Source organism: Erythrolamprus reginae, chromosome 3 (assembly GCF_031021105.1).
Source record: "Erythrolamprus reginae isolate rEryReg1 chromosome 3, rEryReg1.hap1, whole genome shotgun sequence".
In the NCBI taxonomy this organism is placed as follows: domain Eukaryota; kingdom Metazoa; phylum Chordata; class Lepidosauria; order Squamata; family Dipsadidae; genus Erythrolamprus; species Erythrolamprus reginae.
The window spans coordinates 255,569,006-255,641,094 of record NC_091952.1 but is presented as its reverse complement, the minus strand read 5'-3'; the positions used below and the strand labels follow the sequence as shown (position 1 = coordinate 255,641,094).

The 72,089-nt window shown below is 43.6% G+C and overlaps 3 protein-coding genes across 3 annotated transcripts in view; 2 read left to right on the top strand and 1 right to left on the bottom strand.

The window, feature by feature from the left end:
* The window catches only part of LOC139166037 (long neurotoxin 1-like), a 12,380-nt gene extending 3,896 nt beyond the window's left edge, over nucleotides 1-8,484 (top strand). Inside the window, exons 2-3 of the mRNA XM_070749296.1 lie at nucleotides 5,571-5,672; nucleotides 8,288-8,484. Of these exons, the coding sequence (XP_070605397.1) occupies nucleotides 5,571-5,672; nucleotides 8,288-8,484 (299 nt within the window). The remainder of the gene's footprint in view (nucleotides 1-5,570; nucleotides 5,673-8,287) is intronic.
* Nucleotides 8,485-20,704: 12,220 nt separating this feature from the next.
* On the top strand, nucleotides 20,705-45,483 carry LOC139165519 (ly6/PLAUR domain-containing protein 2-like). The gene is made up of 4 exons (XM_070748697.1): nucleotides 20,705-20,879; nucleotides 24,263-24,346; nucleotides 44,337-44,456; nucleotides 45,281-45,483. The coding sequence occupies exons 1-4, from the start codon at nucleotides 20,705-20,707 to the stop codon at nucleotides 45,481-45,483; spliced, it is 582 nt and encodes a 193-aa protein (XP_070604798.1).
* Nucleotides 45,484-58,456: 12,973 nt separating this feature from the next.
* Nucleotides 58,457-61,090, bottom strand: LOC139165518 (protein THEM6-like). Its single transcript, XM_070748696.1, has 2 exons — nucleotides 60,770-61,090; nucleotides 58,457-58,564 (listed from the first exon to the last, which is right to left on the bottom strand). The coding sequence occupies exons 1-2, from the start codon at nucleotides 61,088-61,090 to the stop codon at nucleotides 58,457-58,459; spliced, it is 429 nt and encodes a 142-aa protein (XP_070604797.1).
* Nucleotides 61,091-72,089: the final 10,999 nt, after the last annotated feature.

Genomic DNA, 72,089 nt, shown 5'->3' with positions numbered 1-72,089 from the left:
AGCAACAAGTTACAGTCATGCAGTCCTAAGTGGGAGGAAAAGGATGATAGGAATGATGAGGAAAAAACTAGTGGTAATAGTAATAGACTTACAATAGTAAATAGTTTCACAGTGTTGAGGGAATTATTTGTTTAGCAGAGTGATGGCGTTTGGGGAAAAAATGTCCTTGTGTCTAGTTGTCTTGGCGTGCAGTGCTCTGTAGCGAGATTTGAGGGTAGGAGTTGAAACAGTTTGTGTCCAGGATGCGAGGGGTCAGTAAATATTTTCCCAGCCCTCTTTTTGACTCGTGCAGTATACTGGTCCTCAATGGAAGGCAGGTTGGCAGCAATTGCTTTTTCTGCAGTTCTGATTCTCCTCTGAAATCTGTGTCGGTCCTGTTGGGTTGCAGCACCAAACCCGAGCAAAGAAGGGCTAGGGATGACATGATAGCACTATTCTAATATTTGTTGGGCTGCCACAAAGAAGAAGGGGTCAAATTATTTTCCCAAGCATCAGAAGGCAAGACAAGAAGAAGCAACGGATGGAAACTAATCAAGGAGAGAAGCAACTTGGAATGAAGGAGAAGACAAAAATTAAGCAGTGGAACAACTTGTCACCAGAAGTTGTAAATGCTCCAAAACTATAGGTTTTTAAAGAAGAGACAGTCACCTATCTTTCATTTGGATTTTTCTTCATTCTTTCTGAAGGATCCCAATGGCAATCCTGCAAAAGGAAATGCTATTTTTAATGTCCCAAAGGGAAGCAACATAAGAAAATATTATTTTACTGAAAGAGTAGTAGATGCTGGGAACAAACTTCCAGCAGAGGTGGTTGGTAAATCCACAGTAACTGAATTTAAACATGCCTGGGATAAACATAGATCCATCCTAAGATAAAATACAGGAAATAGTATAAGGGCAGACTAGATAGAAACATAGAAACATAGAAAACTGACGGCAGAAAAAGACCTCATGGTCCATCTAGTCTGCCCTTATACTATTTCTTGTATTTCTGCCAGGTCAATCTCTTCAAAACTTGGCAAGGGCTTTACGTGGAGAAGAGCAACAAAGTTGATGAGGGGCCCGGAGGCTAAAACATATGAAGAACGGAAGTGGGCATGGCTAGTCTAATGCAAAGAAGGACCAGGGGAGACATGATAACGATCTTCCAAATATCTCAGAGATTGCCACAGAGAAGAGGGAGTCAACCTATTCTCCAAAGCACCTGGCGGTAGAACAAGAAGCAATGGGTGGAAACTAATCAAGGAAAGAAGCAACTTAGAACTAAGGAGAAACTTCCTGATAGAATAATTAATCAATGGAACAGCTTGCCTCCAGAAGTTGTGAATGCTCCAACACTGGAAGTTTTAAAGAAGATCTTAGTGATCTTAGTGATCTTAGAAGCCGATGTCTTAGAAGAACTTGAAAGATTAAAGATAAATAAGGCAATGGGTCCAGATGGCATCCATCCCAGAGTTCTTAAAGAACTCAGATCTGTCATTGCTACCCCCCTGACTGATTTGTTTAACCAATCCCTGTTAACAGGAGATGTTCCTGAGGATTGGAGAATGGCCAGTGTTGTGCCTATCCACAAGAAGGGCAGTAGAGAAGAAGCTGGAAACTACAGGCCAGTTAGCTTGACATCAGTTGTAGTTAAAATGATGGAGACTCTACTCAAAAAGAGGATAAATCAGCATCTAAAAAACAATAACTTATTGGACCCAAATCAGCATGGCTTTGCTGAAGGCAAATCGTGTCAGACTAATCTCATTGAGTTCTTTGACTATGTCACAAAGGTGTTGGATCAAGGTGGTGCCGTGGATATTGCCTATCTGGACTTCAGCAAAGCCTTTGATACGGTTCCACATAAAGAGCTGATAGATAAATTAGTGAAGATTGGACTTAATCCCTGGATAGTTCAGTGGATTTCAAGCTGGCTGAAGCATAGACATCAGAGAGTTATTGTTAATGGCGAGTATTCTGAGCAGAGACAGGTTACAAGCGGTGTGCCACAAGGGTCTGTTCTGGGTCCTATTCTTTTTAATATGTTTGTGAGTGACATAGGGGAAGGTTTGGTAGGGAAGGTTTGCCTATTTGCAGATAACTCTAAAGTGTGCAATAGGGTTGATATTCCTGGAGGGGTCTGTAATATGGTAAATGATTTAGCGTTACTAGATAAATGGTCAAAGCAATGGAAACTGCAGTTTAATGTTTCCAAATGTAAAATAATGCACTTGGGGAAAAGGAATCCTAAATCTGAGTATTGCATTGGCAGTTCTGTGTTAGCAAAAACTTCAGAAGAGAAGGATTTAGGGGTAGTGATTTCTGACAGTCTCAAAATGGGTGAGCAGTGTTGTCGGGCGGTAGGAAAGGCAAGTAGGATGCTTGGCTGCATAGCTAGAGGTATAACAAGCAGGAAGAGGGAGATTGTGATCCCCTTATATAGAGCGCTGGTGAGACCACATTTGGAGTACTGTGTTCAGTTCTGGAGACCTCACCTACAAAAAGATATTGACAAAATTGAACGGGTCCAAAGACGGGCTACAAGAATGGTGGAAGGTCTGAAGTATAAAACGTATCAGGAAAGACTTAATGGACTCCATCTGTATAGTCTGGAGGACAGAAGGAAAAGGGGGGACATGATCGAAACATTTAAATATGTTAAAGGGTTAAATAGGGTTCAGGAGGGAAGTGTTTTTAACAGGAAAGTGAGCACAAGAACAAGGGGACACAATCTGAAGTTAGTTGGGGGAAAGATCAAAGGCAACATGAGAAAGTATTATTTTACTGAAAGAGTAGTAGATCCTTGGAACAAACTTCCAGCAGACGTGGTTGGTAAATCCACAGTAACCGAATTTAAACATGCCTGGGATAAACATATATCCATTGTAAGATAAAATACAGGAAATAGTAAAAGGGCAGACTAGATGGACCATGGGGTCTTTTTCTGCCGTCAGTCTTCTATGTTTCTATGTTTCTATGTTTCTAAGATGGTAGATAAACATTTGTCTGAAGTAGTGGAGGGTTTTCTGCCTAAGCAGGGGGTTGGATGAGAAGACCTCCAAGGTCCCTTCCAACTCTGTCTATTCTATTCCATTCCATTCCATTCCATCCCATCCCATTCCATTCTATTCCATTCCATTCCATTTTATTATATTATATTCCATCCTATTCCATTCCATTCTATTCTATTTTTTCTAATCCTGGTTGCTGATCCTAAAAGTGTGCTTTTGGCCAGTCATTCCTTCTCACACCTAGGAAGAAGGCAAGATCAAATAACTTTTTTATCTAGAATATTGCATGGAGTTGTTGTTCTACTTGCCAAGAATATGACTAACTCATCTCTCCCCCACCCCGTCTCTCTCTGTCTCCCTCTGTCTCCCATCCTCTCTCTCCTTCTCTCTCTCTCTCTCTCTCACATACATACAGACATATGCATAAAGAGAGAGAGAGAAAGACACACACAGAGAGACAGACAGACAGAGAGACAGACAGACAGAGAGACAGACAGACAGACAGACAGACAGAGAATTAATATGTCAGGCTTCAGTCAATGTGGTTTGTGGTGTGTTGCAGATTTTCCATTCACTGGTTAATTTTGTTTTCTTACGAGCATTTTGGGGGAAAGTTCATAGTTGGGGGAAAGATCAAAAGCAACATGAGAAAATATTATTTTACTGAAAGAATAGTAGATGCTTGGAACAAACTTCCAGCAGACGTGGTAGATAAATCCACAGGAACTGAATTTAAACATGCCTGGGATAAACATAGATCCATCCTAAGATAAAATACAGGAAATAGTATAAGGGCAGACGAGATGGACCAGGAGGTCTGTTTCTGCCATCAGACTTCTATGTTTCTATGTTTAACCAGACAGTTGTGCTAAGATTTATTGACTAAATCTTGGTACTAAGCCCTTCTTTGGAGGGTTCCTGTTCAAGCTTGTCTCTGCTGGATTTCACAACCACCCCGAAGATCTGTTCTCCTTACAAGCTCCTCATATTCCAGGATCTTTGGACCGAAGCCATCAAAAAGAAGAATCAAAGTTGCTTGATGTTTTTGTTCTCCTCCCTCCCTCCCTCCCTCCCTCCCTCCCTCCCTCCCTCCCTCCCTCCCTCCCTCCCCTCTTCTCTTGTTTTTCTCCAGTTTTTCCTCTTTAGGTGGCAAGACTGTATGCTTTAAAACCCTGCTGTTCTGTCTGGGTCTATTTGACCCTAAACCAGTGTTTCTAAACCTTGGCCGCTGGAAGATGTGTGGACTTCAACTCCCAAAATTCCCCAATACTCATACTTAAAACATTTATTGATCAGGGGGAAGATCTAAAAGTCCCAAGTCTCCTGGCAAAAATGAGTTTTTAAGCTCTTTCGGAAGGCGAGGAGGGAGGGGGCAATGCGAATCTCTGGGGGGAGCTGATTCCAGAGGGCTGGGCCCCCCATAGAGAAGGCTCTTCCCCTAGGCCCCGCCAGCCGACATTGTTTGGTTGACGGGACTCTAAGGAGGCCAACTCTGTGGGACCTCACCGGTCACTGGGATTCATGCAGCAGAAGGTGGTCTTGGAGATATTCTGGTCCTATGCCACGAAGGGCTTTATAGGTCATAACCAACACTTTGAATTGTGCCCGGAAATGGATTGGTAGCTGTTCTGTCAAGCTCTCTGGTAGAATCCTCCCAAAAATGCACAGGTACAAATTTCAGACACACACACGTTTGAAAATTCAAAACAATGTTCTTTATAATGAAAATTCACTTAAACTAAGCCCTCTTTTGGTATATCAAAGAGCCCTCGTCTCCAAACAAACTGGTAATTGGTACAAGTCCCTTATCAGTTCTGTGATACTTAGCTTGCAGCTGTGAAGCAATTCACAGTCCTTCTTCTTTCACAAAGTGAAACACACTTTGCCCTGGTTTTGTTTCAAAGCGGGGAAAAATCAGCACACAAAAGGTCAAAGTCAGTAAAGCAGGCACGAAACACAACGATCAGATAATCCTCCACAATGGCCAAACCCACAGGCTGCTATTTCTAGCAGCCTCACTAATTACCACAGCCCCACCCAACCACAGGTGGCCTCATTTTCTTTGATAATAATCTCTCAGTTGTTGTTGCCTATGCATCGCTCTCCGCATGCGTGGCTGTATCATTAACTCTTGTTCTGAATCCAAGGAGGAGCTAGAGAATTGATCTCCTTCTGAGCTGTCTGCCCCACTCTCCTCCTCCCTGTCACTCATGTCTTCTTGGTCAGAGGAGCCTTCATCAGCAAATTCCACCGGGGGCAAAACAGGCCTGCAGCATGTGGATGTCTCCCCCACCTCCACAGTCCTTGGGGCAGGAGCTGGGCCAGAGCTAACCACAACAGGTAGCCAATGCATTCCACGGAGTGATGGCGAAATGTGGGCATTTCTTGGAAGGCCCAAGACTGCTTGCGTGGCTGCACTTTGGACGAGTTGAAGTTTCCGAACACTCTTCAAAGGTAGCCCCATGTAGAGAGCATTGCAGTAGTCGAACTAAAGGGAAGAGCTTTAATTTCTATGCCCAGATTTTCAGTTTCGGGATGCTGAACTAATGCCAACCTTATTCCATTTTTTCCTATGCAGTTCCTTCACTGGAATGCTACAATTGCAACCAGACAAAGTACACGGGGTGTACGAGGATTAAAAATTGTTCTCACAGTGAGCAATTCTGCACAAAATACATGGGTAAGCACGTAGCACGCACGACCTCTGGCCGTTCTGTATGCATGTACAATTAGTCCCCAGCTTACGTTCGTTCGTGTAGTGACCGAAGTTACAATGGCAGTGAACAAAAAATGACTTATGGCTGGTCCCTGCATCCAATAAAGGGCTGCAAAAATTTTTACTACCACACTATGGGTGTGGCTTATTTTGTGGGTGTGGCTTGCCGACCATGTGATCAGGTGGGAGTGGCTTCAAGGTCATGTGACTAGCTTAAAGGTAAGGTCCCACAGAATTGGCCTTCTCCGGGTCCCGTCAAGCAAACAATGTCATTTGGTGGGCCCCAGGGGAAGAGCCTTCTCTGTGGCAGCCCCGGCCCTCTGGAATCAACTCCCTCCAGAGAGTAGAATTGCCCCCACCCTCCTTGTCTTTCGTAAATTACTCAACACTCATCTATACCGCCAGGCATGGGGGAGTTGAGACACCTTTCCCCCAGGCTTTTTATTTATGTTTGGGTATGTATATGTTGTTTGCTTTTAAAAATATGATAGGGTTTTATGTGCTTTTTAATATTAGATTTGTTTTTCACTGGAATATTGTTTTTATTATTGTTGTGAGCCGCCCCGAGTCCTCGGAGACAGGCGGCATACAAATCTAATAAATTGAATTGAATTGAATTGAATTAAAGGTGACCAACTTGACGTCACTCATGTCAGGGGTTTGGGTACCTGGTTACTACCACACTGTGTGAGTGGCTTATTTTGTGGGTGTGGCTTGCCAGCCATATGACCAGGTGGGAGTGGCTTGATGATCATTTATTTATTTATTTTTATTTATTACTTAGATTTGTATGCCGCCCCTCTCCGAAGACTCGGGGCGGCTCACAACACGTGGAAACAAATCATAAATAATCTAAACAGATTTAAAATATTTAACGATTTAAAAAAGACCCCATATACTAACAGACATACACTCAGGCATACCATATATAAATTAAACATGCCCAGGGGAAAATGTTTCAGTTCCCCCATGCCTGACTGCAAAGGTGGGTTTTAAGGAGTTTGCGAAAGGCAAGGAGAGTAGGGGCAGTTCTAATCTCCGGGGGGAATTGGTTCCAGAGGGCCGGGGCCGCCATAGAGAAGGCTCTTCCCCTGGGGCCTGCCAACCGACATTGTTTAGTTGACGGGACCCAGAGAAGGCCCACTCTGTGGGACCTAATCGGTCGCTGGGATTCGTGCGGCAGCAGGCGGTCTCGGAGATATTCTGGTCCAGTGCCATGAAGGGCTTTAAAGGTCATAACCAACACTTTGAATTGTGACCGGAAACTGATCGGCAGCCAATGCAGACTGCGGAGTGATGGTGAAACATGGGCATACCTAGGTAAGCCCATGACTGCTCTCGCAGCTGCATTCTGCATGATCTGAAGTTTCCGAACACTTTTCAAAGGTAGCCCCATGTAGAGAGCATTACAGTAGTCGAACCTCGAGGTGATGAGGGCATGAGTGAGTTTGAGCAATGAGTCCCGGTCCAGATAGGGCCGCAACTGGTGCACCAGGCGAACCTGGGCAAACGCCCCCCTCGTCACAGCTGAGAGATGTTTTTCTAATGTGAGCTGTGGATCGAGGAGGACACCCAAGTTGCGGACCCTCTCTGAGGGGGTCAATAATTCCCCCCCCCAGGGTGATGGACGGACAGATGGGATTGTCCTTGGGAGGCAAAACCCACAGCCACTCCGTCTTATCCGGGTTGAGCTTGAGTCTGTTGACACCCATCCAGGCCCCAACAGCCTCCAGGCACCGGCACATCACTTCCGCCGCTTCGTTGACTGGGCATGGGGTGGAGATGTAAAGCTGGGTATCATCCGCATATTGATTATACCTCACCCCATGTCCTTGGATGATCTCGCCCAGTGGTTTCATGTAGATGTTAAATAGCAGGGGGAAGAGGACCGACCCCTGAGACACCCCACAAGGGGTGTGACTGGGGGGTGGCTTAAAGGTCATGTGACTGGCTTAAAGGTGGCCAACTTGACATCACTCATGTCAGGGGGTTGGGTTAGGGTGCCTGGCCTCTCCTCACCTCAAAGAGATACAATTTCCCCATCTATTTACTATTACTGAACATCCAAAATATACTATTTAATTCTATGTATATATGCCATGCGTGTACATACATCTTACACACAGGCACACAAAAATATACATTCTCTGCTATATAAACTGTATGTGTATGTACACGCACGCACAGCTCTTCTAAAATTATACACATTCAACCTCATTTACTGTGATAGGAAAAACAGATCCAGAGCCCAGAAGGGGGGAAAAAGAAAAAAAAAATCAATTTTTTTCTACCGGTGCTGCATAGCTGACCATACCTATACCCTCTTTCCCTGTTACCAGAGGAGCTGGCTGTGAACCAACCACAACAAAAACCAACACAGGAGGGACCTTTTCACCCCCTTACACACACACACGCAAACACACACCAAATTTTGATGTTTCCCTGCTGTGGGATGATTGGAAATGACATCCCTGTCCAACTGGGTGGGAGAATGATTGACTAACTGTTAACTCGGGCGTGAACGAAAAGAGCAGGGGGGCGAATTGTTCAATCTGTTGTGTGTTTCCTTTTCCGTTTAGCTACCACTTTGTCTGGATTCAGGCTTGAAAAAGATTGTGCAGTCATATGCCCCATCACCAAAACCACCTGGCCGGCGCTATATTCTTTTCACTGCTGCCAGGAAGACAGGTGCAACGATGTGGCAGCCGTAAGATGCTCCAAATCTCTGTTGGCAATGACTCTTGTTTTTGGTGCCTTGATTGAGCTGGAACTCTGATCGGAGGCAGAGACAATTCACTTGTTTGTTTGTTTGTTTGTTTGTTTACTCCTTTATTTATTCATCCATCCACTCATCTCATTCATTCATTCATTCATTCATTCATTCATTCATTCATTCATTCATCCATTCAGTCATTCAATTTATGCAGCCTTCCATCTCTGATTTGGGACAGAGAAAAATGCCTTGCTCATCCATCCATCCATCCATCCATCCATCCATCCATCCATCCATCCATCCATTTATTCAATTTATATGGCTGCCCATCTCTAATCTGTGGCAGAGAAAAGTGGATTGTTCCTTCCTTCCTTCCTTCCTTCCTTCCTTCCTTCCTTCCTTCCTTCCATTTCTACAGTTGCTCATCTCAGTCAATGATTCCGGGAATCTCACCATTTTTTAAATATTTATTTATGTATTGGACTTACATGCCACCCTTCTCTGGAGATTCAGGTTATAAAAGAAAGTACAAAACAGTTCAAAAGACCAATATTTACAATTAATCTATAAACTTCACATTGATAAAACCATGCAACCACACTGATTTATACCAGAATCATACTAACGGCCGTAACAAGGTATTAGAGCTCAACAGCCCCAAGCTTACTGGCTAAGGTAATTTTTTAAAGCCTTAAAGCCACGGTGGTGCCGTGGATATTGCCTATCTGGACTTCAGCAAAGCCTTTGATACAGTTCCACATAAAGAGCTGAAAGATAAATTAGTGAAGATTGGACTTAATCCCTGGATAGTTTAGTGGATTTGCAGCTGGCTGAAGCGTAGACATCAGAGAGTTATTGTTAATGGCGAGTATTCTGAGCAGAGTCAGGTTACAAGCGGTGTGCCACAAGGGTCTGTTCTGAGTCCTATTCTTTTTAATATGTTTGTGAGTGACATAGGGGAAGGTTTGGTAGGGAAGGTTTGCCTATTTGCCGATGACTCTAAAGTGTGCAATAGGGTTGATATTCCTGGAGGGGTCTGTAATATGGTAAATGATTTAGCTTTACTAGATAAATGGTCAAAGCAATGGAAACTGCAGTTTAATGTTTCCAAATGTAAAATAATGCACTTGGGGAAAAGGAATCCTCAATCAGAGTATTGCATTGACAGTTCTGTGTTAGTAAAAACGTCAGAAGAGAAGGATTTAGGGGTAGTGATTTCTGACAGTCTCAAAATGGGTGAGCAGTGTGGTCGGGCAGTAGGAAAAGCAAGTAGGATGCTTGGCTGCATAGCTAGAGGTATAACAAGCAGGAAGAGGGAGATTGTGATCCCCTTATATAGAGCGCTGATGAGACCACATTTGGAATACTGTGTTCAGTTCTGGAGACCTCACCTACAAAAAGATATTGACAAAATTGAACGGGTCCAAAGAGAGGCTACAAGAATGGTGGAAGGTCTTAAGCATAAAACGTATCAGGAAAGACTTCATGAACTCAATCTGTATAGTCTGGAGGACAGAAGGAAAAGGGGGGACATGATCGAAACATTTAAATATGTTAAAGGGTTAAATAAGGTTCAGGAGGGAAGTGTTTTTAATAGGAAAGTGAACACAAGAACAAGGGGACACAATCTGAAGTTAGTTGGGGGAAAGCTCAAAAGCAACATGAGAAAATATTATTTTACTGAAAGAGTAGTAGATCCTTGGAACAAATTTCCAGCAGATGTGGTTGGTAAATCCACAGTAACTGAATTTAAACATGCCTGGGATAAACATATATCCATTGTAAGATAAAATACAGGAAATAGTATAAGGGCAGACTAGATGGACCATGAGGTCTTTTTCTGCCGTCAGTCTTCTATGTTTCTATGTTTCTGGAAGGCCAGGAGAGTGCGGGCAGTGTGGCTCTCCAGGGGGAGTTGGTTCCAGAGGGTCGGAGCTGCCACAGAGAAGGCCCTTCTGCTAGGACCTGCCAGCCGGCATTGCTTGGTTGATGGGACCTGTCTGTGGGCTGACTGGTGGCTGGGATACATGATGCTGGAGATGGTCCTGTAGGTGACTTGTTCCTAAGCCATGTAGGGCTTTATAGGTAATGATAAACACTTTGATTTGCATTCGGAGACCAACCAATGCAGCTCGTAGAGTGATGTAGATATATGGGCAAACCTAGGTAAGCCCCTGACAGCTTTCATAGTTGCATTTTGGATTAGCTGTAGTCTACAGACATTCTTCAAAGGTTGCCCCATGTATAGAGCATTGTAGTTATTCTGTCGGGCTCTCTGGTAGACTCCTCCCAAAAATTCACAGGTACAAATTTCAGACACACACACGTTTGAAAATTCAAAACAATGTTCTTTATAATGAAAATTCACTTAAACTAAGCCCTCTTTTGGTATAGCAAAGAGCACTCGTCTCCAAACAAACTGGTAATTTGTACAAGTCCCTTATCAGTTCTGTGATACTTAGCTTGCAGCTGTGAAGCAATTCACAGTCCTTCTTCTTTCACAAAGTGAAACACACTTTGCTCTGGTTTAGTTTCAAAGCGGGGAAAAATCAGCACACAAAGGTCAAAGTCAGTAAAGCAGTCACGAAACACAACGATCAGATAATCCTCCACAATGGCCAAACCCACAGGCTGCTCTTTATAGCAGCCTCACTAATGACCACAGCCCCACCCAACCACAGGTGGCCTCATTTTCTTTGATAATAATCTTTCAGTTGTTGCTGCCTATGCATCGCTCTCCGTGTGCGTGGCTGTATCATTAAGTCTTGTTCTGAATCCAAGGAGGAGAGAGATAATTGATCTCCTTCTGAGCTGTCTGCCACACTCTCCTCCTCCCTGTCACTCATGTCTTCTTGGTCAGAGGAGCCTTCAGTATCAGATTCCACCGGGGGCAAAACAGGCCTGCAGCATGCGGATGTCTCCCCCACATCCACAGTCCTTGGGGCAGGAGCTGGGCCAGAGCTAACCACAACAGTAGTAATCGATCCTTGAGATGATAAAGGCATGAGCGACAGTAAGGAGAGACTCCCTGTACAAATAGGGTGTATACAAACCTGTGCAAACATGCCCCTTGCCACAGCTGAAAGAGGGTGTTCTAAGCTCAGCTGTGGATCCAGGAGGATGCCCAAGTTGCAGACCCTCACTGAAGGGGTCAAGGATTCCTCCCCAGGATCATGGATGGACAGATGGGGTTGTCCTTGGAGGCAAAACAGCCACTCCATCTTATCAGAATTGAGCTTGAGCCTGTTAACACCCACCCAAGCCTCCACATACTGCCACATTACTTCCACTGCTTCATTGAGTTGATATAATATGGTTAGCAATATTAAAAACATTTAAAAACAATTAAGGGGGTGACTTGAAGCGTATAAAATCATGCATGGGATAGAAAAGGTGGTTATAGAAAAATTCTTTTCTCTATCCCACAATACTAAGATGAGGTGGCCCTCCCTAAAGCTCATAGGTAGGAAAGGGAGGACAAATCAAGGGAAATATTTCTTCACCGAGAGGGTCCTTGGTTGATGGAATTCCCTTCCAGAAGAGGTCATGACAGCTGTCAGCCTGGATTAGACAGATTCATGGATGCCAAGTGTATCAGTGGTTATTGAAAGGGATGTCCATGTGCCGCCTCTATGTTGGTTGAGGCCGGCAGGGGTCCCTCGGGTACCATTTGTTGGGGGTCAAGGGAAAGGGGGGGGGTCTTGCTTTCTCTTTCTGCTCAAGATCCCCATGGACAATTAGTGGGCCACTGTGGGACACAGAATGCTGGACTCGATGGGCTTTGGCCTGATTCAACATGGCTCTTTTATTTTATTTATTTATTTATTTTGTTCAATACACAATGAGGGTTTTAGTGGGTATATATCTATATACACATAGTAAAATACATGATGAAGGTTATAGAGGAGATACTCATAGTAAAATATCTCTAAGAAAGAATAGAAAAGAAGATATAGTAATAGAACATATCAATGAAAGAATAGAAGACGAGATATAGGAATAGAAGAAAGGTATAGGAGATATAGGAGAGCAATAGGACAGGGGACGGAAGGCACTCTAGTGCACTTGTACTTGCCCCTTAGGAATCTGGATAGGTCAACCGTAGATAATCTAAGGGTAAAGTGTTGGGGGTTGGGGGATGACACTATGGAGTCCGGTAATGAGTTCCACGCTTCGACAACTCAGTTACTGAAGTCGTATTTTTTACAGTCAAGTTTGGAGTGGTTAATATAGAAACATAGAAACATAGTTTCTATACTTAATAAATATAGTTTCTATACTTAATAAATATTAAGTTTAAATCTGTTGTGTGCTCTTCTGTTGTTGTGGTTGAAGCTGAAGTAGTCGCCGACAGGCAGGACGTTGCAGCATATGATCTTGTTCTTCTTAGTTCTCCTTAGTTCTTCTTAGGTTCTTATGTTCTTATATAAACTGGGCAAATACACCCTCAACAGCAATGACTGCGAGAGGGATCTTGGCGTGTTTGTAGACATCCAGCTAAACATGGGTCAGTACAGTGCAGCCGCAGCCAAAAAAGCCAATGCAATCCTAAACTGCAGTAACAGAGGGATACAGCCTAGGACTAGGGAGGTACTAATTGAATTAAGGCGGTAGGAAAAGCATGTAGGATGCTTGGCTGCATAGCTAGAGGTATAGCAAGCAGGAAGAGGGAGATTGTGATCCCGCTTTGTAGAGCGCTGGTGAGACCACATTTGGAATACTGTGTTCAGTTCTGGAGACCTCACCTACAAAAAGATATTGACAAAATTGAACGGGTCCAAAGACGGGCTACAAGAATGGTGGAAGGTCTTAAGCATAAAACGTATCAGGAAAGACTTAATGAACTCAATCTGTCTAGTCTGGAGGACAGAAGGAAAAGGGGGGACATGATCAAAACATTTAAATATGTGAAAGGGTTAAATAAGGTCCAGGAGGGAAGTGTTTTTAATAGGAAAGTGAACACAAGAACAAGGGGACACAATCTGAAGTTAATTGGGGGAAAGATCAAAAGCAACATGAGAAAATATTATTTTACTGAAAGAGTAGTAGATCCTTGGAACAAACTTCCAGCAGACGTGGTTGGTAAATCCACAGTAATTGAATTTAAACATGCCTGGGATAAACATCCATCCATCCTAAGATAAAATACAGGAAATAATATAAGGACAGACTAGATGGATCATGAGGTCTTTTTCTGCTGTCAGTCTTCTATGTTTCTATGTAATTCTTTATTGGCCAAGTGTGATTGGACACCCAAGGAATTTGTCTTGGTGCAGATGCTCTCAGTGTACATAAAAGAAAAAGATACATTTGTCAAGAATCATGAGGTACGACACTTAATGATTATAGGGGTCAAATAAGCAATGAGGAAATAATCAATATTAATAAAAATCTTAAGGATACAAGCAATAAGTCATTAGTGGGAGGAAGTAGGTGATAGGAAAGTCTCTTACAAAATCTTTTCCAACTCTAGGAATCTAATCTTCACTAGCCATCATGTCCAAAGGTTTTTCTCCTTCCAGGGGCCCTTGGATCACAATTCCCATCTTCCCTGGCCAGCATGATCAAGGCACCCCTGGTCTGTTTGCAGGAAGGCTAAAACAGCCACAAATTGGGTCAAAGGACGGAATAATCTCAGGGAAATGAAAAGCTTTTGTGATACAATTGAAGAGTCCATCTCGGCTTTTCAGGTTTAATGAACCTTAGAGAAAGCGATTTCTTTAGAAGAAGGTGCTTTGGAATGTTCTCAGATGATTCATTCAAACTATTTGGAAATCCGAACCTTCTTTATTGTTTGTCATCAATTGACGGCCAAGGGGCCAGCTCATCCTCCCCTTTCCTTCAAAGGAAGGAATCGGAGCCTGCTTCTCCAGTAACAAAGTTAACTATTGCTCAACTGAAATTCCTGATCTTATTGTTAGAAGAATAGGAGAAGCATATTTGAGGAGTCAGGGGCAAGAAGTGATCCGTGTTTGTTGGGGGTTTTTTTCATTGCTGAGTCAACAAGGTCCAGTTCGCGGAGAGGGGCGGCATACAAATCTAAATAATAAATAAAATAATAAATAAATAAAAGAAAAATAGCACTCATGGTGTATTGTATTGTATTTATTAGATTTGTATGCTGCCCCTCTCCAAAGACTCAGGGCGGCTAACTACAATATAAAAAGACAATGTAAACAAATCTAATATTAAAAATAATCTTAAAAACCCCAATTTAAAGAACCACTCATACATACAAGCATACCATGTATAAATTCTATAAGCCTAGAGAGAAGGGAAATTTCAATTCCCCCATGCCTGACGACAGAGGTGGGTTTTAAGGAGCTTGCGAAAGGCAAGGAGGGTGGGGGCAACTCTGATATCGGGGGGGAGCTGGTTCCAGAGGGTCGGGGCCGCCACAGAGAAGGCTCTTCTCCTGGGTCCCGCCAAACGACATTGCTTAGTCAACTCTGTGAGACCTAACCGGTCGCTGGGATTCGTGCGGCAGAAGGCGGTGCCAGAGATATTCTGGTCCGATGCCATGAAGGGCTTTATAGGTCATAACCAACACTTTGAATTGTGACCAGAAACCGATCGGCAACCAATGCAGACTGCGGAGTGTTGGTGTAACATGGGCATACCTTGGGAAGCCCATGATTGCTCTCGCAGCTGCATTCTGCACGATCTGAAGTTTCAGAACACTTTTCAAAGGTAGCCCCATGTAGAGAGCGTTACAGTAGTCGAACCTCGAGGTGATGAGGGCATGAGTGACTGTGAGTAGTGATGATGGAGAAGGTGCAGAAAAGAGCAACCAAAATGATCAGGGGTCTAGAAACCAAGACTTACGAAGAGAGACTGAGGGAACTGGGCATGGATAGCCTAGAGAAAAGGAGGGCCAGAGCGGACATGATAGCAGTCTACAAGTATACGAGGGGATGTCACAGAGAGGAGGGGATCACTTTATTCTCCAGGGCACCAGAGGGCCGGATGAGGAACAACGGCTGGAAGCTGACCAAGGAGAGATTCAACCTGGAAATAAGGAAGAACTTCCTGATGGTCAGAACGATCAACTAGTGGAACAACCTACCAGCGGACATTGTGAGCTCCAATACTCTGGACATTTTTAAGAGGAAATTGGACTGCCATTTGGCTGGGATGCTATAGGGCTCCTGCTTAGGCAGGGGTTGGACTTGATGACCCGCATGGTCCCTTCCAACTCTAACAATAAATAAATAAATAAATGGATTCTGGACATCAGTAACATCCATCACATTGAATACAGCTGACCTGTATGGAATCCACACTGCATAACAGACATTAATACAATTGAAGGAGTCCAGAAATACTTCACAAGAAGAGTCCTCCACTCCTCCTCACGGCACAAATTACTTTATTCCTCCAGACTTCAATTACTATGTTTTGAAAATTTACAGCTACGCCACTTCCGAACTGATTTAACTGTTGTTCATAATATCATACACCACAATGTACTCCCTGTCAGCGACTACTTCACCTTTAACAACAACACAAGAGCACGCAATAGATACAAACTAAATGTAAATCGTTTCAAACTAGACTTCAGAAAATACGATTTCAGCAGTAAAGTCTGCGGAGAGCGGCGGCATACAAATCTAAATAATAAATAAATAAATAAATGAATGAATGAATGAATGAATGAATGAATGAATGAATGAATGAATAAATAAATAAATAAATAAATAAATAAAAGTGGCCAACGCCTGGAATTCACTACCAGATTGTTATTTCCTACCCCAATCCCAAAATCTTCAACCTTACATTATCTACAATAGAGCTCTCCCCTTTTCTAATAGGTCTGTAAGGGGCGTGAATAAAAACACCTTTGTGCCTACCGTTCCTGTCCTAAGGTCTTTTTATCTTTTCTATCTCTATTTTATACTTATATTATGTTAAACATGCTACAATACAATACTATATTGGTATGACAAAATAAATAAATAAAAATAAATTTGGCAGAGTCATAAAAATAATTTTTATTTATTTATTTATTTAATTTGACTTCTATGCCACCCAATTGCGAAGAACTCAGGGCGGCTTACAACAATGTAAAATTACAAACAACAAGAAAAGAAGTCAAGGAAAAAAACCAGTCTAAATTCTAAAACCCTAAATTGAAACTCATAAAAACAATTCAGCAACATACGTACTTGCCATTCATACATATTCATACATGCGGTCAAACTAGTGGTTGATTTAGGGCCCCAGGCCTATCAGCATAGCCAGGTCTTCCTGGCCTTATGAAAAGCCAGCAGGGTGGGAGCAGTTCAGACATTGGGGGGGGGAGTTGATTCCATAGAGCCGAGGCAGCAACAGAGAAGGCCCTTCTCCGTGGTCCCACCAACCTGCATTGCTTAGCTGACGGGACCTGGAGGAGGCCAATTCTGTGTGGTCTAATTGGTCTCTGGGAGGGATATGGCAGGAGACGGTCCCGTAGATAATCTGGCCCTGAGCCATATAGGGCTTTATAAGTAATAAACAACACCTTGAATTATGCCCAGAGACTAATAGGAAGCCAGTGCAGCTCGTGGAGTATAAATGTATAAGCTGTATAAGATGTATTTCAATAATCCCATGCACCAAGAGAGGTCTTGAAAGGGGGAAAAGAAGAAAGAATGTGGAGATCAGGCATGAAGCTGAGTGGACACAACCTTGTAGACAGTCCCTCGTTCTGTCAAGGACCTTGCAGTACTCATAAGAACATAAGAAGAGCCCTGCTGAATCAGGCCAAGGCCCATCGAATACTGCATCCTGTGTCCCACAGTGGCCTACCAATTGTTCATGAGGATCTTGAGCAGAAAGGGAAGGCAAGACCCTCCCTTTCCCTGGACCCCCAACAAATGGTACTCAAGGGAATCCAACCAACATAGAGGCAGCACATGGACATCCCTTTCAATAACCACCAATACACATGGCATCCATGAATCTGTCTAATCCTGCCTTGAAGCTATCCATGCTGACAGCTGTCACGACCTCTTCTGGAAGTGAATTCCATCAACCAAGGACCCTCTGGGTGAAGAAATATTTCCCTTTATTTGTCCTCACTTTCTTACCTATGAGCTTTAGGGAGGGCCCCCTCATCCTAGTACAGTATTGTGGGATGGAGAAAATATACCTTTTCTATCCCATGCATGATTTTCTACACTTCAATCAAGTCACCCCTTAAACGCCATCTTTCAAGGCTGAAGAGACCAAGGCGTTGCAACTAGTTTCATAAGGGAGGGGCTCCATTTCCTTGAACATATCTAATGATCTAAGTACCAAAGCCCACTGTAACATCACCAAAAAGAGTTGTAAATCTAATCTTGCATAGTTTTTTCTCCAGTAATATTACGCTACTAACCAGAGCACACAAAACATTTGCTAGACCAATTCTTGAATACAGCTCATCTGTCTGGAACCTGCACTATGTATCGGAAATTGATATACAGTAATACCTCATGATACGAACTTAATTGGTGCAAGGAGGAGGTTCGTAAGACGAAAGGTTCGTAAGATGAAACATTGTTTCCCATAGGAAACAATGTAAAGTCAATTAATTCGTGCAACCAAAAAACCCCCCGCAAAAAAACGGCTTTCGGCGACTGCTGGGAAGCCGCGCGGCTGTTTTAAAAGGTGACAGCCGGCCTGGGGGGCTTGCCAGCACCCCCCCCGAACCCACGTTCGGGGTTCGGGGGGTGCTGGGAAGCCCCCCAGGCCGGCTGCGACCTTTTAAAACAGCCGCGCCACTTCCCAGCTGTCTCCTGAAGCCGAACGCTAAAGCTGAACTTCCGTGTTCGGCTTCGGGAGACAGCTGGGAAGCGGCGCGGCTGTTTTAAAAGGTCGCAGCCGGCCTGGGGGGCTTCCCAGCAACCTCCCGAACCGAACCCGGGGTTCAGCAAAATTTTGCCTCTTCTTACGAACTTTGTTCGAGTTACGAACCGGAGTTCGGGAGGCTTCTGGGAAGCCCCGCCGCCCAGCTGTCACCTTTTAAAACAGCCGCGCGGCTTCCCAGCAGTCTCCGAATGCCGGTTCGTAACTCGAAAAAAGTTCGTAAGAAGAGGCAAAAATTTTCTGAACCCCGGGTTCGTATCACGAGTTGTTCGTAAGACGAGGCGTTCATATCTTGAGGTACCACTGTAATTGAATGTGTCCAGATGTATTTCACGAGAAATTTGGTGCTTAGACAATTTAGAACTGCGCTGCATTAGGTCTGACCTAAGTGTAGCAAATAAAATTATCTGCTACAATGTCTATCTACCAATGACTACTTCAGCTACAACTGCAATAATCCATGATCACACAATAGACACAAACTGAAAGTGAACTGTGCCAAATGCGATTGCAGAAAACACAACTTCAGCAACAGAGTGCTCAATGGCTGGAAATCGCTACCTGACTCTGTGATTTCATCCCCAACCCCTCTTAGATGTCTACTATTGTCCTTGCCCCATTCTTAAGAGATTTGTATGGGGCATGCACAAATGCACCAGCATGCCTATCGTCCATGTTCTAATGTTCCCTTTTATTTTCATTAATTTCATGTATTCAAATTATGTACAGTAGACCCCCGCTCGTTGCGAGGGTTCCGTTCCAGGACCCCCCGCAACGAGCGGGTTTTCGCGAAGTAGCGCTGCGGAAGTAAAAACACCATCTGCGCATGTGCAGATGGCGTTTTTACTCCCACAGCGCTAGCGAGGAGCCGAAGATTGGCGGCGGGGCGGCTGTTTGCCGCCGGCATGGAGGGCTTCCTAGCAGCCCCCCAAACCCGGGTTGGGGGTCCGGGGGGCGCTGGCTCTCAGCGCTTTCGAGCTGAGTCCGGGAGCGAATTCGCTCCCGGACTCAGCTCGAAAGCGCCGAGACAAGCCGTTCCTTGCCGCTTGCTATCGGCGCTTTTGAGCTGAGTCCGGAAGCGAATTCGCTTCCGGACTCAGCTCAAAACCGCCGATAGCAAGCGGCAAGGAACGGCTTGTCTCGGCGCTTTCGAGCTGACCGGACTCAGCTCGAAAGCGCCGAGACAAGCCGTTCCTTGCCGCTTGCTATCGGCGCTTTTGAGCTGAGTCCGGGAGCGAATTCGCTCCCGGACTCAGCTCAAAAGCGGCGAGAATGAACGGCGTGGGCGGGCGAAGGGCGGGCGGCAGCGAGGAGTTTGCGTGGGCGGTGGGGAAACTCCTCGCTGATGCCAGCAAGAGGGGGAAGACCCAGGGAAGCCGCTGCCATCTACGCATGCGTGCCCGGCACGCATGCGTAGATGGTATTTTTGACTTCCGGGTTGAAAAATAGCGAAGTACCCTGTTCGCAATGGTTGGGGACGCAATAAACGGGGGATCACTGTACTGCATTTTTCGGAGTATAAGACATACAGGAGTATAAGATGCACTTTTGTTTTGGGGGAGGAAAATAGTGAAAAGAATCTGCTTACCAGGTATTCATGTGGCTTGCATCATTAGTCTGGTCAGTTTCAGCACATTATTTTATCTCCTGGTTAAGGGCTCAAAAATTTTATTTTGAGAGAGTAACAATGAAAAAGATTGAGAGCCAGTAAGAGCTGGGAACAACCTTAGCACCTGGAAAGAAGCATCTGGAGCAAGTAGAGCAATGGAAAAAAACCCTGCAAAGACTTAGGGCTTGGAAAACATTCTTCACAGAGAGTAACAATGAAAGAGCTTGCAAGCCGGTAAGAGCTGGGAACATCATTAGCAACTGGTTAGGCCTGGAAAGAAACTTATTCGGAACAAGTTAGAACAATGAAAAAAAAAAACCTGCAGAGATTTATGGCTTGGAAAACATTTTTTGCAGAGAGAAACAATGAAAGAGCCTGCAAGGTAAGAGCTGGGAAGATCATTAGCAGCTAGTTAGGGCTGGAAAAAAGCTGCATTCAGAGTATAAGACACACCCAAATTATCAGCCTCTTTTAGGGAGGAAAAAGGTATAGGGGTGGACATAAAAATGGAAAAACATCATAATGTCCAAATATCTTCAAGCCCAAATATCTTCAAGTTGCCAAGGTTGGGAAACACTGGTATACATTGCAAATAATACTTATACTTTTACTTATATTAGTATTGTGTTATTGGCTGAACAAAAAAAATTTTTTTAACACACACACACACACACACACACACACACGGCTCAATGGTGTCCCTCTTTCCCAATCTTAAAATCTGGTCACTTTGTCCTAGAGGAGATCAACCCTGAATGCTCTTTAGAAGGCCACAAGATCCTGAAGAGGAAACTCAAGTACTTTGGCCATCTAATGAGAAGGAAGGACTCACTGGAGAAGAGCCCAATGCTGGGAACGATTGAGGGCAGAAGAAGAAGAGGACAACAGAGATTGAAGTGGCTGGATGGAGTCACTGAAACAGTCAGCGTGAGCTTCAATGGACTCCAGAGGAGAGTAGAAAACAGGAAGCTCCAGGTGTTGAAGCGCCAGAAGAGACGTCTGGAGAAGCGATGGAGGAAGAGTAAGCCGAATCCGACCGAACACTTGTAAGAGCTTTTATTAAGACTTACAAAGTGGCGTTCAAGGCGGCAAGATGCGCGTATCATGCCGCCTTGATTGCATCAGCGGAATCCCGCCCGGCCGCTCTGTTTAGGGTAACCCGCTCCCTTCTTAACCAGGGGGGAGTTGGGGAGCCCTTGCAGAGCAGTGCCAAGGATTTTAACACTTTTTCGCTGATAAAATCGCTCGGATCCGAGCGGACCTCGACTCCAATTGTAAAACAGAGTCGACTGACAACGAGTCAGTCGAGGTGACTGGGGCTAAACGTCTTTGTCCATCTGTCTGGGAGGAGTTTGGTGACACCTGATGAAGTGGACAAGGCCATTGGAGCTGTGAGTTCCGCCACCTGTTTACTGGATCCGTGTCCCTCTTGGCTGGTTTCGGCCAGTCAAGGGGTGACACGGAGCTGGGTCCAGGAGATTGTCAACGCCTCCTTGGGGAGGGAGTCCTTTCCGCCCCTTTATAAGGAGGCACTTGTGCACCCCCTCCTCAAGAAGCCTTCCCTGGACCCAGCCGTGCTTAATAACTACCATCCAGTCTCCAACCTTCCCTTCATGGGGAGGGTTGTTGAGAAGGTGGTGGCACTCCAACTCCAGTGGTCCTTGGAAGAAGCCGATTATCTAGGTCCTCAACAGTCTGGATTCAGGCCCGGCTACAGCACGGAAACTGCTTTGGTTGCATTGATGGATGATCTCTGGCGGGCCCGGGGCAGGGGCTTGTCCTCTGTCCTGGTGCTCCTTGACCTCTCAGCGGCTTTCGATACCATCGACCATGGTATCCTTCTGCGCCGGCTGGAGGGGTTGGGAGTGGGAGGCACTGTTCTTCAGTGGTTCTCCTCCTACCTCTCCGGTCGGTCGCAGTCGGTGTTAGTGGGGGTCAGAGGTCGACCTCTAGGTTTCTCCCTTGTGGGGTGCCTCAGGGGTCGGTCCTCTCCCCCCTGCTATTTAATATCTACATGAAACCGCTGGGTGAGATCATCCAAGGGCATGGGGTGAGGTATCATCAATATGCCGATGATACCCAGTTGTACATCTCCACCCCATGTCAAGTTAACGAAGCAGTGGAAGTGATGTGCCAGTGCCTGGAGGCTGTTGGGGCCTGGATGGGTGTCAACAAACTCAAACTCAACCCAGACAAGACAGAGTGGCTGTGGGTTTTGCCTCCCAAGGACAATTCTATCTGTCCGTCCATTACCCTGGGGGGGAATTATTGACCCCCTCAGAGAGGGTCCGCAACTTGGACGTCCTACTTGATCCACAGCTCACATTAGAGAAACACCTTTCAGCTGTGGCGAGGGGGGCGTTTGCCCAGGTTCGCCTGGTGCGCCAGTTGCGGCCCTATTTGGACCGGGAGTCATTGCTCACAGTCACTCATGCCCTCATCACCTCGAGGCTCGACTACTGTAACGCTCTCTATATGGGGCTACCTTTGAAAAGTGCTCGGAAACTTCAGATCGTGCAGAATGCAGCTGCGAGAGCAATTATGGGCGTCTCTAAGTATGCCCATATCACTCCAACACTCCGCAGTCTGCATTGGCTGCCGATCAGTTTCCGGTCACAATTCAAAGTGTTGGTTATGACCTACAAAGCCCTTCATGGCACCGGACCAGAATATCTTCGGGACCGCCTCCTGCCGCACGAATCCCAGCGACCGGTTAGGTCCCACAGAGTCGGCCTTCTCCGGGTCCCGTCAACCAAACAATGCCGTCTGGCAGGACCCAGGGGAAGAGCCTTCTCTGTGGGGGCCCCGACCCTCTGGAACCAGCTCCCCCTGAGATTAGGATTGCCCCCACCCTCCCTGCCTTTCGTAAACTCCTTAAGACCCACCTCTGCCATCAGGCATGGGGGAACTAAACATCTTCCCCTTGCCCATGTTGTTTTGCCATTGATTGATTGACTGTGTGTCTGTTTTTATATACATTGGGATTGTTTTATGAATTTATTAATTTTGAACTGTAATTAGATTGGTGGGCATTGGATTTGTTATTATGTACTGTTTTTATTATTGTTGTGAGCTGCCCCGAGTTTGCGGAGAGGGGCGGCATATAAATCCAATAAATCTAATCTAATCTAATCTAACCTTGTCCATGGGGTTGCGATGGGTCAGATGTGACTTCACAATTAACAACTACCCAACATGGAAATATAGTATTAGAGGTAACGCTTGGGGCCATCTAAAAAAAATAATATTTATTTATTTATTTATTCTTTGTCCAATATACAATACATATGAAAGAGAATAGACATTAATATGTATAAAGATAGTAAGTAAAAAAAGAAGAGAAATATATGAGAGGGAGAGAATATATATGATATATGAGATAAAGGAAAGACAATTGGACAGGGGACGTTAGGCACACTGGTGCACTTATGTACCCTCCTTACTGGCCTCTTAGGAACTTGGAGAGGTCAACCATGGATGGTCTAAGGGAGAAATGTTGGGGGTTGGGGGTTGACACGATTGAGTCCGGTACTGAGTCCCACGCTTCGATAACTCGATTGTTAAAGTCATGTTTTTTACAGTCAAGTTTAGAGCGGTTAATATTAAGTTTGAATCTGTTGCATGCTCTTGTGTTGTTGCGGTTGAAGCTGAAGTAGTCGTTGACCGGAAGGACGTTGCAGCATATGATCTTGTGGGCAATACTTAAATACTTTAGGCGCCGCAGTTCTAAGCTTTCAAGACCCAGGATAGATAGTCTATTTTCGTAGGATATTCTGTTTCGAGTGGAGGAGTGGAGGGCTCTTCTGGTGAAATATCTTTGGACGTTTTCGAGGGTGTTGATGTCCGAGATGTGGTATGGGTTCCAGACAGATGAGCTGTATTCGAGGATGGGTCTGGCATAAGTTTTGTAGGCTCTGGTGAGTAGCGTGAGATTGCCGGAGCAGAAGCTACGTAGGATCAGGTTAACAACTCTGGAAGCCTTTTTGGCGATATTGTTGCAGTGGGCTTTGGCACTTAGGTCATTTGATATTAGTATTCCAAGGTCTTTTACTGAGTGTGGGTTGGCTGTGAGAATAACATCTTTCAAGTCCCTTGGATCCTTAGGAAATATCAAACAGTCAAAAATACCATTGTGTAAACATGTGAACAAATGATGGGGAGGATGAACACAGCAAACAGTGTAGAAATCTCAACCGAGGCTTTTGCATAAGAGTGACCAGGGAACAAAGAGAAAAAAGGTGTGTCTCTTGGTTCTTAGGTTTTGCATCCTCTAATCCCTCCAGACTGAAAATCGACTTCTTTTCACCATATCGTAGTTTTCTATCAGGAGGGGAATTCATTTGCAAGGGAGAAGAACAGAGGAGAAGGGTTGTTGAGCCGGAAAGTGAATGAGCACCAACTAAGGATCTAAGATGGTGAAGATCTGTGCGAGAGGCAGGGTGATGTTGTCATCCATTCTCCTGACAGCTGTTTTGTTTGCAGAGTTCGGTAAGAACCTTTTATTTAAATCAATCCTCCTCTTTTTCTAAATGGGATGAAGCAATAGGAGACGGTCTTCTATTACGTTTGCAGCAGCGCAAGAAAGGGGGAAAAAAAGAGACATACCCAACCGCCTTCTGCTGCACGAATCCCAGCGACCAGATAGGTCCCACAGAGTGGGTCTTCTCCAGGTCCCGTCAACCAAACAATGTCGCATGGCGGGACCCAGAGGGAGAGCCTTCTCTGTGGCGGCCCCGGCCCACTGGAACCAACTCCCCCCAGAGATTAAAATTGCCCCCACCCTCCTTGCCTTTCGTAAGCTACTTAAAACCCACCTCTGCCGCCAGGCATGGGGGAACTGAGATATTCTTCCCCCCTAGGCCTTTACAATTTTATGCACGGTATGTCTGTATGTCTGATTGTTTTTTTATATAATGGGCTTTTAACTGTTTTTAGTATTGGATTTTGTTATATACTGTTTTACTGCTGTTGTTAGCCGCCCCGAGTCTGCGGAGAGGGGCGGCATACAAATCCAATAAATAAACAAACAAACAAACAAATAAATAAATAAATAAACCAAGAAAGAAAGAAACAAACAAACATATAAAGAAAGAAAGGAAGGAAGGAAGGAAGGAAGAAAGGAAGAAAGAAAGAAAGAAAGAAAGAAAGAAAGAAAGAAAGAAAGAAACCAACCAACCAACCAACCAACCAACCAACCAACCAACCAACCAACCAACCAACCAACCAACCAACCAACCAACCAACCAGGTTCTCCTCTGTGAAAAGGTTTCAGAGTCACAGGGAAGGCGATAAGCCACACCAGAAGACCATGCAACAATAAGATCAGAAGAGACCTTAGAGGCAAAGTTGAAATCAGTAGCCGTTTGCAACCCGTACGCAGTGAAGGGCTACCAAAATTTTTACTTACCACACTGTGGCCGTGGCTTATGCAGGACGCCCTGAATTTTCTTTCAACATCTTTCAGTGCAAATTGGGGGCTCTGGGGTAGAGCTTCATTTTTGCTACCCCACTGTGTTCCCCTCTGTCTGGGCAGCGGGCCACCCCTGCCTGTACGCCTGGGATCGGGGTTCCCATAGTGGAACTACAATTTATTTAATTGGATTTATATGCCACCCCTTTCCGAAGACTCGGGGTGGCTTACAACACCTACAAAAAGAAGAACAATGCAATATAATCGTCTAAATCCAATTCATTAAAAAACTAAATGTACTAGTCTATAAAACCCAGTATTATTTAAAAAAACAATCAAACCCACTCAAACAACAATCATACGTAGCATGTATTGGCCAAGGTTCTAGAGTCTAATCGCCCCAAGCTTGGCGGCATAGATCAGATTTTTGTGGAAGGGAAGGAGGATGGGTGAATCTCCAGGGGGGAGCTGATTCCAAAGGGCTGGGACCCCCACAGAGAAGGCTCTTCCCTTAGACCCTGCCAAGCGACATTGTCTAGTTGGCGGGACCTGGAGAAGGCCGACTCTGTGGGACCAGAGGTTGCTGGGATTCATGCGGCAGGAGGCGGTCCCGCAGGTAATCTGGCCCGGTGCCATGCCCCAATGCATGTGCCCACATGAGATTTGGCTTCTGTGCATGTGCAGCAAGTGAAATCTCATGTGAGCATGATCTTGCGCATGAGATTTTTCCAATTTTCATTTTTTTTGTTTCTGCGCATGTGCGGAAGCAGAGAAATCACCAAAAATTGGCGAAATGTCATGTGTGTGAGCATCCTCATGAGATTTCGCTTTTCTGCACATGCGCAGAAGCCAAATTTCATGCCAATGGGCACACCTGTGCCTGCCCGATGCACACATGCCCAAAACAATCCTGGAGAGCGCACCAGTAGTGGCCGGTAAGTGCAAATGCTAGTTTGGTTGAAATACTAACGGTTCAGCCCAGTACGGTCGTACAAGTGGCGGAGATGGCGCATGGTTCACAGAACCATTAGTGGCGGTAGCACCAGGCTCCACCCACCTGCCTGGACTTTTTTCTTTTTTTAATCCCCTGTGCATTCCCTTTTTTAATCCCCTGTGAAAAGCATTCTGTGCAAGGACAGAGGGGGGGAGCACACGTGCGAGCATGCACTTCTAAATGTGTAAGGGGAGGGAAGTCGATTTCACTGCTGCTTAGAGGTCTTCTGGTCCAACGCCCACCCCTAAATGTCAAGGGTAAAACACCAGGGGAGGGAACCACTTAACAACCACCATCGGTATGCCCTCCAGGGTTGTTGTAGGCGCATGGGACGCCACTGGACGCGCACACGCCTGTCGGTGCAGGATTTCATTTCGACGAATGAACAACAAGTGAAATCTCATATGAAGATGCTGTCGCGGGTGTGAGTCTCTCGAGTCTTCAAAGACTGGCGGCATACAAATCTAATAAACTATAAACTACAGTGATACCTCGTCTTACAAACCCCTCGTTATACAAACTTTTTGAGATACAAACCCGGGGTTTAAGATTTTCTTTTGCCTCTTGTTCCAAACTATTTTCACCTTACAAACCCAAGCTGCTGCCACTGGGATGCCCCGCTTCCGGACTTCTGTTGCCAGCGAAGCGCCCATTTTTGCACTGCTGGGATTCCCCTAAGGCTCCTCTCCATGGGAAACCCCACCTCCGGATTTCCATGTTTTTGCAATGCTGCAGGGGAATCCCAGCAGTGCAAAAATGGGCACTTTGCTGGCAACGGAAGTCCGGAGGTGGGGTTTCCCAGCGAGGGGAGCCTCAGCGAAATTGTAGCACCACAAAAACACAGAAGTCCGGAGGTGGGGTTTTGAGGACTTCTGTGTTTTTGCGATGCTGCAATTTTGCTGAGGCTCCCGTCGCTGGAAACCCCACCTCCGGACATCCATTGCCATCGAAACACCCGTTTTTGCGCTGCTGGGATTCCCCTGCTGGGATTCCCCCGCAGCATCACAAAACATGGAAGTCCGGAGATGGGGTTTCCCATGGAGGGGAGCCTCAGGGGAATCCCAGCAGTGCAAAAACGGGTGCTTCGTCTGGCAAAAGGGGTGAGTTTTGGGCTTGCACACATTAATCACTTTTCCATTGATTCCTATGGGAAACATTGTTTCGTCTTACAAACTTTTCACCTTACAAACTTCGTCCTGGAACCAATTAAGTTCATAAGATGAGGTATCACTGTAGAACTATAATTTATAGCAATTTCTTTCTTTTTGCACTTGTGCAGAAGCAAAAAATGCTGAAAATCGGTGAAATCTTGCACGCAAGGGGGTCATTGTGTAAAATTTCCCTTGTTTCGCATGCACAGAGGTGAAATCTCATGCATGCATGCATTGGGGGCATGGATCTGGGTGAGCATCTCCATTTGTGCCGCCACTGGTCGTTCACTGCAAACCACTACTGCAAAAGACCCTATATATCAGTGAGGGCAAATGTTTTTGGGTTCATGTGCACAAAATAGTGTGTGTGATGCACTAGCATGCTCACATGTGCCCACTCACATCCACCCATGCATGCACATACACTTTGCGCTGCCTGTGCGCATGGGCACAACCACCCCCTTTCCACTCACTGAAGCCTGGGATGATGAAAAAAAATGACCAAACAAGAAGTTCAGAAAACACAGGAGGAAAAGGCTGTGGGAATTATTTGTGGTCTCTGAGCTTGATTGTTCCTTGCAAACGTTTCATCACCAAATTAGGTAATATATTCAGTACTAGAGGGGAAAGGAGTTTGCTCTCATTGTCCTGCCAATATGCATGGGAGTGTTCTTGGTTGTTCCTTGATTGGATTAGATTACCTCTTGATTAAAAAATAAGCAACAGGCTAATCAAGAAAGAAGGAACAGTTAACAGAAGCCAATCCCCACTCCTTTCCAGCACCGATAATGTTGTGTAATGAAACACCTGCAAGAAAAAACCTACGCCCAACTATGGAAATATCAAAGGACCCCATCAGAAAACAATACTATAGATAGTCTTTGGAGTCTTCGGAGAGGGGCTGCATACAAATCTAATAAAATATTATTATTATTATTATTATTATTATTATTATTATTATTATTATTATTATTATTATTATTATCATCATCATCATCATCATCATCATCATCAATCATCAATCATCATTATCATCATTATCATTAAATCTACTATCATTTGACATGGAACAATTGGTAAAGATGGATTGAGGATAGAAACAAGGTAGTGTGATGTGTTAGTGCATACAACAAGAGATAAACATACAAACATGAAATAGATAATGCTTAAGGGAATACAAAAACTGATGGATAAGTAGAGAAAGCCATTCACATGTTCACTCTTCACCTCTCTGATATGCTTATTTATCGATACCTCTGCACCTTGTATTTACCTACTATCCACCCATCTTATTTACTATACTTATCTTATTTTCTTGAATAAATTACATTGTATATACACTGCTCAAAAAAATAAAGGGATCACTCAAAGAACACAACCTAGATCGGAATGAATGAAATATTCCCACTGAATACAGTGATACCTCGTCTTACAAACGCCTCGTCATACAAACTTTTCGAGATACAAAACTGGGATTTAAGATTTTTTTGCCTCTTCTTACAAACTATTTTCACCTTAGAAACCCACCGCCGCCACTGGGATACCCCGCCTTCGGACTTCCGTTGCCAGAGAAGCGCCCGTTTTTATGCTGCTGGGATTCCCCTGAGGCTTCCTCCATGGGAAACCCCACCTCCGGACTTCCATGTTTTTGTGATGCTGCAGGGGAATCCCAGCAGGGGAATCCCAGCAGTGCAAAAACTGGTGCTTCACTGGCAACAGAAGTCTGGAGGTGGGGTTTCCCAGTGAGGGGAACCTCAGTGAAATTGCAGCATCGCAAAAACACAGAGGTCCAGAGGTGGGGTTTCAAGGATTTCAGTGTTTTTGCAATCCTGTAATTTCACTGATGCTCCCTTCGCTGGGAAACCCCACCTCTGGACTTCCGTTGCCAGTGAAGCGCTCGTTTTTGCGATGCTGGGATTCCCCTGCTGGGATTCCCCTGCAGCATTGCAAAAACACAGAAGTCCGGAGATGGGGTTTCCCATGGAGGGGAGCCTCAGGGGAATCCCAGCAGTGCAAAAACGGGCGCTTCGGCTGGCAAAAGGGGTGAATTTTAGGCTTGCACGCATTAATCGCTTTTCCATTGATTCCTATGGGAAACATTGTTTCATCTTACTTTTCACCTTAAGAACCTCGTCCCGGAACCAATTAAGTTTGTAAGACAAGGTATCACTGTACTTTGTTCTGTACAAAGTTGAATGTGCTGACAACTTGTGAAATTGATTGTCAATCAGTGTTGCTTCCTAAGTGGACAGTTTGATTTCACCAAGATTTGATTAACTTGGAGTTACCGTATATTGGGTTAGTAGTTGAGCAGTATAGATATGCAAATAAGAAATATAATGTAATGGGCTATGATCTGTAAAAGACTATTGTGATGCATATTTTTTAAAATCTGTAATAATTAATAAATAAAGCTTTTAAAAAAATAATAAGTAGCAGTCTAATCAAGGAATTTGAAACAATTAACCGAGACCTATCCCTACTCCTTTCCAGCACCGATGATGTTGTGTAAGAAAACTGCCAAGCTCAGAGAGCACTGAGGACTCCATAACTCAAAGTGCTTTCTGGAGAATATTAGGAGTTGAAAGTCCACACATCTTAAAGTTGTTGTCAAGGTTGAGAACATTGGGTTAGGACAGGAGTAGGCAAAGTTGGCTCTTCTATGACTTGTGGACTTCAACTCCCAGAATTCCTGAGCCAATCATGCTAGCTCAGGAATTCTGGGAATTGAAGTCCACATCTACTACTCATTCAGTAAAATAATATTTTCTCACGTTGCTTCTGATCTTTCCCCCAACTAACCTCAGATTGTGCCCCCTTGTTCTTGTGTTCACTTTCCTATTAAAAACACTTCCCTCCTGAACCTTATTTAACGCTTGAACTTATTTAAATGTTTTGATCATGTCCCCACTTTCCCTTCTGTCCTCCAGACTATGCAGGTTGAGTCCATGAAGTCTTTCCTGATAAGTTTGATGCTTAGTTCTAGTTTTGTCTTAGGAATGAAAGCTAATTGGAGAGGTTTGGGCCAATCAGCAGGAGACCACGAAGTCTAATCTCCCCTTAGCCACGAGAGCCAATTGGTTGACTTTGAGCCAATCACCAGGGGACTGTGGGTTCTAGTCCCACCTTAGGAATGAAAGCTAACTGGATGGCTTTGGGCCAATCACCAGGAGACCATGAAGTCTAATCTCCCATTAGTTTAATGCTTAAGACTTTTGACCATTTTTGTAGCCCGTCTGTGGGCCCATTCAATTTTATCAACTGGACACAGTATTCCATCATGGCTATATGTCCTCCTGGACAAATGCCTGTCCAGACTCTTGTTGAAAACCTCCAGTTAAAAGACTTCTGGATGGAGGGAGCATTTTTCTCAATGGAAGGGATTCTTCATCGGACTCAAGAGTTGTGTGAGGACACAGAGGGAACTGGTGTTGGTAACTTTGATTGCCAGATTATACTTTTGTTTTGATTGAAAGCATAAGAGGAGGCAATATTTCATCATTTCTCCATCCAGATGGAACATATTGCTGTCATAGCCCAAATTGTAATAACGTTGAGATCTTTTGATCTCCCAGTTCTTTGATCTAGAAGATGGAAAGATGTTCCAGATAAAACATTCAGGGACAGCCTAGTTACTTCCTACCATCTTTCCACCTTCGAAATCTACATCCATAGATAAGTTTAGTTTAGTTTAGTTTAATCAGATTTGTATGCCGCCCCTCTCCGCAGACTCGGGGCGGCTCACAGCAACAGCAATAGAAGACAAATCCAATATTAAATTAATTTTAAGAACACCACAAGTTAAAAACCAATCATACACACTAGCATACCATACACAAATTTTATAAGCCTAGGGGGAAGGAACATGTCAATTCCCCCATGCCTGACGACAAAGGTGGGTTTTAAGGAGCTTACGAAAGGCTAGGAGGGTGGGGGCAACTCTGATATCTGGGGGGAGTTGATTCCAAAGGGTCGGGGCCGCCACAGAGAAGGCTCTTCCCCTGGGTCCCGCCAAACGACATTGTTTAGTTGACGGGACCCGGAGAAGGCCAACTCTGTGGGACCTAACTGGTCGCTGGGATTCGTGCGGCAGAAGGCGGTCCCGGAGATATTCTGGTCCGGTGCCATGAAGGGCTTTATAGGTCATAACCAACACTTTCAATTGTGACCGGAAACTGATCGGCAACCAATGCAGACTGCGGAGTGTTGGTGTGACATGGGCAAATTTAGGAAAGCCCATGATAGCTCTCGCAGCTGCATTCTGCACGATCTGAAGTTTCCGAACACTTTTCAAAGGTAGCCCCATGTAGAGAGCGTTACAGTAGTCGAGCCTCGAGGTGATGAGGGCATGAGTGACTGTGAGCAGTGACTCCCGGTCCAAATAGGGCCGCAACTGGTGCACCAGACGAACCTGGGCAAACGCCCCCCTCGCCACAGCTGAAAGATGTTTCTCTAATGTGAGCTGTGGATCGAGGAGGACGCCCAAGTTGCGGACCCTCTCTGAGGGGGTTAGTGACTCCCCCCCCCCAGGGTGATGGATGGACAGATGGAATTGTCCTTGGGAGGCAAAACCCACAGCCACTCCGTCTTATCCGGGTTGAGTTTGAGTCTGTTGACACCCATCCAGACCCCAACAGCCTCCAAGCACCGGCACATCACTTCCACTGCTTCGCCGACTGGACAAAGGGTGGAGATGTAAAGTTGGGTATCATCTGCATACTGATGATACCTCACCCCATGCCCTTGGATGATCTCACCCAGCGGTTTCATGTAGATATTAAATAGTAGGGGGGAGAGGACCGACCCCTGAGGCACCCCACAAGGGAGTAACCTAGAGGTCGACCTCTGACCTCTGATAAATACTTTATTGTCATTGTATGTATACACACAGTACAGTGGTACCTCTACCTAAGAACGCCTCTACTTACAAACGTTTCTAGATAAGAACCTGGTGGTCAAGATTTTTTTGCCTCTTCTCAAGAACCATTTCCCACTTACAAACTGTAACCGGAAAAGGCAGGGAGAAGCCTCCGTGGGGCCTCTCTAGGAATCTCCTGGGAGGAAGCAGAACCTCTGCCCTCCCTGTGATTTTCCCAATCGCACATATTATTTGCTTTTACATCGATTCCTATGGGGAAAATTGCTGCTTCTTACAAATTTTTCTACTTAAGAACTTGGTCACGGAACTAATTAGGTTCGTAAGCAGAGGTATCACTGTACAGTGGTACCTCGACATACGAGTTTAATTCGTTCTAGACCCTAGCTTGTAAGTCGATCAACTCGCATCTCGAGCGAATGCCTTTAGACTTTGTTTTTCGCACCGAGATAACTGGAAGCAAGGAGATTCTTGTGCCACCTAGTGGAAGCTCGGCTCGCATCCCAAATTTGAGCTCGGGTGTCGAACAGAAATTTCACTCGCGTCGCGGCTCGTAACTTGGAATACTCGCATGTGGAGCAGCTCGTATCTAGAGGTACTACTGTATACCCATACAACAAAATTCACATGACGCCTAAAGACCAGTCCCAACACACATAACAATCCCCCCACCCCAAAAATATCTTACCCACAAATTCTCCACCCTGAACCACCAAAACATCTGCACAACAGACCATGTAATACTTTCCAACAGCTCACTGATGCTGACCCTTTAGTTCATCGTTAAGTGCAAGTATAGCTCTGGGATAAAAACTATTAGGGAGATATGTGGTCTGAGTTTTAATGGCTCTTAATCTTCTGCCAGATGGCAACAGTTGAAAAAGATTGTAAGCAGGATGAGAAAAGTCTCTGAGAATGTTGTTCACTTTCCTAGCACAGTGAGATGCAAAGATATCATCCAAGGCTGTTAGCTGGACAGTTTTAATGATTCTGTGTAGAGCTTTTTTTATCCGCTACAGAACTGCTTCCATACCATGCGAGAATGCCATGCTCTCAATAATGGTGCGATAGTGGGACAGCAGTAGATGCTGAGATAGATTTATCTTCCTGAGCATTCTCAAGAAGTACAGCCTCTTTCGTGCCTTCTCCACAAGCATGTTAACATTCATAGTCCATGAAGATTATTCATAGAACATTCAAGGGTTGAAGATCTGGAGAACCTTAAGGCAATTTTCTATCCTTCAAGGTGCTTTGAACGCTGGGACTTGTAATCAAGAAAAACAGAGGGATTTTTCATCTCAAAGTCTTCTTGTCACTCATAAAACATAAATAACATAGAATAACAGAATTGGAAGTGACCTTGGAGGTCTGGTATCCCAACCTCCTGCTCAAGCAGAAGACCCTATATCATCACGGTTGATCAGTGGAAAAGATTGTCTCCAGAAGCTGTGAATGCCCCAACACTGGATGTTTTTAAGCAGATGTTGGATAACCATCTGTCTGAAGTAGTGTTGGGTTTTCCTGCCTAACCAAGGGGTTGGACTACAAGACCCCCAAGGTCCCTTCCAACTCTGTTTTTGTTGTTGTGGTTTTTGTTGTTGTTGTTGTTGTTGTTGTTATTATTATTATTATTATTATTATTATTATTATTATTATTACTGCTATTGTGTCTCCCCACTCCTTTTTTTCTTTAGAATAGAATAGAATTCTTTATTGGTCAAGTGTGATTGCACACACAAGGAATTTGTCTTGGTGCATGCAAATCTAATTAATAATAATAATAATAATAATAATAATAATAATAATAATAATGGTAATAATAGTAGCAATAGCAATAGCAATAGCAATAGCAATAGCAATAGCAATAGCAATAGCAATAACAATAACAATAACAATAACAATAACAATAACAATAACAATAACAATAATAATAATAATAATAATAATAATAATAATAATGATAATCGAGCTGCAATGACTCTGGCATAAGCCAGTGAAAGTGGTCCCAGTGGTACTTGGCACGCTGGGCGCAGTACCAAAGGATCTCAGCGGACATTTGAAAACCATCGGAATTGACAAAATCTCCATCTGTCAATTGCAAAAGGCCGCTTTATTGGGATCAGCAAACATCATTCGCCGCTACATCACGCAGTCCTAGGTGCTTGGGAAGCGCCCGACTGGTGATGAAATACGAAATCCAGCATAGTGATCTCGTTTGCTGTGTTGTACTGATAATAATAATAATAATAATAATAATAATAATAATAATAATAATATTCTCTGACATTGAGAATTTCTGCCATTTTTTGATTTGTAAGCTTTGTTTGTTTTGTTCCTGTAGGTCATTTGTCGATGGCTGCCCAGGTTCCTCAACAGCCACCGTGGTCCTTGTCCACCATTGAATGAATGAATGAATGGATGGATGGATGGATGGATGGATGGATGGATGGATGAATGAATGAATGAATGAATGAATGAATAAATAAATGAATGAATGAATGAATACATACATAAATAAATAAATAAATAATCAAAATAAATAAATAATAAATTTTTAAAATCAGTAACTTTGAACAGTCACTAAAGAAAATGTTGTAAATTGAAAATCACTGTAAAATGCTTCTGTTTCTACCTTCTAAACTCCCAATAATCCCAGGATTTAAATGTTCTCTTAAGAACTCCCAAGTTAAATCATTCTGAATGTTTGTTTCCTGGACCTATTGTGCATTATATAAATGTACCTCCAAAGAACCATTGCACTTTTTTTTAAAGTGAGGTCAGCAAAACAGTTCGATTAACACAACAGTTAATCGCGGAACAATGGACTAAGAAAAAGGGAAGATCAGGTTGCATGAAATAACACCGCCGGGAAGTCCCAAAACATGTTTTGTTTGTATCATGTGCAAAGAAGTCTGATCCCAACTCAAAAGCAGGTGAACTTGGGTTACTCCCGCTCGATGTTAACTTTGTAAGACACATTTCAAATATTGCAATCCACAATATAAAGCAAAGAGACGTTGATGTTGCAGGAATGACAAAACTCTGACCACGGAGTCAAAATAAGTTTGCTTTATTTGCACAAAGAGCTTCAGAGCAATATAGCAGCAGTAACATAGAAACATAGAAACATACAAGACTGAGGGCAGAAAAAGACCTCCTGGTCCATCTAGTCTGCCCTTATACTATTTTCTGTATTTTATCTTAGGATGGATCTATGTTTATCCCAGGCATGTTTAAATTCAGTTACTGTGGTTTAATATTATATTATATTAATAAAATGTTAAATATTAATTGGATAATTACAAAAGAAACAGCAATCTTAATTAAATATAGGGAACTAGGAGAATCTAAAGAAATTAAAACTGTAGCATTGGAAAGTGCTCAAGCGGTGATAGTATTAGGATGGAAAGACTCTACAAAATGGACACTACAGAATTGGTATTGGTACATGGTGGATTACATACACTTTGAAATTATGGAAATAAGATTAAATAATTTTGATGAGAATAAACTAGAGAAGCTGATGGTGCGATGGAACAAGGTAAAAGATTATATGTTAAGTAGAATCTGTGATGTAAATACGAAAAATAAACTACAATCACTCTTTTAGTAAAAAAAAAAGCGTTCAAGATAGAGCCAAGGATTAATAGATAGACAAATAATTCAAAAGTCTTTGAATCCTTCTATAGGGGTGGTGGGGGTGATGGGGGGTGTGTGTTGTTTGGTGATGGGCACATGCACTGTGCACTGTTATACGTTTGTTTTTTGTAAACTTATAAAATCAATAAAATTTATTTAAAAAAAAAAATTCAGTTACTGTGGATTTATCTACCACGTCTGCTGGAAGTTTGTTCCAAGGATCTACTACTCTTTCAGTGAAATAATATTTTCTCATGTTGCTTTTGATCTTTCCCCCAACTAACTTCAGATAGTTTCCCCTTGTTCTTGTGTTCACTTTCCTATTAAAAACACTTCCCTCCTGAACCTTATTTAACCCTTTGACATATTTAAATGTTTCGATTATGTCCCCCCTTTCCCTTCTGTCCTCCAGACTATACAGATTGAGTTCATTAAGTCTTTCCTGATACGTTTTATGCTTAAGACCTTCCACCATTCTTGTAGCCCGTCTTTGGACCTGTTCAATTCTGTCAATATCTTTTTGTAGGTGAGGTCTCCAGAACTGAACACAGTACTCCAAATGTGGTCTCACCAGCACTCTATATAGCGGGATCACAATCTCCCTCTTCCTGCTTGTTATACCTCTAGCTATTCAGCCAAGCATCCTACTTGCTTTTCCTACCGCCCGACCACACTGCTCACCCATTTTGAGGCTGTCAGAAATCACTACCCCTAAATCCTTCTCTTCTGAAGTTTTTGCTAACACAGAACTGCCAATACAATACTCAGATTGAGGATTCCTTTTCCCCAAGTGCATTATTTTACATTTGGAAACATTAAACTGCAGTTTCCATTGCTTTGACCATTTATCTAGTAAAGCTAAATCATTTACCATATTACAGACGCCTCCAGGAATATCAACCCTATTGCATACTTTAGAGTTATCCGCAAATAGGCAAACCTTCCCTACCAAACCTTCCCCTATGTCACTCACAAAATCTGAGCCTCCCCCTTCTTATGGAAAAGCAAGTAGATATACTCCTGAAAAGTAGCAAAACATGAAAATACCATATTTTTCAGAGTATAAGACACACCTTTTCCTCCCTAAAATAAGCTGATAATTTGGGTGTGTCTTATACTCTGAATGTAGCTTTTTTTTTCAGCCCTAACTAGCTGCTAACCATCTTCCCAGCTCTTACCTTGCAGGCTCTTTCATTGTTTCTCTCCGCGAAGAATGTTTTCCAAGCTCTAAGTCTTTGCCGGGTTTTTTTCATTGCTATAACCTGCTCACAATAACAATAACTTATTGGACCCAAATCAGCATGGCTTTACTGAAGGCAAATCATGTCAGACTAATCTCATTGATTTCTCTGACTATGTCACAAAGGTGTTGGATCAAGGTGGTGCCGTGGATATTGCCTATCTGGACTTCAGCAAAGCCTTTGATACGGTTCCACATAAAGAGCTGATAGATAAATTAGTGAAGATTGGACTTAATCCCTGGATAGTTCAGTGGATTTGCAGCTGGCTGAAGCATAGACATCAGAGAGTTATTGTTAATGGCGAGTATTCTGAGCAGAGACAGGTTACAAGCGGTGTGCCACAAGGGTCTGTTCTGGGTCCTATTCTTTTTAATATGTTTGTGAGTGACATAGGGGAAGGTTTGGTAGGGAAGGTTTGCCTATTTGCCGATGACTCTAAAGTGTGCAATAGGGTTGATATTCCTGGAGGGGTCTGTAATATGGTAAATGATTTGGTTTACTAGATAAATGGTCAAAGCAATGGAAACTGCAGTTTAATGTTTCCAAATGTAAAATAATGCACTTGGGGAAAAGGAATCCTCAATCTGAGTATTGCATTGGCAGTTCTGTGTTAGCAAAAACTTCAGAAGAGAAGGATTTAGGGGTAGTGATTTCTGACAGTCTCAAAATGGGTGAGCCGTGTGGTCGGGCAGTAGGGAAAGCAAGTAGGATGCTTGGCTGCATAGCTAGAGATATAACAAGCAGGAAGAGGGAGATTGTGATCCCCTTATATAGAGCGCTGGTGAGACCACATTTGGAGTACTGTGTTCAGTTCTGGAGACCTCACCTACAAAAAGATATTGACAAAATTGAACGGGTCCAAAGACGGGCTACAAGAATGGTGGAAGGTCTTAAGCATAAAACGTATTAGGAAAGACTTCATGAATTCAATCTGTATAGTCTGGAGGACAGAAGGAAAAGGGGAGACATGATCGAAACATTTAAATATATTAAAGGGTTAAATAAGGTCCAGGAAGGAAGTGTTTTTAATAGGAAAGTGAACACAAGAACAAGGGGACACAATCTGAAGTTAGTTGGGGGAAAGATCAAAAGCAACATGAGAAAATATTATTTTACTGAAAGAGTAGTAGATCTTTGGAATAAACTTCCAGCAGATGTGGTAGATAAATCCACAGTAACTGAATTTAAACATGCCTGGGATAAACATATATCCATCCTAAGATAAAATACAGAAAATAGTATAAGGGCAGACTAGATGGACCATGAGGTCCTTTTTCTGCTGTCAGACTTCTATGTTTCTATGTTTCTAAATGTTTTAATTGTTGGGGTTTTATATATACTTTTTTTTAATATTAGATTTGTATTACTATTATATTGTTTTTGTTATTGTTGTGAGCCGCCCCGAGTCTTTGGAGAGGGGCGGCATACAAATCTAATAAATTATTATTATTATTATTATTATTATTATTATTATTATTATTATTATTATTATTATTAAATGTACCTATCTAACCTTCCTGCAGTTCATTTGTGGTTACATCTGCACTTGAAAAGCGGTCAATTCTGAAGTTTGAAATTGTGCCATTTCCTTTGTTTTTATACACCTCTCAAAGTCTACACAGCTACCTGACTTTATGACCTTCCTTATGTCTTGCTTCAATTTATGTCCTGCCTCATTGAGATTCCAAGAAGAGTGCATAGAAGAGCAACAAAATTATTTATTTATTTATTTATTTTATTTATTTATTAGATTTATATGCCGCAAATCAATATTGTATGCCGTAATCAAAATTGTATGCCCTAATCAATAAAATGGATTACAGGTCCGGAGGTTAAAACATATGAGGAATGATTGCACGAATTGGATAGGATTGTGTAACCAAGACAAGGATTAAGGGAGACATAATAGCAGTCTTTCAACATTTGGGAGGCGTTCAAAGGAGTTCAATTTAGTCCTCAAAGCTCCTGAGGGCAGGATAATGTCAGGCCGAAGCTGCCTAAGCAGGGGGTTGGACTAGAAGACCTCCAAGGTCCTTTCCAACTCTGTTGTTATTTATTTGTAATTTATTTGAACCCATCGTTTTGAGTTGGAGACTTTGGCCTGCCACATAAGTGCACCAGTGTGCCTTCCATCCCCTGTCCAATTGTCTCTCCTTATCTCATTTATCTTTTCTTCCTTTCAAATATGTTCACCTATACTTTTATATCTTTTCTTCTATCCTTTTCTTTATTTATAATATTACATATCTATTCTCTTCAATGTGTGTTATGTATTGGACAAAATAAATAAATAAATAAAATAAATAAATAAATAATAGTGTGGGAATTTGGGAGAAGGAAAAATACTAGCCACAACAAATTCCTTCCAGAGATTCAAGGTCATCTTTTGTTCAGCCCCAGCCAGAAGTACAGGGGAGGATCGTGGATGTTCACGTCATGAACTTGTGGGTGTGGAGAAAAGGGATGAACCTTAACCTGGGTGGGGAAGTGTAGGAAAAGTTAGTATCAGTTTGACTACAGTTCGTATCCAACATGGCTCTGTTAATATTTAAATATATTAAAGGGTTAAATAAGGTCCAGGAGGGAAGTGTTTTTAATAGGAAAGTGAACACAAGAACAAGGGGACACAATCTGAAGTTAGTTGGGGAAAAGATCAAAAGCAACGTGAGAAAATATTATTTCACTGAAAGAGTAGTAGATGCTTGGAACAAACTTCCAGCAGACGTGGTAGATAAATCCGCAGGAACTGAATTTAAACATGCCTGGGATAAACATATATCCATCCTAAGATAAAATACAGAAAATAGTATAAGGGCAGACTAGATGGACCATGAGGTCTTTTTCTGCCGTCAGTCTTCTATGTTTCTATGTTTCTAATAAATTGGAACTTGGAAGAAGGCCACGTTTTTACTCTGATTTATTTCTCGGATGTTATTTGGGAGGCTGGCAGATAAGAAGTAATGGATGAAAGATGATCAGAGAGATCCAATCTAGAACTAAGGAGAAATTTCCTGATAGTGGAAAGAGCTTGCCTCCAGAGGTGGCTTGCTCTTTTACAATATTATTATTATTATTATTATTATTATTATTATTATTATTATTATTATTATTATTATTATTAATTAGATTTGTATGCCGCCCCTCTCCGTAGACTCGGGGCAGCTCACAGCAATGATAAAAACAATATATAATGACAAATCTAATAGTTAGACTTTAAAATAGCAATAATACATTTAAAAAGTCTAAAAAACAAGAAACCCCAATACATAAAAACCATACACACAGTCATATCATGCACAAAGTTACATAGGCAAGGGGGTGGATGTCTCAGTTCCCCCAAGCCTGATGACAGAGGTGGGTTTTAAGGAGTTTACGAAAGACAAGGAGGGTGGGGGCAGTTCTAATCTCTGGAGAGAGTTGATTCCAGAGGGTCGGAGCCACCACAGAGAAGGCTCTTCCTCTGGGTCCCGCCAAACGACATTGTTTAGTTGATGGGACCCGGAGGAGGCCAACTCTGTGGGACCTAATCGGTCGCTGGGATTCGTGCGGCAGAAGGCGGTCTTGTAGATACCCTGGTCCAGTGCCATGAAGGGCTTTATAGGTGATGACCAACACTTTGAATTGTGACCGGAAACTGATCGGCAACCAATGCAGACTGCTGAGTGTTGGAGTAACATGGGCATATTTAGGAAAGCCCATGATTGCTCTTGCAGCTGCATTCTGCACGATCTGAAGTTTCCAAACACTCTTCAAAGGTAGCCAATAATTGTAGATTACAATCGCGTGGGTTCTATTTTAACCAGTGTCTTGGGAATGGTGTAATGGTTGATGCATACACTGATAAAGATGAAAGCATAGTGTAGACAACAAGATTCAACCCCTGTTTCCACGGATTACATCCACCCACTCACTGAATCACAGGTTTATTAGAAACTAGCTGATACCCGTGCTTTGCTATGGAATTATGTGGTGGGGGTTGATAAATTGACACATAAAGCTTGAAAATGAATGAGTAGTTAAAAAGGGGGACTGTATTATTTTGTTAGGAACTATGGTTAAATTTACCCCAGAACTATTTATTAAATATTTATTACTACATTTATTTATTGCAACATTTATGTATGTATGTATGTATGTATGTATGTATGTATGTATGTATGTATGTATGCATGCATTTATTTATTTAATGGCTCACAACATATAAAAAACATTGAGATAAAAAATAAGTTAAAATTAAAAGTTACATTTAACATTTAACATGCACATATCCCATTCAGCAAGGTTACTATATATTCTATATAGTATTCTCTATACAGTGAACCCTCGATCATCGCGAGGGTTCCGTTCCAGGACCCCAAGCGATGATCGATTTTTCGCGAAGTAGCGGTGCGGAAGTAAAAACACCATCTGCGCGTGCGCAGATGGTGTTTTTACTTCCACTGCCGCCCGCCCTTCGCCCGCCCACCCCGTTGCTCGCGCCTGGGGTGCGCGCGCGCTTGGGGAAACCCTAGCTCCGCTTCCCAGCTGGGAAGCGGAGCTAGGCTGCCCCAAGCTCGCGCGCGCCGCCCGCCCGCCCACGCTGTTGCCGGCTCCGCTTCCCAGCTGGGAAGCGGAGCTAGGCTGCCCCAAGCTCGCGCGCGCCGCCCGCCCGCCCACGCTGTTGCCGGCTCCGCTTCCCAGCTGGGAAGCGGAGCTAGGCTGCCCCAAGCTCGCGCGCGCCGCCCGCCCGCCCACGCTGTTGCCGGCTCCGTTTCCCAGCTGGGAAGCGGAGCTAGGCTGCCCCAAGCTCGCGCGCGCCGCCCGCCCACGCTGTTGCCGGCTCCGCTTACCAGCTGGGAAGCGGAGCTAGGCTGCCCCAAGCTCGCGCGCGCCGCCCGCCCGCCCACGCTGTTGCCGGCTCCGCTTCCCAGCTGGGAAGCGGAGCTAGGCTGCCCGAAGCTCGTGCGCGCCGCCCGCCCACCCACGCTGTTGCCGGCTCCGCTTCCCAGCTGGGAAGCGGAGCTAGGCTGCCCCAGGCTCGCGCGCGCCGCCCGCCCGCCCACGCTGTTGCCGGCTCCGCTTCCCAGCTGGGAAGCGGAGCTAGGCTGCCCCAAGCTCGCGCGCGCCGCCCGCCCACGCTGTTGCCGGCTCCGCTTCCCAGCTGGGAAGCGGAGCTAGGCTGCCCCAAGCTCGTGCGCGCCGCCCGCCCGCCCACGCTGTTGCCGGCTCCGCTTACCAGCTGGGAAGCGGAGCTAGGCTGCCCCAAGCTCGCGCGCGCCGCCCGCCCGCCCACGCTGTTGCCGGCTCCGCTTCCCAGCTGGGAAGCGGAGCTAGGCTGCCCCAAGCTCGCGCGCGCCGCCCGCCCCGCCCACGCTGTTGCCGGCTCCGCTTCCCAGCTGGGAAGCGGAGCTAGGCTGCCCCAAGCTCGTGCGCGCCGCCCGCCCGCCCACGCTGTTGCCGGCTCCGCTTCCCAGCTGGGAAGCGGAGCTAGGCTGCCCCAAGCTCGTGCGCGCCGCCCGCCCCGCCCACGCTGTTGCCGGCTCCGCTTCCCAGCTGGGAAGCGGAGCTAGGGTGCCCCAAGCTCGCGCGCGCCGCCTGCCCGCCGCTGGGGTCTTACCGGGGCAAGAGGGGGAAGACCCAGGGAAGCCTCTGCCCGGCGGGGAAACTCCACCATCTACGCATGCGTGGAAGGGCACGCATGCGCAGATGGTGGAGTTTACTTCCGGGTTGAAAACTAGCGAAATAGCCCTTTCGCGATCCTTGAGGACGCGAAACTCGAGGGTTCACTATATATATAGTATTCTACACACACACACACACACACAAATATATATGTCACATGCTTTTTTGCTGAATTTGAAAATTAAGGGAGATTAGGATAGATCTATTTTGGCCTCATCAGCTAGCCATACCCACTGGGACTTGAACCTGCAACCTTTGCCTTGTAAGGCAGAGAATTATCCTCATAAACATATGACCTTGTTCTAGGGTGAACACAGCGAGACCTGAGCTGCCTTCCCTCTATAAATACTGGTGGGTGGGTATGGTTTGATGGCTCAGCAGCTGCAAGCTGTGTTAAAACTTCCTGGTGAGTCAGTGGGGTAACACCTGGGGTCGTTGATGTGATTGATTTATGCTGATTAGTTGATGTTTGTGGATTGGGGGTGATATCCGGAGTAGTTGGAGCTTGCAGGCTACTTAGCTGTTTTGTAATGTGTGTCTGGGGTGTAACAATTTTTGTTTGGCTGCGAGTTTGTGGTCTGGTCATGTGTTTATGGTGTTAGTCAATTTGCTTTGTGTGCAAGTCAGAGAGGGCTGCAACAGTTGTGAGCACTGCTGTAGTTTGGCTTCTACATATATATTGTTGTACATACTCCCGATCAGTTGGAGGGTGATGAAGATATTGAGGACTCGGATTCAGATAGTGTTTATGAATTAGTGTGTGTGTGGGGCGGGGTTACAGGTAGTAGAACAGGTGGGAGGCCAGCCACAGGATGGGGCTATGAGTTCAGGATCTAACGAGGGAGAATCAGACGCTCGCTGGGTTAATCCTAAATTCAGAAGGGCCCAAAAATGTCGAGAACAGAGGTCTGGAAGCAGATATTAAGGAGAGAAATGGGTTAAATACTGTAGTGATGTATTTGGCACGTCAGGGGGTCAGTGGAGAAGAAGGGTGGAGTTTCAACGTTGCCGAAGCCACGCTAAAGTAAGCAAAAGTATTCTGTGTTGTTAACAGTCAGTTCTGCTGTTTTTCAAAGTCATGCTGTTAGGAAAATAAATCTTGTTAAGTGGAGCTGGAGAAGGAATGTGGGGAATGCAGCTAAGAGAGATAACGGACCGAGTGCTGTATGGAATGTGTTTGAATTACAGGAGAGCAGAGAAATAAACGGAGTTTCTTTATTCATGAAATGATGCATTTAATAAGAGTTATTTGTAATTGCTAAATTTCTACCAGAAACCAGAACATATATGTTTTAAAATCACCTTTAATACACTATCCTTTCCCTTCTTCATTCCTTCCCTTGCTTTCCCTTCATTTCTTTCATTTCCCTCCCCTCCCTTTTGTCCTTCCCTTCCCTTCTTTCCCCTCCCTTTCCCTTCCCTCTTTGCTCCTCTTCTCCCCCCTCCCCACCCCCTGTTTAATAGCTTTAGATATTTACACATGCTTCTTTTTTTTTTTCACGACAGCCCAATCTCTGCAATGCTTTTCATGCCGAGAGCCCACAAGACCGGAGAAATGCATGACCATCATCAACTGCATGCCAAACCAAACCATGTGTATGACGACGATGCATTCCCTGGAAGAAGGTGAGGTGGAAGGACCAGGTTGATCTAAGATGCCAATGAGTTTTCCTTTCTGCAGGTCAAGGTCAAATGGAGAAGACCCCCTCCCCGGTCTAAGAACACGGGATGAAAAATATTTTGACTCTAGATCATCCTCCCATAACCTCCCAGTCTGGGTCTCACAAAGAGTGTAGATATTTTGCACTTCAGCAATGACATATACTGTAGATAACAGGTGGCTACTTAAAAAAGGGAGAATCTGTTGAATTGTTTATGGAGATTCTCAGTCATCCAGATCATTGTCTATCTGTCTGTCTATCCTCTCTTTCTCATCTATCTATGTATCTATGTATCTATGTATCTATCTGTCTGTCTGTCTGTCTGTCTGTCTGTCTGTCTGTCTGTCTAATCTATCTATCTATCTATCTATCTATCTATCTATCTATCTATCTATCTATCTATCTATCTAATCTATCTATCTATCTATCTATCATCTATCTATCTATCTATCTATCTATCTATCTATCTATCTATCTATCTATCTATCTATATCTATCTATCAATCAATCTCTCTCTCTCTCTCTCTCTCTCTCTATCTACCTACCTACCTACCTATCATCTATGTCCTCCTTATCTTTAATTTTCATTTTCAATCTATTCATCTCTCCACAGCCCATTATCTTCTTAAGTACTTCTCTCTCGATTGGTATTCTATTCAATTTCCAGTTTTGAGCATATGCTATTCTAGCGGCTGTTACTATGTATACATTTCTCCTTTGTTAAATATGTCTGGCAATATGCCCAATAAAAATTTCAATTCTCTGCTTCTTTTTCTGCTTGTTTGGCAGTCTACCCTTTTGTGGGCGAATTCACCGTCACGCGGTCTTGCTCGCTGACCTGCAATCTTTCCGAGATAGATGAAATTGGTTCCACGCGTCTGCTGACATGTTGCCACAGCAATCTCTGCAACCACAATGGAGCCTGCTGGCTAGAGTTAAGCTACACCATGTTGGGAGGAATGCTGGTTTCTTTCTTCTTCATCCTCACTTGAGACTGAACATCTCCAGGATTTGGCAGAGAACCCTACTGTACTTTCTTAGAACTATGGATTTGACGTTGTGCTGTCCTCTATCCCTATTCCTGGATTCCTGTTTGTCTCAAATAAAGAACATGGGAACTGAAACTTTGGTCTGGAACTTATTGCGATAATTGATGGAAGAGAATATTTTTATTTATTTTGTCCAATACACAATAATACACAATGAAGCTTATAGAGATATAGTAGAGAAGATATAGGAGATATAGGAGAGACTATAGGACAGGGGACGGAAGGCACCCTAGTGCGCTTATGCACGCCCCTTACTGACCTCTTAGGAATCTGGAGAGGTCAACCGTGGACAGTCTAAGGGTAAAGTGTTGGGGGTTAGGGGATGATACTATGGAGTCCGGTAATGAGTGCCACGCTTCAACAACTCGATTACTAAAGTCGTATTTTTTACATTCAAGCTTGGAGCGGTTAATATTAAGCTTGAATCTGTTGTGTGCTCTTGTGTTGTTGTGGTTGAAGCTGAAGTAGTCTTTGATAGGCAGGACATTGCAGCATATGATCTTGTGGGCAATACTTAGATCATGTTTAAGGCATCATAGTTCTAAGCTTTCAAGACCCAGGATTGTAATTCTAGTTTCGTAGGGTCTTCTGTTTCGAGTGGAGGAGTGAAGGGCTCTTCTGGTGAAGTATTTTTGGACATTTTCAAGGGTGTTAATATCTGAGATGTGATATGGGTTCCAGACAGATGAGCTGCATTTGAGGATGGGTCTGGTGAAAGTTTTGTAAGCTCTGGTAAGTAGTGTGAGATTTCCAGAGCAGAAGCTACGTAGGATTAGGTTAACAACTCTAGAAGCCTTTTTGGCAATATTGTTGCAGTGGGCTTTGGCACTTAGGTCTTTAGTTATTAGTATTCCAATGTCCTTGAGCGAGTGGGGATTATCTGTAATAATTTATTTATTCAGTTTGTATTTGAAGTTCTGATTCTTTTTGCCGATGTGTAGGACAGAGCATTTGCTGGTTGAGATTTGGAGTTACTCAGGGCTGAACTGGAGGGAGGGTCCTTGGGATGCTACCTTTTTGGCACTCAAATCTCACCAGGCTCAAGGTTGTTTCAGCCTTGTATCCAGGGGTGGGCTACTTCCCGGACCGGAGGGGGTGGTGGACGGGGACGCAGTGGGGTAGCAAAAATGGAGCTCCACCCCAGAGCACCCAATTTGCACTGAAAGATGTTGAAAGAAAATGCAGGGGATCCTGCATAAGCCATGCCCACAGTGTGGTAGTAAAAATGTTGGTAGCCCTTCACTGCTTCCATCCTTCCGAAGTGGGTAAAATGGGGATCCATATTGTTGGAAGCAAATAGGCTGGACAGTTGGATTTTATCATAAAAGAGGGATTTTTGAGTTGGGCTTCTCTCCAAAGACCATGCACAGAACAGGTTTCAGGCTGCATTAACGGAGGGATAGAATCATTCCTGCCCCAGGGAAGCCAAAAAACCCCAACCCCTCATGAGTCCCTGTGTGAGATTTTGCTACTTGCACAGGTGCAGGAAGCATAATTGCGCTCAATCCCGCACTCGTGTTCCGGAGGTGAGGAGCTGTGTGCAATTAGCCGTTCTGGAAGCAACCCATCACTGTAAGCATTGGTTTCCGGGCACAATTCAAAGTGTTGGTGGTGACCTATAAAGCCCTACATGGCATCGGATCAGATTACTTAGAAACATACGGGACCGCCTTCTGCCGCACAAATCCCAGCGGCCGATAAGGTCCCACAGAGTTGACCTTCTCCAGGTCCCGTTGACCAGACAATGTCATCTGGCGGGACCTAGGGGAAGAGCCTTCCCTGTGGCAGCCCCGGCACTCTGGAATCAGCTCCCTTGGAACCTTCCGCAAGAGTCTTAAGCCCCATCTATGTCGCCAGGCATGGGGCAGCTAGATCGTGCCCCCTTCTTCTCTGACCGTTAAATGTTATGGATGGATGTGATTGAGTAGACTGTTTTTTACATAATGGGATTTTAGCTTACTGTTTTTAACTATTAGATTTGTATACATATTTTTTGTATTGCATGTTGTGAGCCGGCGGCATACAAGTCTAATTAATAATAATAATAATAATAATAATAATAATAATAATAATAATAATCATCATCATCATCATCATCATCATCCACTGGAACCTGTGCCAGAACTACCATTTCCCAGTGGCAAAGTGGTCGAAAATGAGCAAGCAAAACTACTGTGGGACTTCCGACTTCAGACTGACCGAATTCTGAAGCATAACACACCAGACGTCCTGATTGTGGAGAAAAAGAAAGTATGGATCATTGACATCGCAATCCCAGGGGACAGCAGAATTGAGGAGAAGCAGCTAGAGAAATTAGTGAAATACGAAGATCTAAAAATCGAGCTGCAACGACTCTGGCATAAGCCCGTGAAAGTGGTCCCAGTGGTACTTGGCACACTGGGCGCAGTACCAAAAGATCTCAGCGGACATTTGAAAACCATCGGAATTGACAAAATCTCCATCTGTCAATTGCAAAAGGCTGCTTTACTAGGATCGGCACACATAATTCACGCTACATCACACAGTCCTAGGTGCTTGGGAAGCGCCCGACTGGTGATGAAATACGAAATCCAGCATAGTGATCTTGTTTGCTGTGTTGTATTGATAATAATAATAATAATAATAATAATAATAATAATAATAATAATAATAACAACAACAACAACAACAATAATGTAATGTATCTTGGAGGTGGTGACCCTTTTAGAGATGTATGCAATATAATTTCATTTTAATGCATGCTTATTAAGCTATGTTCAAAGTGACAATAAAGTTATTATTCTATTCTAAACTTTGAGGGGTCCTTAGTGGTCCCGGAACTTGCTTGTTTTCTTGCGGGTGTTTCGTTACTCAAATTGACCCTTACCAGCATTGATAATGTTACCTAGTTGGGTGATGAAATTATACACAGAGTGGTAATTTGTACAAATAAAACATTAGATAAGTACTGATAAAAAATAACAAATGCACGCCCCTTACAGACCTCTTATAAAGGGGGAGAAGTCAATGGTAGATAGTCTAAGGTTAAAGGTTTTGGAGTTTAGGAGTAGAAACCAGAGTCAGGAAGTGCATTCCAGGCATTGATTACTCTGTTGCTGAAGTCGTATTTTTTTTGCAGTCAAGTTTGGAGCGGTTGACATTTAGTTTAAATCGATTTCGTGGTCGTGTGTTGTTGCGGTTGAAGGTGAAGTAGTCTTTAACAGGTAGGACATTTTGGTATATGATTTCATGAACTATAATTAAGTCGGAACGGAGGCTGCAAGGAAACAAGGTAGCTCAGGGACCACCGAGGACCCCTCATGTCAACCCCAAATATGCTTCCTTATTAGCATTGTAAACTATTAGCGGTTCATTTTAAACTTTTGAAGTGTTCTCAACATAAGCCTGGTTGGCTTTAGAAGCTTCTCGGAAGGATTTATAGCTCACAGATTCTGAACACCTAACCTCAAGGCACTATCCTTCATTCTCAGTAGAATTAAAGAGGCGCAACCAGCTCATGAGATGCTTTAGGCCAGTGATGGCAAAGCTTTTTGGGTTCACGTGCCAAAAGGGGTGTGTGTGTTGTGCGTTTTGTGTGTGTGTGTTTGCTAGCATGTGTGCCCATGCCCACACCCCTTCCCTCCCCCCCCCCACACATACGCAATACCATGATAATTTTTTACTTTTTTAGATTATTAATTTATTACACAAATTTATAGAACAAAATAGAATAGAATAGAATTTTTATTGGCCAAGTGTCTTGGTGCAGATGCTCTCAGCGTACATAAAATAAAATATACATTTGTCAAGAATCATGTGGTACAACACTTAATGATTGTCATAGGGATCAAATAAGCAATGAAGAAGCAATATTAATAAAAATCTTAGGATATAAGCAACAAGTTACAGTCATACAGTCAACATGGGAGGAAATGGGTGAAAGGAATGATGAGAAAAACTAGTAGAATAGAAGTGCAGATTTAGTAGAAAGTCTGACAGTGTTGAGGGAATTATTTGTTTAGTAGAGTGATGGCGTTCGGGAAAAAACTGTTCTTGTGTCTAGTTGTGCAGTGCTCTGTAGCGATGTTTTGAGGGTAGGAGTGCAGTGCTCTGTAGCGATGTTTTGAGGGTAGGAGTTGAAACAATTTGTGTCCAGGATGTGAGGGGTCAGTAAATATTTTTCCTGCCCTCTTTTTGACTCGTGCAGTATACAGGCCCTCAATGGAAGGCAGGTTGGCAGCAATTGCTTTTTCTGCAGTTCTGATTCTCCTCTGAAGTCTGTGTTAGTCCTGTTGGGTTGCAGCACCAAACCAGACAGTGATAGAGGTGCAGATGACAGACTCAATGATTCCTCTGTAGAACTGTATAAGCAGCTCCTTGGGCAGTTTGAGCTTCCTGAGCTGGCGCAGAAAGAACATTCTTTGTTGTGCTTTTTTGATGATGTTTTTGATGTTAGGTGACCATTTTAGGTCTTGAGATATGATAGAACCTAGAAATTTGAAGGTCTCTACTGTTGATACTGTGTTGTCCAGTATTGTGAGAGGCGGAAGGGTGGAAGGGTTTCTCTTAAAGTCTACCACCATTTCTACGGTTTTCAGTGTATTCTCCCCAGAATTTTTTCACTGTTCTTCCCTGTCTTCCTTTCATTTTCTTTTTAAATAATCTTTATTAAGTTTCCACATATAAAAACAATTTAACAATCCTTCTTTTGTAGGTTCTGTCCTTCCTGGAAAAGTGTCCTCCTTTTTGATATTTTAAAACTAGTCTGTTAATCTTTGTATGCAGAGATGCTGCGCCAAACTATTACACATCATGTGATGGCACAGTTCGGAAACACACGATTATGAAACACATACACAGGGCAAAGGAGAACCTCATGTGTCTTGCATGAGACCCTCAACAGTCAGGATTCAGGCCCAGCTATAGCACGGAAACTGCTTTGGTCGCATTGATGGATGATCTCTGGCGGGCCCGGGACAGGGGCTTGTCCTCTGTCCTGGTGCTTCTTGACCTCTCAGTGGCTTTCGATACCATCGACCATGGTATCCTTCTGCGCCGGCTGGAGGGGTTGGAAGTGGGAGGCACTGTTCTCCAGTGGTTCTCCTCCTACCTCTCCGGTCAGTCGCAGTCGGTGTTAGTTGGGGGTCAGAGGTCGACCCCGAGGTCTCTCCCTTGTGGGGTGCCTCAGGGGTCGGTCCTCTCCCCCTTGCTATTCAATATCTACATGAAACCGCTGGGCGAGATCATCCAGGGGCATGGGGTGAAGTATCATCAGTACTGCTGATGATACCCAGTTATACAACTCCACCCCATGTCCAGTCAACGAAGCAGTGGAAGTGATGTGCCGGTGCCTGGAGGCTGTTGGGGTCTGGATGGGTGTCAATAGACTCAAACTCAACTCTGATAAGACGGAGTGACTGTGGGTTTTGCCTCCAAAGGACAATTCCATCTCTCCGTCCATTACCCTGGGGGGGTAATTACTGACCCCCTCAGAGAGGGTCCACAACTTGGGTGTCCTCCTCGATCCACAGCTCACATTAGAGAACCATCTTTCAGCTGTGGCGAGGGGGGGGGCGTTTGCCCAGGTTCGCCTGGTGCACCAGTTGTGGCCCTATCTGGACCGGGAGTCACTGCTCACAGTCACTCATGCCCTCATCACCTCAAGGCTCGACTACTGTAACGCTCTCTACATGGGGCTACCTTTGAAAAGTGTTCGGAAGCTTCAGATCGTGCAGAATGCAGCTGCGAGAGCAATCATGGGCTTCCCCAGGTATGCCCATGTCACACCAACACTCCACAGTCTGCACTGGTTGCCAATCAGTTTCCGGTCACAATTCAAAGTGTTAGTTATGACCTATAAAGCCCTTCATGGCACCGGACCAGATTATCTCTGGGACCGCCTTCTACCGCACGAATCCCAGCAACCAATTAGGTCCCACAGAGTGGGCCTTCTCCGGGTTCCATCAACTAAACAATGTTGTTTGGTGGGACCCAGGGGAAGAGCCTTCTCTGTGGTGGCCCCGGCCCTCTGAAACCAACTCCCTTCAGAGATTAGAATAGCCCCCACCCTCCTTGCCTTTCGTAAGCTGCTTAAAACCCACCTCTGCCGTCAGGCATAGGGGAACTGAGATATTCTTTCTCCCTAGGCTTCTACAATTTATGCATGGTATGTTTGTATGTATGTTTGGTTTTTATAATAAGGGTTTTTAGTTGTTTTAGTATCGGATTGTCGCATGTTGTTTTTACCAGTGTTGTTAGCCGCACCGAGTCTACGGAGAGGGGCGGCATACAAATCCAATAAATAATACTAATAATCCAGGGGTGGGAAGCAGGCAGAAATGAAGCTGCATGGGCAGCTCCAGCTGACCGGTGGCAGTCACTTCCTGGATTACTGGTGTTGGCTTGGCTCCCTTTTTTTCCTCTGCTGCTGCTGCGTCTACGCTCCTTGCTTTTTTCCTCTTTCCTCCTTCCTGGCCTCGGACAAGCTTCCCTCTCTCCTGCCCGGCTCCCCTCCAGCCTCACACGGCCACCTCCCGCCTGAGGTGCAAGCTGAACGTGTGGGTGGAAGCGGTGCTGGCAGCATTTTTGCTTCTGGCAGCACCTGTTCGCCTAGCTACCCAGCCTGAGGCGGGAGGGGGCAACCCAGGAAGAAGAGCGCGGGAAACGCGAAGCAAATTGTCACCTCAGCGAGTGACCCTGGTGAGGTTGCAAGTCAAGGACTTAACAGTTCACTTGAACAATGATGAACGTTCAATTCACTCCCACCTGGTCACATGGCTGGCAAGCCAGTCCTACCCAGTCACATGACCATCAAGCCACACCCCAAATTAGCTACACCCACAGTGTGGCAGTAAAAAAATGGCTGCCGATTACTGCATGTATCCCAGTGACCAGTCAGGTCCCACAGAGTCGGCCTTCTCCTGGTCGCATGTGCCAAACAATGTCGGTTGGCAGGGCAATGCCATCTCCAAACTACTAAAAATTTCTACTACTAGTTCTCCAGAGCCTGTCAGAACCTCATGGATTTCACCCCTGCCCTAATTCTAACAGCCCTAACTTTGGTTGATCTAGATTAGAAGACCTCCAAGGTTCCCTCCAACCCTATTATTCTATGTTCACTCAACACTGACTACAAAACCATGGCGTCAAAGACAGATGACCTCTGCTATGCCGTCACGACGGAATCACACATCACAATTAGAAGGAGCCAGAAATACCAGATATGTATCCGGGTGATGAATTGACAAGTTAATTTTGACCAAGGTAGGTATTTTTAACTCCAAACGCTGAACAATGGACTTTTCACTTATTCACTGCTCACAGTCACTCATGCCCTCATCACCTCGAGATTCGACTACTGTAATGCTCTCTACATGGGGCTACCTTTGAAAAGTGTTCAGAAACTTCAGATTGTGCAGAATGCAGCTGCGAGAGCAATCATGGGCTTTCCCAAATATGCCCATGTTACACCAACACTCCGCAGTCTGCATTGGTTGCCAATCAGATTCCGGTCACAATTCAAAGTGTTGGTTATGACCTATAAAGCCCTTCATGGCATCGGACCAGAATATCTCCGAGACCGCCTTCTGCCACACGAATCCCAGCAACCGGTTAGGTCCCATAGAGTTGGCCTTCTCCGGGTCCCGTCGACTAAACAATGTCATCTGGCGGGACCCAGGGGAAGAGCCTTCTCTGTGGCGGGCCCGACCGTCTGGAATCAGCTCCCCCCGGAGATTAGGATTGCCCCCACCCTCCTTGCCTTTCGCAAACTGCTTAAGACCCACCTTTGCCGTCAGGCATGGGGGAACCTAGACATCTTCCCCAGGCCTATATAGTTTATGTATGGTATGTTGTGTGCATGTTTTTAAATTATGGGTTTTTAACTTTGTAATATTAGATATGTATTGTACTTTTTTCTTACTTCTTTTCGTCCTCCTTTTTTATTGTAAAAAAAATTGGTCACCTTACTAAAACTCTACTGGCAGTTCAAGCTGATCGCTTGAAAAATGTTGTGAACGGACTGTCTTTGCAAGGAAATATTGCAACAACTCTGATTGCAGAACTGTGTTGCAAAAACTCTAATCTAGGTTCTAACCACAATTTTATGCAACTTGCTTTCCCATGAAATTGGAGTTCGGAAACACAGTAGAAGCCCTTATCTCAGGCTTTATACTAGGAATAATGTTGGTGACAAATAGCCATCTCGGGATCTAATTAAGTAGAAGATTGACGGCAGAAAAAGACCCCGTACTCCACCTAGTCTGCCCTTCCTGTATTTTATCTTAGGATGGATCTATGTTTCTCTCAGGCATATATAATAAATTCAGTTCCTGTGGATTTACTGACCACGTCTGCTGGAAGTTTGTTCCAAGCATCTACTACACTTTCAGTAAAATAATACTTTCTCACATTGCTTTTGATCTGTCCCCCAAAAAGGAGACCCTTCTTTTGTCGCTAACTACAGACCAATATCACTATGCTGTGTCCTATGCAAAGTCATGGAATAAATTATAAACCAATCAATTACCCTCCATCTAGAAACTAATAATTTGCTCTCTAACAAACAATTTGGTTTCAGAAAAAAACTATCCTGCAACCTGCAGCTCCTCCACTGCAAAAATATATGGACAACTCATCTAGATCAAGGGAAATCTACAGATGCAATTTATATTGACTTCTGCAAAGCCTTTGATTCAGTGGTCCACGACAAACTACTCCTAAAACTCAAATCCTATGGCATCTCAGGAGCCCTTCACAGCTGGATTACAGCATTCCTGTCAAACAGACAACAAGTGGTTAAAATAGGAAGCATCATATCTATCCCTGTCCCTGTTAAAAGCGGTGTCCCCCAAGGTAGTGGTCTGGGACCAACGCTCTTCATTCTCTACATCAATGACCTTTGCGATCTCATCACAAACAACTGTGTTCTCTTTGTAGATGATGTAAAGCTCTTCAACATCACCGATAACACAACTACTCTCCAAAAAGACCTAGACTCTGTTTCCGACAACTCCAACCAGCAAATGCTCTGTCCTGCACATCGGAAAAAAGAATTGGAACTCCAAATACAAACTGAATAATCAAATTATCACAGATAACCCCCACTAGGTTAAGGACCTTGGAGTACTAATTACAAAACATCTAAGTATCAAAGCCCACTGCAACAACATCACCAAGAAGGCTTCAAGAGTTGTTAATTTAATCCTATGTAGCTTCTGCTCTGGCAATCTCACACTACTTACCAGAGCTTACAAAACGTTTACCGGACCCATCCTAGAGCACAGCTCATCTGTTTGGAACACATACCACATCTCAGACATTAACACTCTCAAAAATGTCCAGAGATACTTCACCAGAAGAGCCCTTCACTCCTCCACTCGAAACAGAATACCCTACGAGACTAGATTTACAATCCTGGGCCTAGGAAGTTTAAAACTAAGACGCCTTAAACATGATCTAAATATTGCCCAGAAGATCATATGCTGCAAGGTCCTGCCTGTCAACGACTACTTCAGCTTCAACCACAACAACACAATAACAGATTCAAGCTCAATATTAACTGCTCCAAACATGACTGTAAAAAATACGACTTTAGTAATAGAGTTGTTGAAGCATGGAACTCATTACCTGAATCCGTAGCATCATCCACTAACCCCCAACACTTTACCCTTAGACTTAGGTGGTAGGAAAAGCGAGTAGAATGCTTGGCTGCATAGCTAGAGGTATAAGAAGCAGGAAGAGGGAGACTGTGATCCCGCTATATAGAGCGCCGGTGAGACCACATTTGAAATACCGTGTTCAGTTTATTTATTTATTTATTTATTAGATTTGTATGCCGCCCCTTTCCGTAGACTCATCTGTTCTGGAGACCTCACCTAAAAAAGACAAAATTGAAGGGGTCCAAAGACGGGCTACAACAATGGTGGAAGGTCTTAAGCATAAAACGTATCAGGAAAGACTTAATGAACTCAATCTGTATAGTCTGGAGGACAGAAGGAAAAGGGGTGATGTGATCGAAACATTTAAACATGTGAAAGGGTTAAATAAGGTTCAGGAGGGAAGTGTTCTTGATAGGAAAGTGAACACAAGAACAAGGGGGCACAATTTGAGGTTTGTTGGGGGAAAGATCAGAAGCAACGTGAGAAAATATTACTTTACTGAAAGAGTAGTAGATGCTTGGAACAAACCTCCAGCAGACGTGGTTGGTAAATCCATACTAACTGAATTTAAACATGCCTGGGATAAACATAGATCCATCCTAAGATAAAAATACAGGAAATAGTATAAGGGCAGACTAGATGGACCATGAGGTCTTTTTCTGCTGTCAATCTTCTGTTTCTATGCGGCAGAAGGCGGTCCCGTAATAATCTGGCTTGATGCCATGTAGGGCTTTATAGGTCATTACCAACACTTTGAATTGTGTCCGGAAACCAATCTGCTGGTATTTAATTTATACAGTTTTCCAAGCAGCAAAAGGTAGAAGAAAGTAACAGCATTTTTTTTTGCAAAAAGTTTTTTAAATTTTTTTTCTGCTTCTAAAGAAAAGAGGGATGGAAATCTAATTTTGTTTTCTGGGATCTCCACCAATTAATTTCAATTCCCACCCACCCCAAATCGACTGCTAATAGCTTAATTTACCAAGAAAGTTATTCTTTCTCTTGCCTGTTAATTTTAAGCCATGTTAATTTTAAACCAGTCTCATGTATAGAATAATAAACAAACAAAATATATCTTTTTTAAAATTTGATTTATTTCCACTCCTTAATTCTTAGTTTTCCATATTTATGCTAATAATTAATTATATTAAGTCAAAAATTATTCTGTTTCCATTATCAATTCATCCATCGAATATACAAAATCAACCTGTATAAACAAAACAGGAGACTCTTAAGTCGTGGTAAAATAATTATAGTAATTATATATATTAGATTATGAACAATTAACATTACAGTGTTCCCTCGATTTTCGTGGGGGATGCGTTCCGAGACTGCCCTTGAAAGTCGAATTTCCGCGAAGTAGAGATGCGGAAGTAAATACACCATTTTTGGCTATGGACAGTATCACAAACCATCCCTTAACACTTTAAACCCGTAAATTACCATTTCCTATTCCCTTAACAAGTACTCACCATTGAATAAGACACTTAGTGATCCTGATATTTATAAACATAATTATTTATTCACAATAATTATTTTTTTTTGTTATTGATTTGCAAAAATTATTAGTTTGGCGATGACGCATGATGTCATCAGGCGGGAAAAACCGTGGTATAGAAAAAAACCCGTGAAGTATTTTTTAATTAATATTTTTTTAAAAACCGTGGTATAGGCTATTCGCGAAATTTGAACCCGCAAAAATTGAGGGAACACTGTATTATCACAGTTAAATATAGGATAGTAATTATAATAAAGGAGAAAAACAAGAAGAAGAGAAAAAAAGCATTTCTATAGCATTCCAATACCCTGCACTCGTTTCCTTTTAATTTCTCAACTATTTCCTTTTTATATAAATATTGTCTCCATCTCCATTTCCGTAACTTGTTCTCTTTCTTTCATAATCAATCCAGACATAATCATTTTTAATATCTGTTTCTCTTTTATCATAGTAAACCTCAGTGTGTTGTGGTTGGCTCTGAGCCAGCTCCTGCAACAGGGAATTTGGACGTTGGTTTAGGGGAATCCTCAGGGTCACAGAGACTTGTATTATTGACAGCAGCTTCTGATAGTGAAGATTCATTGCCAAAGTCAGACTGTGGGGAAGCAGAATCAGACGGAGAGACGGAGGCAGCCAGCTCATTAGTTAATGACCCCATTAGTGAATCATCAGACTCGGAGGAGGATCGGTGGATAGATGCCAGAATGCGCAGGCTCATGGCTAGAAGGGACCAACTGCACAGGTATCGTCAGAGATAAGGGCGAACACCTGTTGCTGAGGCAATTAAGTTAATGGGATTGATGATAAATTACGGGCGTTAGGGAGTGAGCATGTGGGCATTTATTCGTTTGGAGAAGGATCATTGCCAAGGTTTGGACTATTCCAGGATTTCTGTTGACTCTTTGGACAATTCACAATTAACTCTTGTGGACTCAAAGGAGGGGGAGCTGTGCGGAATCACAGCTGCCTTAATTGCTCTCTTTTGTTCCTGCTTTTGACCGACTGTTATCTGGGTGAGAGAAATTTGACTCTGCTTAAATGTGTGTGCTTTGAACACTGTTTCAGATAAACTACTTTTATTTCTTCTGAGCCGGTGTGTGTGTGTTTGACTTTGCATTCCTCTCTCACTGGGGTCTATTAACGAGAAGCCCGGCGTAACACAGTGGAATCATTATAAGCTTCAATATATTTATCAGCATAGTCATTAGTCAGTATTTCATTATCAATATTATCAATATTTTTTCCCTTTATAATATTTTCACAACTCTTCTTTTCTTCTGTTATCTTCTCCATTTTTTTTCCAGTTGAGCCTCATCCTTTCCTTTCTCAAGTATTTCAATTCCAAGAGATCTTCTGAGATCATTAACAAGATCTTTAAAAAAATCCAACCAACTCTTTGTAATCAATTTCCTCCATGACTTTAAAATCACAATTCTCAGCTCCAAAAAAGAAAGAAAGAAAAAAAAAGGGTGGGGGAGGTTAGGCAGGTTCAACCTGTTTTCAAAAGTCATTCGGATTTGATTTATGCAGTTTTCCAAGCAGCAAAAGGTAGAAGAAAGTAATAACATTTTTATTGGTGAATTCTCATCACCAATCCTTAAGAACATCCTGTTGATACAACCTGGATGACATCATGTACCAGCCAGGGATACTGTCATAAATCATCACGGCTGTGCGAACTGGGTGAGATCATGTAGGTATGAGAGGCCTGTTTGAGGTGGACAGTTTGCTGCCCACAACCTCCACATGGCCTCCATCTCTACAAGGAGATCTGAAGAATCTTCTACTTGCTTTTGGGATCGTTCTCAGCCTCATTCTTTAGCCTTTCTCTGTTGATTTGGTTGCTTTCCATCAAGCGGTGGATATCTTCAGGGATCTTAGGAGACTCCACCTGCAATTAAATCAAAGGAATTAAACTGTGAATTTAAACTCGATTTGAGTATTGCCCACAAGATCATATGCTGCAACGTCCTACCGGTCAATGACTAGTTCAGCTTCAACCGCAATAACACAAGAGCACACAACAGATTCAAACTTAATACGAACCGCTCCAAACTTGACTGCAAAAAATATGATTTCAACAATCGAGTTATCGAAGTGTGGAACTCATTACCGGACTCAATTGTGTCAACCCCTAAACCCCAACACTTCTCCCTTAGACTCTCCACGATTGACCTCTCTAGGTTCCTAAGAGGCCAGTAAGGGGCGTACATAGGTGCACTGGTATGCCTTTCGTCCCCTGTCCAATTGTCTTTCCTTTCTCTCACCTATCTTATATATTCTCTTCCTTTCATATATCCTCTCCTCTAAGTTTACTTTCTCCCTCTTTTATATTATCACATGTCTATTTTTCTTCCTATATATTCGTGTATTGGACAAATGAATAAATAAATATAAAGAAAATAAAGGCCGAAGGATCTAAACAGGAGGTGTGCAAAATTTCAGTCCAGGTGCCTCTCGCTATTTGAGGAAACATTTGTGTTTTCCATAGAATTAACTGCTACTTTATGATCGTTTTGGTGATAACTTAATAATAATCATCTAATCTGTGTTATGGGTGGTGTATCCTGTGGTCATCCTTTGCATAGAAATTTAGAAACATAGAAGACTGACAGCAGAAAAAGACCTCATGGTCCATCTAGTCTGCCCTTATACTATTTCCTGTATTTTATCTTACAATGGATATATGTTTATCCCAGGCATGTTGTGGATTTACCAACCACGTCTGCTGGACGTTTGTTCCAAGGATCGACTACTCTTTCAGTAAAATAATATTTTCTCACGTTGCTTTTGATCTTTCCCCCAACTGACTTCAGATTGTGTCCCCTTGTTCTTGTGTCCACTTTCCTATTAAAAACACTTCCCTCCTGAACCTTATTTAACCCTTTAACATATTTCGATGTTTCAATCATGTCCCCCCTTTTCCTTCTGTCCTCCAGACTATACAGATTGAGTTCATGAAGTCTTTCCTGGTAAGTTTTATGCTTAAGACCTTCCACCATTCTTGTAGCCTGTCTTTGGAAGCGTTCAATTCTATCAATATCTTTGTGTAGATGAGGTCTCCAGAATTGAACACGGTAGTCCAAATGGGACCTCACCAGTGCTCTATTACAGTGGGATCACAATCTCCCTCTTCCTGCTTGTTATACCTCTAGTTATGCAGCCAAGCATTCTACTTGCTTTCCCTTTTCCCTGACCGTACTGTTTACCCATTTGGAAACTGTCAGAAATCACTACCCCTAAATCCTTCTCTTCTGAAGTTTTTGCTAACACAGAACTGGCAATACAATACTCAGATTGTGTTGTGATTCCGTCTGAGGCTCCTCAGGGAATGGCTTCAGCCGGCTCCATGCTCAGAGGGGGAGGATGAGGAACAGGAGGAGGAGGAGGAGGCCCAGACAGACGGGGAGGAGGAATATCAGGCCGAGGGAGAGGGAGAACAGCCTGAGTCCCCCGGGGTGGAGCTCTCCCCAGCAAGCAGCCTGGAGTCCTTAGATGAAAATGCACAAGCCATCATCGATCTCAGGCAGAGAAGAGCAGCACAACGAAGGGGACAATTAGCCAGGTATTTCCAGCCCTAAATAGGCAACAGCTGGGTTTGGGTGTGGTTCTCCCCAGAAAGGCTGAAAAGGCAGACCCACCCTTCCTGTATTGTGGAGTATTATCTTTGGGAGTCCTGGGACCTGGCTGTGATCTTTGGCATCTCTGATTCTGGCTTGTGGCCTTGAAGGCTGAAACCTTGGGGGGAAAGGCATGGGTCTTATTCTCTACAGTGGTGTGTGTGCCAGCAAGAAGTCTGCTGTATTGTCTGGCCGTCAGGCCTCTGCTGTGAAGCCTCATAGCCTGCCTGTTGGGAAGAACAGGTTTTTCTCTCTGTTTATTTTTCAAACTATAAAGTGCCTTTGCTTTTACCAGCGTGTCTGGCTGTTTTTTCCAGTTGGTGTTGAAGTCTGGGGGCACCCAGACAGAACAGATTGAGGATTCCTTTCCCCCAATTGCATTATTTTACATTTGGAAACATTAAACTGCAGTTTCCATTGCTTTGACCACTTATCTAGTAAGGCTAAATCATTTGTGTTCAGTTTTGGAGCCTTACCTGCTTTCCGTATAGAATCTTGAGGACTTCACTTGGAGACATGCCAGCCATGTGATGGCGGTTCAGCATAACAGCACAGACAAATCCATCTCGGCAACTGATAAATTGTTGCTCCAGGTAAAACGCATGGTCATCCCAGCCTAAAATACGCGTCCGGACGACAAAACGCTCCCACAGTTTCAAAGATCGTCGGAAACGCCAAGAGGAAGCTGCCAGAAAGGACTTGCAGTTATGGTTCCAGATGGTTTGCAGAAGCCAACAGTTAAACATGTACGTATATCGGGCAAAATCGGCCTCCCGGCCGTAACGCGCGTTATTCATGTGTCCCATCCAGTCCAGATCGGCAGGCAAGACCCTGCTGTACCTGATGCCTTCCTCCCACACTTTTACTTGGGGGCCTTTCCAGTTTGAATGAAGATATACGACCAATAACGAAATTAAATACCAAGCATCTAGGAAGCAGAAGAAGAGGGCGCCGGCAAAACATGAAAGTGATAATATCAGCACCAACATATTGAAATATGAATGATCTGCCTGCAATATAGAGATAATTCCACAAGGATAATCCTCTCTCTTCTTCTTCTTCTTCTTCTTCTTCTTCTTCTTCTTCTTCTTCTTCTTCTCCTCCTCCTCCTCCTTCTCCTCCTCCTTCTCCTCCTCCTTCTCCTTCTCTGGCTTGGTCTTGTCTTTCTTCTATCTGAAGTGACCGCTCCATGCTTCTTCTGAGAGATTCTTTGACTTTTCATTGGACCTCAGGTAGGACTCTGCCCTACCTGAGGTCCAATGAAAAGCTGAGGTCCAGCTTCAACGCCTCTTGGATGAAGCAAGAGATTTCCCTGATTGTCTTAAGCCAATGAAGTAATGTAATATCAAAGTACAATTGATAATTAATGGGTGGCAGGGAAAACTACAAGAGCTATTTCTTGTGTTCTGCTTAGCTCAGAGAAAACCACATTCAAAAGCAGTGACTGCGAGAGGGATCTTGTAGTCTTGGTGGACAACCAACTAAATATGAGTAAAAGCAGTGACTGCGAGAGGGATCTTGTAGTCTTGGTGGACAACCAACTAAATATGAGTAAAAGAAGTGATTACGAGAGGGATATTGTAGCCTTGTTGGACAACCAACTACATATGAGTAAAAGCAGAGACTGCGAGGGGGATCTTGTAGTCTTGGTGGACAACCAACTAAATATGAGTAAAAGCAGAGACTGCGAGAGGGATATTGTAGCCTTGTTGGACAACCAACTACATATGAGTAGAAGCAGAGACTGCGAGGGGGATCTTGTAGTCTTGGTGGACAAACAACTAAATATGAGTAAAAACAGAGACTGCGAGAGGGATCTTGTAGTCTTGGTGGACAACCAACTAAATATGAGTAAAAGCAGAGACTGCGATAGGGATCTTGTAGTCTTGGTGGACAACCAACTAAATATGAGTAAAAGCAGAGACTGTGAGAGGGATCTTGTAGCCTTGGTGGACAACCAACTAAATATGAGTAAAAGCAGTGACTACGAGAGGGATATTGTAGACTTGTTGGACAACCAACTACATATGAGTAAAAGCAGAGACTGCGAGGGGGATCTTGTAGTCTTGGTGGACAACCAACTAAATATGAGTAAAAGCAGAGACTGCGAGAGGGATATTGTAGCCTTGTTGGACAACCAACTACATATGACTAAAAGCAAAGACTGCGAGGGGGATCTTGTAGTCTTGGTGGACAACCAACTAAATATGAGTAAAAGCAGAGACTGCGAGAGGGACCTTGTAGTCTTGGTGGACAACCAACTAAATATGAGTAAAAGCAGTGACTGTGAGAGGGATCTTGTAGACTTGGTGGACAACCAACTAAATAATGAGTAAAAGCAGAGACTGCGAGAGGGATCTTGTAGCCTTGGTGGACAACCAACTACATATGAGTAAAAGCAGAGACTGCGAGAGGGATCTTGTAGTCTTGGTGGACAACCAACTAAACATGAGTAAAAGCAGTGACTGCGAGAGGGATATTGTAGCCTTGCTGGACAACCAACTAAACATGAATAAAAGCAGTGACTGCGAGAGGGATCTTGTAGTCTTGGTGGACAACCAACTAAATATGAATAAAAGCAGAGACTGCGAGAGGGATCTTGTAATCTTGGTGGACAACCAACTAAATATGAGTAAAAGCAGAGACTGCGAGAGGGATCTTGTAGTCTTGGTGGACAACCAACTAAACATGAGTAAAAGCAGAGACTGCGAGAGGGATCTTGTAGCCTTGGTGGACAACCAACTAAATATGAGTAAAAGCAGAGACTGCGAGAGGGATCTTGTAGTCTTGGTGGACAACCAACTAAATATGAGTAAAAGCAGAGAATACGAGAGGGATCTTGTAGTCTTGGTGGACAACCAACTAAATATGAGTAAAAGCAGAGACTGTGAGAGGGATCTTGTAGTCTTGGTGGACAACCAACTACATATGAGTAAAAGCAGAGACTGCGAGAGGGATCTTGTAGTCTTGGTGGACAACCAACTAAATATGAGTAAAAGCAGAGACTGGGAGAGGGATCTTTTAGTCTTGGTGGACAACCAACTAAATATGAGTAAAAGCAGTGACTGCAAGAGGGATCTTGTAGTCTTGGTGGACAACCAACTAAATATGAGTAAAAGCAGAGACTACGAGGGGGATCTTGCAGTCTTGGTGGACAACCAACTAAATATGAGTAAAAGCAGTGACTGCGAGAGGGATCTTGTAGTCTTGGTGGACAACCAACTAAATATGAGTAAAAGCTGAGACTGCGAGAGGGATCTTGTAGCCTTGGTGGACAACCAACTAAACATGAATAAAAGCAGAGACTGCGAGAGGGATCTTGTAGCCTTGGTGGAAAACCAACTAAATATGAGTAAAAGCCGAGACTGCGAGAGGGATCGTGTAGTCTTGGTGGCTAAATATGAGTAAAAGCAGAGACTGCGAGAGGGATCTTGTAGTCTTGGTGGACAACCAACTAAATATGAGTAAAAGCAGAGACTGCGAGAGGGATCTTGTAGTCTTGGTGGACAACCAACTAAATATGAGTAAAAGCAGTGACTGCGAGAGGGATCCTGTAGTCTTGGTGGACAACCAACTAAATATGAGTAAAAGCAGAGACTGCGAGAGGGATCTTGTAGCCTTGGTGGACAACCAACTAAATGTGAGTAAAAGCAGTGACTGCGAGAGGGATCTTGTAGTCTTGGTGGACAACCAACTAAATATGAGTAAAAGCAGAGACTGCGAGAGGGATCTTGTAGCCTTGGTGGACAACCAACTAAATATGAGTAAAAGCAGAGACTGCGAGGGGGATCTTGTAGCCTTGGTGGACAAGCAACTAAATATGAGTAAAAGCAGAGACTGCGAGAGGGATCTTTTAGTCTTGGTGGACAAGCAACTAAATATGAGTAAAAGCAGTGACTGCGAGAGGGATCTTGTAGTCTTTATGGACAACCAACTAAATATGAGTAAAAGCAGAGACTGCGAGAGGGATCTTGTAGTCTTTATGGACAACCAACTAAATATGAGTAAAAGCAGAGACTGCGAGAGGGATCTTGTAGTCTTGGTGGACAAGCAACTAAATATGAGTAAAAGCAGTGACTGTGAGGGGGATCTTGTAGTCTTGGTGGACAACCAACTAAATATGAGTAAAAGCAGAGACTGCGAGAGTGATATTGTAGCCTTGGTGGACAACCAACTAAATATGAGTAAAAGCAGAGACTGCGAGAGGGATCTTGTAGTCTTCGTGGACAACCAACTAAATATGAGTAAAAGCAGAGACTGCGAGGGGGATATTGTAGCCTTGGTGGACAACCAACTAAATATGAGTAAAAGCAGAGACTGCGAGAGTGATATTGTAGCCTTGGTGGACAACCAACTAAATATGAGTAAAAGCAGAGACTGCGAGAGTGATATTGTAGCCTTGGTGGACAACCAACTAAATATGAGTAAAAGCAGAGACTGCGAGAGGGATATTGTAGCCTTGGTGGACAACCAACTAAATATGAGTAAAAGTAGTGACTGCAAGAGGGATATTGTAGCCTTGGTGGACAACCAACTACATATGAGTAAAAGCAGAGACTGCGAGGGGGATCTTATAGTCTTGGTGGACAACCAACTAAATATGAGTAAAAGCAGTGACTGCGTGAGGGATACTGTAGTCTTGGTGGAGAACCAACTAAATATGAGTAAAAGCAGAGACTGCGAGAGGGATCTTGTAGTCTTGGTGGACAACCAACTAAATATGAGTAAAAGCAGAGAATACGAGAGGGATCTTGTAGTCTTGGTGGACAACCAACTAAATATGAGTAAAAGCAGAGACTGTGAGAGGGATCTTGTAGTCTTGGTGGACAACCAACTACATATGAGTAAAAGCAGAGACTGCGAGAGGGATCTTGTAGTCTTGGTGGACAACCAACTAAATATGAGTAAAAGCAGTGACTGCGAGAGGGATCTTGTAGTCTTGGTGGACAACCAACTAAATATGAGTAAAAGCTGAGACTGCGAGAGGGATCTTGTAGCCTTGGTGGACAACCAACTAAACATGAATAAAAGCAGAGACTGCGAGAGGGATCTTGTAGCCTTGGTGGAAAACCAACTAAATATGAGTAAAAGCCGAGACTGCGAGAGGGATCGTGTAGTCTTGGTGGCTAAATATGAGTAAAAGCAGAGACTGCGAGAGGGATCTTGTAGTCTTGGTGGACAACCAACTAAATATGAGTAAAAGCAGAGACTGCGAGAGGGATCTTGTAGTCTTGGTGGACAACCAACTAAATATGAGTAAAAGCAGAGACTGCGAGAGGGATCTTGTAGCCTTGGTGAACAACCAACTAAATATGAGTAAAAGCAGAGACTGCGAGGGGGATCTTGTAGCCTTGGTGGACAAGCAACTAAATATGAGTAAAAGCAGAGACTGCGAGAGGGATCTTTTAGTCTTGGTGGACAAGCAACTAAATATGAGTAAAAGCAGTGACTGCGAGGGGGATCTTGTAGTCTTGGTGGACAACCAACTAAATATGAGTAAAAGCAGAGAATGCGAGAGGGATCTTGTAGTCTTTGTGGACAACCAACTAAATATGAGTAAAAGCAGAGACTGCGAGAGGGATCTTGTAGTCTTTATGGACAACCAACTAAATATGAGTAAAAGCAGAGACTGCGAGAGGGATCTTGTAGTCTTGGTGGACAACCAACTAAATATGAGTAAAAGCAGTGACTGCGAGAGGGATCTTGTAGTCTTGGTGGACAACCAACTAAATATGAGTAAAAGCAGTGACTGCGAGAGGGATCCTGTAGTCTTGGTGGACAACCAACTAAATATGAGTAAAAGCAGAGACTGCGAGAGGGATCTTGTAGCCTTGGTGGACAACCAACTAAATATGAGTAAAAGCAGAGACTGCGAGGGGGATCTTGTAGCCTTGGTGGACAACCAACTAAATATGAGTAAAAGCAGAGACTGCGAGAGGGATCTTTTAGTCTTGGTGGACAAGCAACTAAATATGAGTAAAAGCAGTGACTGCGAGGGGGATCTTGTAGTCTTGGTGGACAACCAACTAAATATGAGTAAAAGCAGAGAATGCGAGAGGGATCTTGTAGTCTTGGTGGACAATCAACTACATATGAGTAAAAGCAGAGACTGCGAGTGGGATCTTGCAGTCTTGGTGGACAATCAACTAAATATGAGTAAAAGCAGTGACTGCGAGAGGGATCTTGTAGTCTTGGTGGACAACCAACTAAATATGAGTAAAAGCAGAGACTGCGAGAGGGATCTTGTAGTCTTCGTGGACAACCAACTAAATATGAGTAAAAGCAGAGACTGCGAGGGGGATATTGTAGCCTTGGTGGACAACCAACTAAATATGAGTAAAAGCAGAGACTGCGAGAGTGATATTGTAGCCTTGGTGGACAACCAACTAAATATGAGTAAAAGCAGAGACTGCGAGAGTGATATTGTAGCCTTGGTGGACAACCAACTAAATATGAGTAAAAGCAGAGACTGCGAGAGGGATATTGTAGCCTTGGTGGACAACCAACTAAATATGAGTAAAAGTAGTGACTGCAAGAGGTATATTGTAGCCTTGGTGGACAACCAACTACATATGAGTAAAAGCAGAGACTGCGAGGGGGATCTTATAATCTTGGTGGACAACCAACTAAATATGAGTAAAAGCAGTGACTGCGTGAGGGATATTGTAGTCTTGGTGGAGAAGCAACTAAATATGAGTAAAAGCAGTGACTGCAAGAGGGATATTGTAACCTTGGTGGACAACCAACTAAATAAATAAAAGCAGAGACTGCGAGTGGGATCTTGTAGCCTTGGTGGACAACCAACTAAATATGAGTAAAAGCAGAGACTGCGAGAGGGATCTTGTAGTCTTGGTGGACAACCAACTAAATATGAGTAAAAGCAGTGACTGCAAGAGGGATATTGTAACCTTGGTGGACAACCAACTAAATAAATAAAAGCAGAGACTGCGAGTGGGATCTTGCAGTCTTGGTGGACAACCAACTAAATATGAGTAAAAGCAGAGACTGCGAGTGGGATCTTGTAGTCTTGGTGGACAACCAACTAAATATGAGTAAAAGCAGTGACTGCGAGAGGGATCTTGTAGTCTTGGTGGACAACCAACTAAATATGAGTAAAAGCAGAGACTGCGAGGGGGATCTTGTAGTCTTGGTGGACAACCAACTAAATATGAGTAAAAGCAGTGACTGCGAGAGGGATATTGTAGCCTTGGTGGACAACCAACTATATATCAGTAAAAGCAGAGACTGCGAGGGGGATCTTGCAAAACATGTGCAGCCACATACATTGGACAAACCAATCGAAGAGTGAGCGCACGCATTGCAGAACATAAGAATGCAGTTAAAAAAGAAGAAAAGACTTCCTCACTTGTCCAGCACATTAAAAAAACAGGGCACGAAATTGACTTTGAAAAAACTAAATTACTTTCTAAAATGGAAAATTTACACAGAAGGATTATTATGGAAGCCATAGAGATAGAGAAGCACCCCTTCAGCATGAACAAAAGGGATGACACGTCCCGCCTACCAGAGATTTGGAAACCAGCCTTAAACAAAAAAACATATCATAATCATCACCGTGTCAATCCTTCAAGTAATTGTGATTCCACCAACCAATCAAATCACTAAAACATAGTCACCCAATCTATTTGCTACATTCAAACCAAATCTCCACCCCCAACACTATATATAAGGAACAAATGGCAGTTGCAAACATTCCATATTTACAGCAGCACAAAGCTTATAACTTCAGCCTGATGATGGTGAATGTGATTTCACAGAAACGGAGAAAAACCTGTTCTTCCCAACAGGCAGGCTATGAGGCTTCACAGCAGAGTCCTGATGGCCAGACAATACAGCAGACTTCTTGCTGGCACACACACCACTGTAGAGAATAACACCCACACCTTTCCCCCCATGGTTTCAGCCTTCAAGGCCACAAGCCAGAATCAGAGACGCCAAAGATCACAGCCAGGTCCCAGGACTCCCAAAGATAATACTCCACAATACAGGAAGGGTGGGTCTGCCTTTTCAGCCTTTCTGGGGAGAACCACACCCAAACCCAGCTGTTGCCTATTTAGGGCTGGAAATACCTGGCTAATTGTCCCCTTCGTTGTGCTGCTCTTCTCTGCCTGAGATCGATGATGGCTTGTGCATTTTCATCTAAGGACTCCAGGCTGCTTGCTGGGGAGAGCTCCACCCCGGGGGACTAAGGCTGTTCTCCCTCTCCCTCGCCCTGATATTCCTCCTCCCCTTCTGCCTGGGCCTCCTCCTCCTCCTCCTGTTCCTCATCCTCCCCCTCTGAGCATGGAGCCGGCAGAGGTTCAGCCGTTCCCTCAGCAGCCTCAGGCGGAATCACAACACATGCATGCATGCATGCATACATACATACATACATACATACATACATATATACATACATACATACAATAATACAATATGCCTTCCCTTCTTCATCCCTTCCCTTCCCTTCCCCCCTTTCTTTCCCTCCCTCCCTCCCCTCCCTTTCCTTCCTTTTCTTTTCTTTCCTTTCTTTTTCTTCCCTCCCTTTCCTTTCCACCTTTTCTCCCCCCTTTCCCTCTTCGCTCCTCTTCTCCCCTCCCCCCACCCCCTCTCCTTGTTTAATAGCTTTAGATATTTACATATGCTTCTTTTTTTTTCACGACAGCCCAATCTCTGCAATGCTTTTCATGCCGAGAGCCCACAAGACCCGAGAAATTCATGACTGTCATTAACTGCATGCCAAACCAAACCATGTGTATGAAGACGATGCATTCCCTGGAAGAAGGTGAGGTGGAAGGACCAGGTTGGTCTAAGATACAGATGAGTTTTCCTTTCTGTAGGTCAAGGTCAAATGGAGAAGACTCCCTCCCTGGTCTAAGAACAAGGGATGACAAATATTTAGACTCTGGATCATCCTCCCATAACCTCCCAGTCTGGGTCTCACAAAGAGTGAAGATATTTTGCATTTCAGCAATGACATATACTGTAGATAAGATAGGTGGCTACTTAAAAAAAGGAGAATCTGTTGAATTGTTTATGGAGATTCTCAGTCATCCAGATCATTGTCTGTCTGTCTATCTGTCTGTCTATCCTCTATTTCTCATCTATCTATCTATCTATCTATCTATCTATCTATCTATCTATCTATCTATCTATCTATCTATCTATCTTTCCTCTCTCTCTCTCTCTTATCTCTCTCTCTCTCATCTACCTACCTACCTACCTATCTATCTATCTATCATCTATCCATCCATCCATCCATCCATCCATCCATCCATCCATCCATCCATCTATCTATCTATCTATCTATCTATCTATCTTTCCCCCCTCTCTCTCTTATCTCTCTCTCTCTTTCTCATCTCTCTCTCTCTCTTTCTCATCTATCTATCTATCTATCTATCTATCTATCTATCTATCTATCTATCTATCTATCTACCTACCTACCTATCTTTCCCCCCTCTCTCTTATCTCTCTCTCTCTTTCTCATCTATCTATCTACCTACCTACCTACCTACCTACCTATCTATCTTTCCTCTCTCTCTCTTTCTCATCTATCTATCTATCTATCTATCTATCTATCTATCTATCATCTATCTATCTATCATCTATCTATCTATCTATCTATCTATCCCCCCTCTCTCTCTTATCTCTCTCTCTCTTTCTCAATGAGGGTTTTAGTGGGTATATATATGTATATACACATAGTAAAATACATGATGAAGGTTATAGAGGAGATACTCATAGTAAAATATATCTAAGAAAGAATAGAAAAGAAGATATAGGAATAGAACATATCAATGAAAGAGTAGAAGAAGAGATATAGAAATAGAAAAAGGAATAGGAGATATAGGAGAGCAATAGGACAGGGGACGGAAGGCACTCTAGTGCACTTGTACTCGCCCCTTACTGACCTCTTAGGACCGTAGATAATCTAAGGGTAAAGTGTTGGGGGTTTGGGGATGACACTATGGAGTCCGGTAATGAGCTCCACGCTTTGACAACTCGGTTACTGAAGTCATATTTTTTATAGTCAAGTTTGGAGCGGTTAATATTAAGTTTAAATCTGTTGTGTGCTCTTGTGTTGTTGTGGTTGAAGCTGAAGTAGTCACCGACAGGCAGGACGTTGCAGCATATGATCTTGTGGGCAATACTTAGATCTTGTTTAAGGCGTCTTAGTTTTAAACTTTCTAGGCCCAGGATTGAAAGTCTAGTCTCGTAGGGTGTTCTGTTTCGAGTGGAGGAGTGACGGGCTCTTCTGGTGAAGTATCTTTGGACATTTTCAAGGGTGTTAGTCTGAGATGCGATATGGGTTCCAAACAGATGAGCCGTATTCGAGGATGGGTCTGGCAAAAGATCCATCTCACCCTGGGCATCCTTTTAGTTTTTTGGAACTATTACCATCTGGTAGCAATATCAGGGGTTTTCAATTCAATTGTATAGAATGTGAAGAATATGTGTTTGTGTATTTATTTTAGATACCATGTTTCGCCAAAAATAAGACTTGGTTCTTTTCCAAACCATTCATAAAATTTCACCCAAACTTTATAAAACTCCAAGTCTTCCTTATCTTTAATTTTCATTTTCAATCTATTCATCTCTCCACAGCCCATTATCTTCTTAAGTACTTCTCTCTCGATTGGTATTCTAATCAATTTCCAGTTTTGAGCATATGCTATTCTAGCAGCTGTTACTATGTATATATTTCTCCTTTGTTAAATATGTCTGGCAATATGCCCAATAAAAATATCAATTCTCTGAATTTTTCTGCTTGTTTGGCAGTCTACCCTTTTGTGGGCGAATTCACCGTCACACGGTCTTGCTCGCTGACCTGCAATCTTTCCGAGATAGATGAAATTGGTTCCACGCGTCTGCTGACATGTTGCCACAGCAATCTCTGCAACCACAATGGAGCCTGCTGGCTAGAGTTAAGCTACACCATGTTGGGAGGAATGCTGGTTTCTTTCTTCTTCGTCCTCACTTGAGACTGAACATCTCCAGGATTTGGCAGAGAACCCTACTGTACTTTCTTAGAACTATGGATTTGACGTTGTGCTGTCCTCTATCCCTATTCCTGGATTCCTGTTTGTCTCAAATAAAGAACATGGGAAGAGAAACTTTGGTCTGGAACTTATTGCGATAATTGATGGAAGAGAATATTTTTATTTATTTTGTCCAATACACAATAATACACAATGAAGCTTATAGAGATATAGTAGAGAAGATATATGAGATATAGGAGAGACTATAGGACAGGGGACGGAAGGCACTCTAGTGCGCTTATGTACGCCTCTTACTGACCTCTTAGGAATATGGAGAGGTGGACAGTCTAAGGGTAAAATGTTGGGGGTTAGGGGAAGATACTACGGAGTCCAGTAATGAGTTCCACGCTTCAACAACTCGATTACTAAAGTCATATTTTTTACAGTCATGTTTGGAGCGGTTAATATTAAGGTTGAATCTGTTGTGTGCTCTTGTGTTGTTGTGGTTGAAGCTGAAGTAGTCTTTGATAGGCAGGACATTGCAGCATATGATCTTGTGGGCAATACTTAGATCATGTTTATGGCATCATAGTTCTAAGCTTTCAAGACCCAGGATTGTAAATCTAGTTTCGTAGGGAATTCTGTTTCGAGTGGAGGAGTGAAGGGCTCTTCTGGTGAAGTATCTTTGGACATTTTCGAGGGTGTTAATATCAGAAATGTGGTATGGGTTCCATACAGATGAGCTGTATTCTAGGATGGGTCTGGCGAAAGGTTTGTAAGCTCTGGTGAGTAGTGTGAAATTTCCAGAGCAGAAGCT

Excerpts from the sequence above, each read along its gene's own strand:
- LOC139165519 (XM_070748697.1), top strand. The coding sequence starts at position 20,705 with ATGCTGGGAACGATTGAGGGCAGAAGAAGAAGAGGACAACAGAGATTG. Across the intron at positions 24,347-44,336 it reads TGTTTTGTTTGCAGAGTTCG|CCCAATCTCTGCAATGCTTT; the intron begins GTAAGAACCTTT and ends TTTTCACGACAG. Across the intron at positions 44,457-45,280 it reads GATGCATTCCCTGGAAGAAG|TCTACCCTTTTGTGGGCGAA; the intron begins GTGAGGTGGAAG and ends CTTGTTTGGCAG.
- LOC139165518 (XM_070748696.1), bottom strand. The coding sequence starts at position 61,090 with ATGAATAACGCGCGTTACGGCCGGGAGGCCGATTTTGCCCGATATACG. Across the intron at positions 58,565-60,769 it reads AGATTCTATACGGAAAGCAG|GTGGAGTCTCCTAAGATCCC; the intron begins GTAAGGCTCCAA and ends ATTTAATTGCAG.